At 36.6% G+C, this 72,089-nt stretch overlaps 1 long non-coding RNA gene across 1 annotated transcript; it reads right to left on the bottom strand.

Moving 5' to 3' along the window:
- Positions 1-28,816: 28,816 nt before the first annotated feature.
- LOC140512576 (uncharacterized) lies at positions 28,817-30,474 on the bottom strand. The gene is made up of 2 exons (XR_011969833.1): positions 30,223-30,474; positions 28,817-28,994 (listed from the first exon to the last, which is right to left on the bottom strand). It is a non-coding gene; the product is annotated as an uncharacterized lncRNA (long non-coding RNA).
- Between the last annotated feature and the right edge of the window lie 41,615 nt (positions 30,475-72,089).

The raw sequence follows: 72,089 nt of genomic DNA, 5'->3' as shown, positions 1-72,089 counted from the left end.
GTTATATGGCATCCAGGTGGCATAGACAATAAAGTACTGGACCTGGGGTCGTTGTGACCCTAGGCTAGAAACTTAACTCTGTCAGCCTTAATTTCTTCAACTGTAAAATGGGGATAATAATAGTGCTTACCTCCCAAGCTTATTGTGAGGATGAAATGAGGTTAATATGTGTAAAGCATTTTGCTAACCTTAAAGCACTATATTAATGCCAGCTATTATTATAATTTATTATTACTATTACCACAAGTAATGAATTACAATTATAAATGTTTTTGAAGAATTTGTGATTTGTGAAATTCTGTGTATAGTTTCTAATTTGAATCTCACAAAAAACTTTTAATATAAGTATTATAGGTATTAACTCCATTTTATAGATAAGGATACTGAGATTCAGAGAAATTAAAAGAAAATAATGAGAATTTTTTGTCTATATGACTACATAGAAAAGGACCAGATGAGCTTTCAAGGCCCTTAAAGTTGCAGAGTTGGAAAGGACCCTAAAAGTCAGCTGTTTCAGTGACTACTTGAAACAGCAAACTCTTTCACATCCACAGCAAGTACTCATTCAAATTGTACTTTAAGACTTCAAGTGTGTTTGTCCTTCATTGCCGAAGAAGACCATGCCATTGGAGAAATAATGACATGACTTGCACTTGACTTTGTTTTGAGAGACGGAGGGCTGTGCAGATCACTAGCCTCACTTCTCCTCCAGAGCCATCTGAATCCAGTGACCAGATATTCATCAGGATGACTGGAGATGACCCAGGATGAGGCAATTGGGGTTAAGTGACTTGCCCAAGGTCACACAGCTAGGGCTTGTCAAGTGTCTGAGGTGAGATTTGAACCCAGATCCTCCTGACTCCTGCATTGGTGCTCTATCCACTCACCACCTAGCTGCCCCAAGACATCAAATAGGGGAGAACTCAATGCCTTAAGGTCATTATATGGAGCTGACATTTGTCTCCTTGTTGTTACTCCCATTGGCCATATTTCTTTCACCTTGGGCTGAGTAGACTAACTTTAATTCCTTTTCCACCTAACATAATTTAAAATATTTGAAGGAGGCTAAAGGGCATGCCCCCAAAGGCTTTTTTTTTTCTCCTTATGTTCAGCATCTCCATTTCATTTGATAGATCTGGAGAGCCCTGGTTTCAAGGTCCCTCATGATAGTATTCTCCTAGTCTCATGTCCTAGTTCTTGTTTTTCCTAAAATGCAGGACCAAGAACTGGTTACCAAGTTCTAGATGTGTCCTTACAGTAGAATTTAATGAGAATACCCCTCTATAACATATCCAGCTCAGTCACAGACACTATAAATTTATTAAAATAGTTCAAATTGAAGGGTTAGCTGAATGTCACAGTGGATAGAGTGCCAGGCCTGGAGTCAGAAAGTTTTCACTCTTTGAGTTCAAATCTGACCTCAGACACTTAATAGCTATGTGACCCTGAGCAAAATCACTTAACCCTGTTTGCCTTAGTTTCCTCTTCTACAAAATGAGCTGGAGAAAGAAATGGGAAACCACTTCACTGTCTCTGGCAGAAAAATCCCCAAAGGGGTCATGAAGTCAGATACAACTGAAAAAATGCTTAAGCAGCAATAACAAAAAGCTCAAATTGAAATTAGCTTTATTTAGCTGCTCTTTCTGTAAGATCATCTTTCTATAAAATCATCATTTCTATAAAATTTTTTCCCTCACAGATATTAGAGTCTATTCATATCTTCAACAACTTTTGACAGTTTCTTTTTAACCCAAGTGCAGTGATCTACATCCATTCCTATTAATTATCTTCTTTATCAGAGGAAAATTAGCATAATGGAGAGAGCTGGTCTAAGAGTCACAAAGACTTGTGTTCCGTTATCATCTCTGACACTTAAGGTGAGCTTCCAATGCCCCCTCCCCCAAACTCTAAAATGTTCAGTTGTACAGCAATCTAATTTCCCTTGATAGAAGCAGTATCTAATATCAATTAAATCACAAGGCCACTCTCCTTAAACTCCCCAAAGCATCTTAATTTCTTTGTACCCTAATGTTACTTCTTTAATAATTTGAGGTTTCCTGGTCTACTGTCCTATATATTAGCTACCCTTTTTCTCCTTATATAGCCTCGTATGTGATAATCCTCTCTACTATTATTATTCAATTCATTGAAAGATAACATGATTGTAATGTGGTAAGCCTGGTTAATGGTATCTCACTTTTGGGAGCTGGTGCTTGGTAAGACTTTTTATTTTTCAGAACTTACCCATCATCTCCTATTCTCCCTACCCCATTATACATGAGTATTACTATTCCTACTTTACAAAGGGGGAAATTTAGACTTTGAGAGGTTAAATGACTTGTTGTTGATCAGTCATTTCCAACTCTTTATGCCCCCATTTGGTGTTTCCTTGGCAGAAATGCTGGAGTGGTTTGCCATTTCCTTCTCCAGCTCATTTTACAGAAGAAGAAACTGAGGCAAACATAGATAAGTGACTTGCCCAGGGTCACATAGCTAGTATGTGTTTGAGGCTAGATTTGGACTCAGAAAGATGAGTCTTCCCGACTCTAGAGCTGGCATGCCACTATACCACCTAACTGCCTTTTAAATTATTTACCCATAATCAAATGGCTAATAGTGTCTGAGGCAGATATCTAACCCATAACTCCAATAATCTCTGGTCCTTGAGGAGGTTCTGCCTGTACAGTAATTTTTGCACTAATCTTTCCCACCCTCTCCCTCATTTTATTGTATACCCCTTGAAAATCTTGAATAAAAATTATTTCTGTAACCCCCTGGTTATCAGTACTGTGTTCTGCATGCTGTGGGTACCAAATAAATTTTTAATGTGTTTTAAATCTAATGAATTTGTAAGGAAAAGTCATTGTGGAGAGAGGGTATGATTCATAACATCTTCCAGGATCTTGCCACAGATAAAACTTTTCCTTCCTTCCTTCCTTCCTTCCTTCCTTCCTTCCTTCCTTCCTTCCTTCCTTCCTTCCTTCCTTCCTTTCTTCTCTTTCCTTCTTTCCCTCTTTTTCTTCCTTCCTTCCTTTCTTCTCTTTCCTTCTTTCCCTCTTTTTCTTTCTTCCTTTTTTCTCTTTCTTCTCTTTCTTTCTTTCTTTCTTTCTTCCTTCCTTCCTTCCTTCCTTCCTTCCTTCCTTCCTTCCTTCCTTCCTTCCTTCCTTCCTTTCTTTCTTTCTTCCTTTCTTTCTTTCTTTCTTTCTTTCTTTCTTTCTTTCTTTCTTTCTTTCTTTCTTTCTTTCTTTCTTTCTTTCTTTCTTTCTTTCTTTCTTTCTTTCTTTTTCTTTTTAACTGAGTGGCACTTAAGGGTATGTAGTCAGAGGCTTGGATATTATTTCTTTTTTGTGGGTAGCTTCCAAATTTAATTAAAAAACACACAAATGTATGTAAAATTATTCTGGTAGCTAATTAAACCAATTAATTAAAACAAACTTTAAGGCAAACTTTAAGGTAACAGCAAGAAACTCGACACACACAGGAGGCGCTACTCTACAGGTTCTTAGATCTGCTTTTCTAAAAGGAAAGGCAACTTTTGAGGGGTCAACAATCTATTTAATTAAGCACAAATGTCATTCACTTAGTTTAGAGGGAAAAGTCAGCACCCTGAACTTTAGAAAAAATACAGAGAAATAAAAATCAACAGAGAGGGCTTCTAACTATCTCACCATAAGCAATACATACATCACAGATCAACAGACAGATCCAACTATCTGATCATTGCATACATACATAGTTACCAGAGAAAGAAGCACCAACTTCTAGGTTTTCAAAGCCAAGTTTCTCCTTAGCAGCTGCCTGGAGTCTTGTCTGGTCAAACAAAGATTTCCAACAAATAAGCCCCAAAGGAAAACCTCACTTCAGAGTATATAAACACTCTTAGAGCCAGAGGGCATCATAACCCTTGAGAACTAATGTTTCATTAGAAATTAAAAAACGGTATGGGCCTTCCAACAACAACAAGAAAAGTCTTCCCTAATCAAGCTTGCCTTAATGGGCAAGCCTATGAATGGGTGGTGAAGATCTTTAACTCTCATGAGCATTACAGCAACTTGTTCCCATGTCCCTTTTAGTTCTATTAAAAACATTTATCATGTACCTACTGTTTGCAAAACACTCTTCTAGTGTTAATAGAGAAGTAAAGTTTATATGACACCATTACTGTATTCCTGAAGTTGAGAATCTAGTGGGAGATGTGAATCTCAGAAACAAAATTAAATAACAATATTAAAAGATGCATTAAAGATGCACTGAAGTTCATCCTGTGATTCTTTGATAGGAAAAGGATTGAGTTATAATTTAAAAATGGAAGTTCAGAAGAAATCATTATCATTCTATATTGTGATTTTCTCTAAATTAGCAGGTTAGAATGGATAATCTATATGGTCTCTTCCATATCTGCCAGGCCTAGAGGCCTGTGGGCTACCCGAGTCTTCTTACCTCACCTCCCGAGGTCTTCGGTTGGCCAAACCGGATGCTCGTATGAGAGAAAGGACGTTCCAGAGTCGAACAAGGGTTGAGCTTTATTTCAGGGTCCAGTTACAAGTGCAGGGGAATTCTTCCTTAGGAGGGATAGAAGAATCTCCCAAGGAGGCAAAGATCTTACAATAAGAGATTGGAAGTAGAAGTACAAGCGGGGAGAGAGGGGGAGGGGAGAGAAGGAGAAGAGGAAAAGCGGGGCCTTGTGTCCTCTTTGGCTCCTCACGTGCTAAAAGAGCTTTCAGGCTTCCCTGATCCTACTTAACTCTCCAGTCGCATAGTTTGCATCTGAATACCATGCTGTTAGATAACAATAGTGTGCCCAGATCCGGGACAATCTCGAGGGTGGGGAGATCTCTCTCCCATCACGTTTCTCAAGGGAAGAGGCGGAAATACATGAGATAGTTCGGTTTACCTCGATTCCCAGCCGTTTCCTGGGGGGGTCTCGTGAGAGCTCTAAGATTTAGAAGTTCCCACCTTTACCCGCCCAAGACTATCCACACGGAATTGAGCTTCCAACCTTAGCACATATGTAAGTTTCAAGAAAGGTAATCAAGATTGAATTTTTCTGCCTGGTTTCCAAGGATATGACTCTACCTTTACCCATCCAGTCCTATGTCCTACTTGTCCCCAGTGTTTACTTTCCATGAAGGTTCAGGCATTGGGCTCATAATTCCCTAGAGATGCCAGGTATACACCTGGTTTTTCCAGGTGGGCAGTGTTGATAACTTATAGATATTCTAAGCAAGGCCTAAGATAAGCCAAGACACTGATGCAGGTTCAAGTGTTAAAATACAATAAAACACTGATGGAACTTAAAATTGAAGTTTAAAAGTTTTACTAATTAGGAATTAAAATAACACATTTCAAAGGATTGAAAATGAAGTCACCAAGTCAGGTAGTCCTCTAACCAACATGCAGACAATTGGAGCTCAGGAATATCCTTCATTTAACACCAAGCTAAGCCTCTTTAATTCAACAGGCTGCAAAAACTGCATTCAGTGGCCAGTCTACCTCAAAGGATGAGCAGAGCAAGACTGAATGGAAAAAGAAGGAAGTACTCTACCACATAGCCATGATTGCCTCATTTGGTGGGGTGTTCTTTAAAAAGGCCATCAGAGTTCCAGTCTTACTACAAAAGGAAACCTTTTGCTTAAGAGTGAGGATATCATCATAGAAGATTGATATGTGGGGTAAACAAAATGTTTAGCATTTAGAAGAACTGAAACTGAAAATTCTGTGAACTGGGGCAAAAATCTACCAAGTATGCCTGGGACTTGTAGTTTGGAAAGCATCACCATTTGAAGAAGACTGATAACACCTGGATAGGGAGGGAAAAAAACAAAAACAAAAACAACAGAAACAGTGGTATATAAAACCCTGCTCCAAAGTCCAAGGCTTGGGCAAAGAGAGCACCCTAGTGTGCCATTTTGAAGTTTCTCCTTTTAACTAATATTTTTTGCTAAGTAGGTGCTAAGCACTATAGTGGCTATGCTGCTAAAGTACTTCAAATGATGTCAGCACCCTCTAAATTCAATGATTTTAGAAACTGATTGAAAAGCACATTAGAGAAAATATGGTGTGTCATGAAAATCAATAATTCATCAGAAGAAATGGAATTATTCTTTAGGTACTATCTTGATAATCCAGTTAGGGAATATATGGGACAGTGAGGTCCAGGGTTACTCTGTTGTATGATGGAGTGATTAACAAATGGTGGGAACCAGTTAGGAAAAAGTCACAGATTCATAGAATTCCAGGATGGAAAGGGAACAGAGGAGACAACTCTGAACTCTGAACACAATGCTATATCTTAAATTTTAATCCAGACTTCATGAAGACCTCCCTCTAACAGGGAGAAACTACTTTTTTTACACAGCCACTTTCAGAGAGTCCTAATTATTAGCCTCTTTTTCTCCTTGACATCAAGCCCAAATTTGCCTCTATGGATCATATTCCCTTTGTAACTGGCTTTTCTCTTTTGGGTCAAACAGGACAAGTCTAATTCCTCTTTCCCATGACAACCATTCATGTACTTCAAGACAATTAACGTCTTCCTGCTCCTTTCTCCCCATCTTCTCTTTTCTAGGCTAAGCAAACCTGTTTCTTTCCATTGATACCCATATGTCAGGGACTCAAGGTAATGCATGATGCTTGTTGTCCTTCTCTAAATGTTCTCTCTTAAAAAAAAAATATGGATGTTTTGTGTTGTATATCACAAGAATCTCTTTTTACCCATCTACTTTCCAGAAACCATCACAGAGAACAGTTAATATTTTAAAGATTGAAGAGAAAATAGAGAGAATTCAACCCCAACAAACCAATAAATACATGGAAAAAGTCTGAAAATAAATTCAATATACCATACTCATAGAATCAAGGAAAAAAGTGGGGTTGGATGGTCTTCTCATATCTCTTCTTTGCAACTATTCATATTCTTTGTAGTTTTGTAATATTTATTTTTGATTGTTTTGTTTTCTTTCCATTTACATTTTTGTACTTATTGCATAGGTTGTTTTCTTCACTCTACTTACTTCACTCTGAAGTAGGTCATGTAAATCCTTCCCTGCTTCTCTATAGCCAAGATATTTGCCATTTCTTATGCTACAGTAATCAAAGCAGCTAGGTGGCTTAGTGGATACAGTTCTAGACCTGTAGTCAGAAAGACCTTAGTTCAAATGTAGCTTGAGATTACTTACTGACTGTGTGACCCTCAGCAAGTCACTTAGCTTCTGTTTGCCTTAATTTACTAGAAAAGGAAATGGCAAACCACTCTATTATCTTGGCAAAGAAAATTCCATGCACAGCATTGGCATGCTATGGTCCACAGAGTCACAAAGAGTTGGACAATGTTGAATATCAACATGATATAGTAATATCCCATTTTATTCATGTAACACTATATAACTATTCCCCAGCGGATTGGCCTCTATTTTCCCCAGTTATTTGATATTGCAAAAAAGTGTGACTAAAAATATTTTGGTATATGCTAGGATTTTCTTTTTATCAAAGACTTGCTCAGGGCTTAAACCTCATAGTGGAATAACTGATGGCAATGTTAACACTGTAATATTGTGTTCTATTGTTTCTGATTGTCTCCTTAGTATTTTATTCTATTGGTCTATTTTTTTAGTTCTAACAAATACTAAATGCCTTGATAACTGTCTTACTATACAATTGATCAATGTCTAAAAGTGTTTTCCCTCTTTCGTTTCCATTGATATCCTAGATTTTTTGTTTCTTCCGACTAATTGTGTTATTATCTATGAAGTTTTATAAAATATAACATTTTGGTAGTTTGGACTTTGATAATTTGTAAATTAACTTTCATAGTATTTTCATTTTTATAGTATTGGAATGACCCAGTCAGAACATTGAGTCATTACTTCTTTAAGGAACACTTGGTAATAAAGTATATACTAATATTTTTTGTGGTTTGATTGATTCATTTTCAAATATTTTATATATTTGGTATGAGATTTTCTTTTTATTATTTAAAAATACCATTAATTTTTGCAGATTTATTTTGTAGCTGGCACCTCAATGAGTTTAGTAACTATCTTGTTTAGTACTTTTGCCAGTTCTCTAGGATTTTCTAAGTAAATAATCCTGTCATCACCAATGGAAATATTATCATCTTCTCTTTATTTTTATGCTTTGATTCTTTTTTTTTTTTGTAGTAGCACTGCTACTGCTGGAATTTAGAGACTATAATTCTATACTATATACTACTAATTCTATACATCAACTTTAATGATAGTGGGGATGAACGGTGGACAGCTTTTCTTTAATCCTGTAGTTATTGGAAAAAAAAATCTAGTGTATTTCTGTTATATATTAGCCTTACTTTTGGTTTTAGATAATTTTTTTTAACAATATTCAAAAGTTATCTCCATGCCCATATTTTGTAAATATTTTCAACTATTCAAATAATCATGGGGTTTTAGATTTTTGTCTCAATATGATTATTTTCATTATTTCTCCAACATTAAATCATACTTGCATAGCTGGTTGTCATCCAACTTGATCAAAATCAATAATTTCTTAGAAGAATTAGGGTAGAATTGTGCCCTAATACATGACCAATATTCATAAAAGTTCTATATGCTGTTGAGCAATATTTATATTTCTTGATATTTATATTTTGTGTTATTCCCATTTGGAAAATGTCATGTCTTTTTAGCTATAATTTCTCCAGCTAATTCTTCAATTCTACATTTTCTCTATTATTTATCTATTGGATAGACTTATGCAAAACTGAGAGGGACATTGAAATCTCCTGCCACTATGTCTTCTTGTAGTACATGTAATTTTTCTAATTTGGATTTCATGTATAGTAAAGCAACTTTAATATTCATATTAGCTTGTTTACCATTGTTTTCAGCAGAATGTAGTTTCTTTTTTGTTTCATTTTACATGATTAAATTTTGCTTTTAATTTCCCTGACATGATTTTAGTTCCTGCTTTTTTTTGGATTTTCATGATGCATAGTCAATTATTTTCTAGTCCTTCATTTTTATTCTGCGTATTTATAAGTTTTTAAGTGTTTTTTTTTCTTGTAAGCAACAGATTGTGATGTTCTACTTTCATATCCAATCAGTTATTTTTATTTGATTTTTTTTAACCCATTTACATTGGAAATCATGAGAGTTAGGTTTATTATGTTCCTCATCTTGTCTCTAATACATTTTTCTTTGTTGGTGTGGTGGCTTTCTTTTTTTGAAACAAAATTTTGTTTTTATTTTCCTTTCCTGTAAAGAGAGTATTTTGTTTCTTAAGTTATTTTTAATAAAAGACTGGCAGTTATTCATGATCACTTCTTTTCCCAATATTCAATAATTATCAATTAATTTATCATTTAAAAAATTGAATACATTTTGAAAACTCAACGGTGAAAGGTGATGTGAATAGATTGTTCAAAATCAACCATTGGGGATATTCTCTTTAAAAAATTCAGTGAATTAAAAATAATTCTGTGTAGATAAGCACATGATCCTTTTCGAAGTAAAATGAAATCCAAATGCTAAATTCAAGAAATAGGGAACTACATGCCATTTTGTGATTTATAAAGTCTGGGGCTATGTTCAAACTAAAAACAAATACAGGTATAGATACTAAACTTAGTATTATGTGTACATGTGTTTCTCTGGCTAGGCAAAATATGATGCATATTGATTTCCCTTTTTTTTTCTTTGTCAACTAGTCACCAGTGTCTATTTAGTAATGGGATACAGAGAAAGTATCTTGGAACTATGGGTACCAATATGTTGGTTTTGTTACTTTAAATTCTCACTGACAAAATAGTATTGTGGAAAGCACACATTCAACAAGGATCATAAATATTTGGGTTTTAGTAAGAAGAGTGGTGTAATGGGAGGGAAGCTAGGTAGCACAATGGATAGGGTGTTAGCCTTACAGTCAGGCGCTCTTTTTTCTGAGTTCAATCTAGTCTCAGATAATTACTGTTTAGATGACCCTAGTCACTGGTTTGGCAGTAAGTTTATACTTTTGCTTCTTTTCTAGCTTTAAAAAAAAAAAAAAACAAACGGAATTACTATGTAACCTTGTGTTGTAGGTATAGGAAAAGAGAATTTGCCTTAGAATCAGGAAGGATTGGGTTATGAAACTACCTTCAATTGTTATCAGGTGTATTATCACAGACAAGTTACTTAATAACTCAGAGACTATTTTGTTATCCATAAAGTAGGAACAATAATGCATGTAGCACTTTCCTAGCAGGATATTTGTAAAAATCAAAGGAAATGATAAATGTAAAAGTGCTTTGTAAACCGTAAAGTGTTATGTAAATTCCATTTATTATTAATTCAATTGATAAATGAGAGTCAACATGATGTAGTGGATAGATAACAACCCTCTGAGTCCAGGAATATCTGGCTTCATAGGCTGCTTCTACAACCCGCTGTTTATTGAACCCCAGGCAAGTCACTGTAACTCTCAGGGGTTCTTAACAAGTATCTAAGACTAAAAATTCCTGAGTTGTTGCTGGTCTCCTTTGGAAGAGAGCATTTCCTCACCAGGGAGATACTTATACCAATCATTTGATAACTTCAGCCAAAAAAAAAAATCTAAGTTGATTTGAATCCATCAAACCTTCTACTCTCTGCTTTGTATGATGCACTATTCTGGATCCTGCAGCTACAAATACAAAAACACAGCAATTCTCTCTCTTAAAGAGTTTTCTTTTCATTGCCAATTAAGAAAAAGGCAGATGGTCTATATGTTATGAAAGGTCCCATCAAACTCTGGAATTCCACAATTCCATAATATTTGGAGGGATGTAGCTGACAGTTATTTACATAGCTATGTTCAGCCATCTGGTTTCTTTATATAAATGATGAGTATACTATTTTAATAAACTAACTCTAGTCACATACTGCAAATGAGACTTCAATTGGATATTTCTAAGTATCTAGACACTGTGTCATAAAATGATATGGAATATGTCCTATCTTTCTATTTTTACGCAAATTGAAACTTTCCAAAATCAAATAAGCTCATTTTAATGATAGACTTCAATCTGCCCACATGGAAGCTAATGCAGCAAAATAGAAAATGTTTAAATGAGTTTGGAGGGGATATTATTCTCTCCAAAAACTAAATGTACCCAAATTAGAAAAAAATCTATCACATTTATGTTACATAAAAAAGTATAAATGGATAAAGCTAGAAAAATTGGAATTAAGAGATATGTCTATAGAATATTTTTATATAGTTGAAAACATGAAGTAAAAAAGAAAAAAAAAGAAATGATTTCCTTTAATATTAAAATCTCAGAGTTGAAATAGAAACTAAAGGTAATTTAATCAAACTCATGTCTGAAATAAGAATCCTTTCTACCGTATTTTTTCTGAAACACGAATACTGTCTGTAATGAACACTTACCTGATCACCAAAAGTACTCAGTATCCCAGACATGGGGATCACCAGTAAGTAGACACAAGTTGGAAGATGGAATCTCATGTCTGAGGAAAACCCAGGAAGCTAATGTAGTTGGATTGGAGTGGAGTACAATGTAAGAGAACTGGGAAAAATAGGAAGATTCGATGTTGTGAAGGTCTTTAAAATCTAAGTATTGATCCTGGAGAATTACAGTTTATTGAATAAGGAGTGACATATTCAGGCCTGAATTTTAGAAAGATCACTCTGGTAGCTTAGTGAAGGATAGACAGGAATGGAGAGAAACTTCAGGTAGGGAGACCAATCACTGGGAAACTGAAATCCTCCAAACATGAGGTGATGACTTCCTATGTGCAAAGGTAATGACATTGTCAAAGGGGAAAAAGACATACTAGGGAGATGTTGTGAAAGTAGAACCAATCAAACTTTAACTGGATATGGGGGAAGAGAGTGAGGAGCTGAATTTACCCCCTAGGTTGTAAGCCTGATAACTTGTGGGATGGTAGTGTGATCAATGATAATAGGGAATTTAGAAGTGTATGTGGGTATGGCAGGGAAGGGGGAAGTGATAAGTTGATTTTTGGACATGCTATGTTTACCGTATTTAAGAAGCTTCCATTTTGGTATGTTTAATAGGCAGCTGGAGATGCAAGAGTAGAGGTCAGGAGAGAAGTTAGAGATGGATGACTATATCTGAGTATCATCATCATAGAGATAATAATTGCATCTATAGGAGATAATTGGATCAATAAATGTGATAATATAGAGGAAGAAGAGAGGAGCTCATGATAGAGCTAAATTATTCTTGAGAATTAAACTTATCTGTAGCTAGCCCTGTCCTTGAAACTTTTTTTTTTTGTCCTAGCTATGTATAACTGGTATAGTTTATGTTGCATTACTGTGAATTTTAAGAATCTGGTCATTTCTTTTTAACAGAAAGGGAGTCAAAAGAAGGGTTTGGGATATAAATGAAGTCATAAAAAAGCAAGACTTTCTCTCTGGTGCTATTCAATAAGTAGCCAATTCTGTAATTCCAATCAGGACTACATTTCCAGTGACTTTCCAGATCTGGTGTCAGAGCCTTTTGATTTCAAATACCTACCAAACATTTTGCCAGATGAGAAGGATTGTTCTTGTGGCTACAAGTCAGAAGAAAGAAGAAATGGATAGAGAGTCAAATGGGGTTGGAGAGGGGTGATAAGGGATTCAAAATCATAGAGCTGATCAAAGAGACCAATGAGGATTTGACTAGATCATCAAGCTATTGGCCAAGCCCACCAGAATGGTAGCAAGAGCTAGCCAGTCTTCAAGGTTAATTAAGTCTTACAGTAGTGTTCTGGGGCTTCACCTAAGTATCATGTTGATCTTCAAAAGAACTTGGCAGAAATGCTAAGAAAACACATAATTTACCCAGTTTGCAGATTGTAAATTTATTGAAAGAAATTTTCACTTCTTATTGTGATAGGGAAGAGGAAATGGTAGATATGCTCATTTGGAGAATGGTTGCTAAAGGTGCTTCTAATGCTTCTCTGCTTATTTTATTTATTCAAATTTAATGCTTTTGGTGATTCTGTGTTGTTGCTTGCTTAAATATCTGTGAGCATAGTGTTGTGTTCATCCTTCCTTGCCAAAGAAGCGTGCCATCAGATATATGATGACATGATTTGCATTTGACTTTGTTTTGAGTGAGGGAAGGCGTTGCAAGGTAACAAGCCTCACTTTCTCCTCATGAGCCATCTGGATCCAGTGAACAGGATATTCATCAGGGTGACTGGAGATGGCCCAGGATACAATGGGAGACCTGAGCCCCTTAGGCCAAGGCCTATTCAGGTATTCACTTAGGGTGAGGTAACATCCATTCATTGAATAGGTCTGTTTAAGAAGTAGTCAGGGGATGGTCCCTTTAATGAGTCAAAGAAAAAATAACTAAACCAAAGTGGGAGGAAAACAGGAACAGTTACTATTGATAATCACTCTTAAGCCAGGAGGGTCCAGAAAACAGCCCTTAAGCGGAACTTGGGCAGGAGCCCAGTGTTGTCCAATCTATGGGCTTCAGCATGCAAGGTTTTAGGTTTTGGGAAAGTAAAGGAGAGGAGAGGAGAAGAGAGGGGAGGAGAGGACAGTAATGCTGACTATCTAGACATTAATTGACTTTAGACATCTCTGACACTTCTATTATCAAACTGAAGAATGGGCTTAAGCCACATAAGACAAACACAGCAGAAAACAGCATACCACCACCCAACTCCCAATGATTCCAAGTTCATGAGAAGATGGTCAGGGCTGACCCATTAGAGTGTGTATATGTAAACATACACATAATATATATACACACTTATATACACGTATATAGTGTATAGCTGTACATGTGTATATGCAAATATACATATGCATACACGCATATATTTATGTCAACATATATGTGTGTATATATATATATATATATACATATATGTGTGTGTGTGAGGGGTGAGGTGGGTATATAATATTGTATAATGTATACTATTTGCTTTGTCTTAACCTTTAAAATTACCTATTCTCACTTCTTTATTAGATTTTGTGCTGTGCAGCATTTTTCTAACCATAGGGAAGTTTAAATAAATTTATTGCTCATAACTCATGATATCTGAAAACAGCAATTTATTTGGCAGCTATTCTATAAGAAATCTAAACAGATCAATCCTCCCTTAAGCAAAAGAAAAATAATCCTCTACACTTAATATACTGTTTTAATAATAAAACCACTCCATCTTTCATAATCATATATGGAACTTTGGTTTCATAGATACTTTGATTGCTAATGAATTTGTGAATTAACCATGGTAAGACCACTCAGTTCTACAAGCATTTAGTAGGCTTGATTAACTAGAGAACTTGGAAATGATTAGTTGACTTTGCCATAGATGCTTACAATTGCTGAGGTATAGATAGTAAATGTCCTTAAATACCTGAGGACTGAACTGATGGATTGAAGCAGAGTTTTTTGTTTTTTTTTTTAATTTCAGGAAACAATAATGTATTGTAACAGCAGCAAAATGGCACAACTTCTCTGTGTCTACTATCTATGGAACAAATGTTCTACTGTCAGAATTTGAAAGTTCTTAAATAGTACAAGAGAAATGAGGTCATAATAGCTAGAATTCTCATTCACTTTCAAGCTGACTTGATTTTCTGTCAGCCACAAGAGAGTAGGTAGAAGAAAAGCAGAACTGACTATTTAAGAGAAGACCCAGAAACACAGAGAAAATATCACTCTCGCTCCACTGAGGCCATTTGGTGACAGACGTGAAATGTGGTGATGAACTGTGACAATCTGTCTCTGTTATTGGCCTACCCTCCTGCTAATAAGCACCCTTTTCTGGAGTCATTAATGCCTAGAAATCCTCATGCCATAAACTTCTATTCTTCATCCTTCTAGGTCATGGTCAATCTTGGGCAACTCAGATGAACTGAGGTTTTTCTCCTCAATCTTGTCCATGACTATCCTGGTTCATTTTAGAACTTTTGGTTACTTGGGTTTCATAAAACAGCTACACTGGTCAATCATACTAAAGGCAAGAGGAATATTTGAGATGTTTGAGCTCACAGAGAGGAATTCTTAGGGCTTATGGAGGTGTGTGATGTTGAGACCTCCAGAGGGCAAAAGCAGGGAAGGATACAAAATGACCTAGACTTTTAGCATACTTATCTTTAGATTACAATGTAAGGAAGAAGGGAGTGAAATGATAATGCTACAGAGGTGACTCACTGGCCTTGACATACCTAGCTTCAATTTTCTTATTATTATGGCTAATAATAAATGTATTATTCTAATAAATCACTCAACTAAAATCAGTAATTTCAACTCCTCTGCCATTTTTGTGGCATGCTGAAGCACCCCTTTGGGGTTGGGAGATAATATAATTCTAAAGCTTCTCTATGGGACCTGTGAGATGTGACTACATGATGACGACCCACAGTGAAACCAGAAGTCAACACCTCCAAACTCCAGGGAAAGTTAGCCAACACTACACATTTACTGAGACATCCAAGACACTAAATCAACCTAGGATAGCCCACCTTTAGAGGCAGCTATTAAACAGCTGTGCACCACAGGTTTCATCAGGAAGGGCAAGCTCCCACTCAGTTCTGACTGATTTCCCATCTTTAATGTACTAGGCACAGTGATACCCAGGATTGACCATGGCCTAGAAGGATGAAGAGTAGAAGTTTTTTTGGCATGAGGATTTCTAGGCATTGATGACTCCAGAAAAGGGTGCTTATGGGCAAGAACGTAGACCAAAAACAGGGACAGATTGTCACATTTAAGCATTTTGAAACTCAAAAAGTTACAGGGAGGAGCCAGAAGTTTTTAAGACTACCGTAATATCACAATCCATTGTCCTGTTTAGATCCTGGAAGAAAGAATCTTTTCAAATGTCCAGAAAGAGGTAATTTAAAAAATGATTTGTGGGATTGGATTATTTTCACACTGAAAAGATTTTTATACATAGGGATAGAGAGTTTGTTCTTTAAAATCTTCCAAAGTGTCTCTCTGTCTCTTTCTTTCTCTCTTCCTCTCTCTCTCTTTCTCTCTCCATCTCTCTCCCCTCTGCCCCTCTTGCTTTCAGAATTAGAGAACACTAAGGTGCATTATTTGGCATTCCCAGAACCACAGATGTCATAGGCAGTGTTCCTATAATGTTACTCTCAGCTTTACTAATACTTTCACAACCATTACATTAATTATACCTTTAAGACTATTCTTCGTGGGGTTAAAAGGCTGAACCATGATTTATAGAGAAATTTGGGTGGATGCTGAATGGACTGGGTAATAAACACATCAGAGCTATCTGATGTAGAGTAAAACTATATATGCTCCTTTTTCTATACTTCTATATGGATAAGCTTTTTTTTTTTAGAACCAAGAACTTGTGGTTTTTAAATGAATTTCATTTAGTTTGTTATTTTTGGTTTGTTTTGATTTAAATGAGCTTTGAGGGGAGAGAGTAGCAAAACAATATATTTCCCAGGAGGAAAAAACTAGATGCTAATATCCATTGCTTTACTTGAAAAACAATATGGAACGTAGAAGTAACATCACAAGATTGGGTATGGAGAAGCATCATCTTGCTTTTAGCATGACATTAGATTGCTGTCAAAATTCAAGAACCAATTATTAAAGAACTGGGTTGCATGCATTTATAAAAGGAATTATTGATTGACCGTTAGTCAGCATGGGTTCATTAAGATTGTGTGTTCATCCTTTGTTGCCAAAGAAGACCATGCCATCAGAGAAATAATGACATGACTTGCACTTGACTTTGTTTTGAGTGAGGGAGGGCTGTGCAGGTCACCAACCTCACTTCTTCTCCAGAGCCATCTGAATTCAGTGGCCAGATATTCATAAGGATGACTGGAGATGACCCAGGATGAGGCAGTTGGGGTTAAGTGACTTGCCTAAGGTCACACAACTAGGGCTTGTCAAGTGTCTGAGGTGAGATTTGAACTCAGATCCTTCTGACTCCTGCATTGGTGTTCTATCCACTGCACCACCTAGCTGCCCTGGTTCATTAAGATAAAATCATTCTAAACAACCCTCTTTGTCCTTTTGGTAACACAATTACTAGATTTTAAGTCATAGAACTTCATAGCCAGAAATCTACAACCAGTGTGCCATGAAAGTCCTCAAACAGCTGAAAGGTGACTTCAGATACAAAAATGAATCCACAGATAATCAAACCTAACTCCTTTAACCTGACATAATATGTTTTAAAAATGTATGTACTACTACTTTTATATATGTATGTTATAATTATTAAAATACATATATTTAAAAGAATGATTGGATTCATAATAGGTATTGAGGGTATTTCTCACATCTCAATTTGTCTATTCAGAATATAAACAAAATCATATGGGTAGCAGTTATTTTTTTTATATTAAGAAGGAGGAATCCTCATACTCACAAAATTTAACAATACTGTTGTAGCCTTGCTGTTACCAGATTTTAGAGAGACATTTGAGAAAATCTTTCACAATATCCTTCTAGAGAAGATGATAGTATTTTTACTAAATGATACAACACACAGGTAGATTTTGAATTATTACAATGACCAGGCTCAATGACAGCTGAATAATGAACTATTGTCAACTTGGAAAGAATATTTTAATAGAATGACCAGGGCTCATTGAAGAATTAGATGAAGGCACAGATGATATGTGTGTGTGTGTTTATACATAACTTTGCAAAGAGCTTTGTGAATAAAGTCAATATATACAACAATTCTGTGAGGTAAAATACCCTGAATATTATTATCCATATTATTAAGATTAAGAATGCCAGGGATGGAGCAGAGATGATGGAGTAGAAGGATGGACCTGCTCTAGCTCTAACCACCTCAGTCCATAAAATGCATGTAAAAAATGACTCTAAACAAATTCTAGAGCAGCAAAAGCCACAAAATGACAGAGTGAAAAAGATTTCCAGCTCAACACAGCCTGGAAGGCTGAGAGGAAAGGGCTATCACACCTGGCTCAGAGCAGAGCACAGCCCAGTGTGGGCTGTAAGGCATAAAGAGGACTGAAGCAGGTTTCAGGTCATGGAATCATGGTTTGCAGATGCGGTTCCCAGAGTTCTCAACACACAAATGCCAAAGACAGCTTCAAAGGTCATTGACAAAACTCTTTCACCTGGGTGAGAGGGGAGTAGGGTCTAGGCCTAGCCCCAGTCCCAGGGCATTGGCAGCTACTATGGCAGCAGCATCCATTTTTGGAGCCCTCCCCCTAAAGACTCTTGGGGAATTGAGCTGCTGATTTGGGTCTGAGTCCTGAGTGGCAGTCCTGGGGTAAGGAGAAACACTGGCATGGTGGAGCTGGTGGAGGCTCTGGAGATGGAATCCTGCTCACAGATCCTGGGCAGAAAAGCTTGTGGTTGCTCCCAGACCAGAGCCTAGGCCAGGAGAGGAGTAAATTTCTCTCCCTTGAGTGTGCCACCTTGGAGGAATTAAGAACTTACAGTTCCCTAGAGTATACCCTCTGATTGACAAAGGACTCAAAAGTCAAGTAACTGGCTAGAAAAATGCCCATAAAATGGAGCAAAAATGACTATAGAAGATTACTTTCTTGGGGAACTGGTATTTTCTTCCATCCTTTCAGATGAGGAATAACAAAGCATACCATCAGAGGAAGACATGAAAGTCAAGGCTTCTACATCCAAAACCTCCAAGAAAAAAATACAATGATCTCAGGCCATGGAAGAGCTCAATAAGGATTTTGAAAATCAAGTAAGAAAGGTGGAGGAAAAATTGGGATGAGAAGTGAGAGTGATGCAAGAAAATCATGAAAAACAAGTCAACAGCTCGCTAAAGGAGACCCAAAAAATGCTGAAGAAAATAACACCTTTAAAATTAGACTAACCCAAATGGCAAAAGAAGTCCAAAAAGTTAATGAGGAGAAGAATGCTTCAAAAAGCAGAATGGACCAAATGATAAAGGGGGCCCAAAGCTCACTGAAGAAAATAGTTCTTTAAAAATTAGAATGGAGCAGATGGAAGCTAATGACTTTATGAGAAAGTAAGAAATTACAAAACAAAAGCAAATGAATGAAAAAAATAGAAGATAATGTGAAATACCTAATTGGGAAACCAACTGACGTGGAAAATAGATCCAGGAGAGACAATTTAAAAATTATGGGACTACTTGAAAGTCATGATCATAAAAAAGAGCCTCCATATCATCTTTCATGAAATTATCAAGGAAAACTGCCCTGATATTCTAGAACCAGAGGGTAAAATAAATATTAAAAGAATCCACTGATCACTTCCTGAAAAAAATACAAAAAGAAAAACTCCTAGGAATATTATAGCCAAATTCCAGAGTTCAAACATCAAGGGGAAAATATTGCAAGTAGCCAGAAAGAAACAATTCAAGTACTGCAGAAATATAATCAGGATAATGCAAGAACTAGCAACTTCTACATTAAAGGACTGAAGGGCTTAGAATACAATATTCCAGAAGTCAAAGGAACTAGGATTGAAACCAAGAATCACCTACCCAGCAAAGCTGACTATAATACTTGAAGATGAAAAAAATGTCATTCAGTGAAATAGAGGACTTTCAAGCATTCTTGATGAAAAGAGCAGAGCTGAATAGAAAATCTGACTTTCAAACACAAGAATCAAGAGAAGCATGGAAAGATAAGCAGGAAAGAGAAATCATAAGAAACTTACTAAAGTTGAACTGTTTACATTCCTACAAGGAAAGATAATATTGGTAACTCTTGAAATTTTCTCAGTATTTGAGTAGTGGGAGGTATTATATACACATAGACAGAGGGTACAGGGTGAGTCGAATAGGAAGGGATAAGGTCTAAAAAATGAAATTAAGTGGTGAGAGTGGAATATATTGGGAGGAGAAATGGAATGGGGCAAATTATCTCTCACATAGAAGAGGAGAGAAAAAGCTTTTTCAGCGGGGGAAAGGGGGAGAGATGAGAACGAAAAAGTGAAGCTTACTCTCATCACATTTGGTTGAAGGATGGAATAACATCCACACTCAATTTGGTATGAAAATTTATCTTACACTACAGGAAAGTAAGGGATGTGTGGGATGTGGGGAGGGATGATAGAAGGAAGGGCAAATGGGAGGAGGGAGTAGTTAGAAGTAAACACTTTGGGGAGGGACAAGATCAAAAGAGAGAATAAAATAAATGGGGACAGGATAGGATGGAGAGAAATATAGTTAGTCTGTCACAACATGACTATTAGGAAAGTATTTTCATACTTACACATGGATAACCTATATTGAAGTCCTTGCCTTCTCAGTGGGGATGGGTGGGGAGGGAGGAAGGGAGAGAAGTTGTAACTCAAAGTTTGAGTGATAAAGGTTGAAAATTGTTTTTGCATACAACTGGGAAATAAGAAATACAAGTAATAACATATAAAAAATCTATCTTGCCCTACAAGAAAATAGAGAAGAAGAGGATAAGGAAAAGGAAGGGTGTGATAGAAGGGAGGGCAGATTTGGGGAAGGCATAATCAGACTGCATGGTGTCTTTGGGTGGGGGCAGGAGAGAGATGGGAAGAAAACTTGGAATTCAAAATCTCATGGAGATGAATGCTGAAAACTAAAAATAAATTAATTAATTTAAATTAAAGAAAAACATTAAAAAAAAAAGATTAAGAATGCCAAACTCAAAAATGTCAGGTAACTTGAACATCATATAATTTACTAGTAAGTGACAGAGGCAGGATTCCCACCCCAGTTTCTCCTGACTTCTATCCAGTGCTATCTCCATTATCACAAATGCTATATCTACGAGGCTATCACATAGTGTAGTCAACAGATCAAAAGGCATTTATTAAGTTCCTACTAAGAATCAGACACTGCACTAGATGCCTGGGACAGAAAGAAAAGCAAGAAAGAAATTTCTGCTGTTCAGGTGCTTAAAGTCTCTGTACTGGTTAGAATGCTGGAAAATTGAGTCAAGAAGACCTGAGTTCAAATATTCCTTTAACTATTTATCTATCTGAGCAAGTCACTTAACCTTTCTCAGACTTATTGTCCACATCTATAAAATAGGGATAATAATAGTATCTATTTCACATGATTATGGTGTGGATCAAATGAAATTATGTATTCAAAGCACTTTGTGTACTTTAAAGAGCTAGACAAATGGCAACCATTATTATTATCGTTATTATAAGATATATTTTGCTTATTCAAGAACTATGCAGTTGATTTTTAAAAGTCAAATGCAAGATGTTACATTTGTCCTGATATTTCCTCATTAACTTTTGCCATCATCTCACAAGGTACAGGATAGAGAACACATGATGATTATTAAAATTATATGAAAAGTAATGGAATTTGGGAAAAATAAGCATAATATGATTCAAAGTTGCATATCTTCCCCTCCCCCCATTGTAATGTGATCTTACTATGGTTTGTATTATGTCTAAAACAAGAGTAGTTATACTCCTCTGGCAGATATCAAAGGAAGTGAGCTGCTTTTCTTACTTAAGGAATGGTTAGAAAAAGAAAGTCATTTTAACAATGTTAAAACATTTTTACGTTTAAATGTTGAAACATTTATCAATGTCAACACCTTCTCCTCAATTTTTTAGAGTCTTAGGGAGGGATCTAGGGAAGTAGAAGGTTTAATGTTTCCCGCTGAGTCATGCAACCTATGTGAGTCAAAGGCAGAAACTTTATTTTTCAAGAATCCAAAGACCACTCTTTATCCACTATACCAAGATTAACTTATGAAAACACATTCTAGGAAGACAGTAATAATAATTAAGATCATTTCAAGAAGTCTACCAAGGATGGTGAGGGGATGAAGTCATGCCATTGCAACTGAAAGAATCTGTGAAGTGACTGATATCTTAAGTATTAGAGCTCCTCTTTCCATAAAAGAGATAGACTTTATTTCTCTTAGAGGACAGTTACTATAAACATATAAAATTACAAAGAGACAAGTTATGGGATAAAGAATTTAGAAATTTCCATCTCTTATGAGATTTCAGCACAATATACAGAAAGAAGGCTTCCTAGCAATTGGAACTCTACCAAAATACCTCAGGAAGGCAGTCTGTTTTAAGTGACAGTAAACTGTCCATCTTTTGAGATCATCAAGGGAAGGCTGACTGTCCACATTTAAGAAATGTCACATCATGAATGTTTGCTCAGATGTATGTTGGGTTAATTGACTAGTGATGTTCTTATCAACCATGAGATTCCTGGTGCTTTCATTTATATCATAATACTGTCATGTTCATTATTTTATTGTTTACTCAAAACATCCACATAAGATTGGCTGATACCTCCTCCAAAAGTCACAGAATATTAAATTTGGAGAGGATATTAATTAGCATTTAATTCAGTTTCTTCATTTTACAGATGATGAAGAGAGGTAACCAAAACAGTGAGGTGCCTCTCCAAGAGCATATGTCATCCTAGCCAATTCCAGATGAGGCCCTAGAAACCAGCTTTGCTGGTTCCCCGCAGGTAGGATTTTTGCCACTCTATTTTTCCATTTCATTGTTATTTGTGAGCTTTCTTACATATCTCTAAGCCCAGAGTCTTGGCTGTATTTCTACTCATAGGCAAGGTGGAAGGCTCCTGTGTTCTGATAGTTCCATCATGAATATGGAAAGAATTTTGATGCAGCAAAGCTTGAGAAAAGAGTAAGCGAGAATACATCAGTTATAATTAAGCTCCAAACCTGCTCACACCAAATATTCACAAGACACATTCCATAGTATGCCACTATATTGAGGGGAAGTTAATAGATACAAATTCATATTTAATGTGAAGTGTCATAATTTATTTTATTTTGATGCTCAAATTATTTTTCCTGGCATGTGAGAAGGCAGTAAAACATAAAAAGCAAACACCATAGCTCCCTTGGAATTTCAATGGGCCTGAGCTGTACTTAGTAGCTGAGTTAATAATGCAATGAGAAAATCCAACGAGAGTACAGAACATTAATGAACACATTTTCAAGGCAGGGATGGAAGACAGGAAGTTTACTTTCAGTGAATTTCACATTCAGATGAACCTAGGTGGGATGACCTAGCCAAGTACTGTGTTGTAGGGGGAGGAACACGTATATTGTTTCTGCTTTATGATTTCAATGACATCAAGTTTCTGGGAACCTTTGGGTGCATAATGAGTCCCAAACTTGATTTGTTACCCCTATAATTGGTTAACTGGAAGTACAATTATGTTGGCTTATGGAATGAATATGTCACCATTGAACACATTTATTATTTTACCATGTGGCTCCCATGCTGGCACTGACTTTCTTATTATCTTAACAAGTGAAAATGTAGGTCACATTTTTTTCCCTTCTCCATTTCAAGTACAAGGACTCCTTTTCTAAAGACATGTCAGAATGAGCTACATTGAACTCTGGCAACAGCCCCATGGGATGATCTCGTGGTGACTTTTCTCACAGCAAAATTGGCAAGACCAGAATGAGTGGGAAAGTTTGGAACTATTCAGAACCGACAACCCCTAAGAGCCACTGTGGCGCCACTATCCTTTTTGGTGACAAAGATGGTTTTTTTGGTACCAATCCTCTTTCAGGACTTGTTCCCCACTCTTCTGATTATATAAAATAATGGAGCCCCCATCTTCCTACCTATTCCCAAACAGGATACATTCATAATTTTGTAAATTAAAAATATAAGAGATATGTCTTCTGGCTCTTTGTCCTCTGGATTTTTTGCCAAAAGACTCTGCTAAGTTATGGAAAGCAACATAATATAGTGGAAAAAGCATTGACCTTTGGAGTTAGGTGGTCCAGGATTCAAATGCTACCGTGAATGCTTAAAATTGGTGTGATTATTAATAAATCACATCAACTCTGAGTGTCAATGTCTTCATCTGTAAATAATTATGGCAGTTTCCTCATAGTATTGATGTGACAATTCAATGTGATTCAATGTATTTATAGAACTTTGCAAACCTAAAAGTCCTATATACGTTTCAACTGTTTATAGTTCAGCTAAGTGATATCTTTTAAGATGTTCTTTGCCTGAAAAATAAATCATCCAGCCTTTTATTCAATAACTGATAAACATTATGTCTCTCTCTTCTCTCTCTCTGCTTCTCACCCTGGCTGTCCCCAGGAATGCTCTCCCTTCTTACCATTTCTCTAAGAATCACTGGCTTCCTTCATGGCTCAGGTGAAATATCACCTTTTGCAGAAAATGAGTCCTACTGGCTAAAGGTGGTTTGTCTCTCAGGTTCCCTTCCATCTCCTCTGCATATATCTGTCATGTAAATTTTTATGTACATGATATCTCCCTCATTAGAATGTAAATTCCTAAAGATAGTTAATGGTTTTGCTTTTTCTTTGTTTCCCCTGTTCTTAACACAGTACCTGTCATAGAATAAATGCTTAAATAATGCTTGTTAATTAGTTAATTGTTTGAATACTATCCCTTCCCTGGGTAGCTGCGAGATCAGCATGATCTAATAGAAAAAATGCTGTTTTTACAGCAAAGGTTCTTACCCTGAATGCTGAGGTCCATACATCTGTTTTTATTTTAAATGTTATGATAACTGCATTTAATATAATTAGTTTCCTTTCTTATTTTTATATTTTTATTTTATGCATACATAATTAGAATGATGATGATATATTATCCATATAATAATATCAGTAATAACAAAATAGTAATAATGATATTAGTCTCCTAAAGGATCCCCAGCTTTCTCCAGATGAAACAATAGGTCCACAACACAAATAAACTTAAATATATCTAATTTAGAGTCAAAAGATCAGATTTGAAGCCATGACTCTGCCAGTAATTAGCTCTATGAATTTAGGAAATGCTTACTGAATTAGAAGACAGCTAGTGAGTTCAGTCCTGGTGCTTTTACCTATTTATTTTACCTAGTATGGGAATCTCTTGTGCCAGTAATGCAGAAAAGAAATCAGAGCCAGCATCACCAATCATGAGAAGGAAAATGCTCTTGAACAGGTTATTTTTTACAAATTGTCAAACAGAAACTTTTTTTAAAAACACGCACATAATGTAGTAGACAGGTAACAATTGAAAAAACGTTATTCTTGGGGCCAGCGTAGCATTTTTTACAGTCAAACACTTTTCCTTAATGGTACCACATAGACACTGAGCCACCATTCTCCCTACTTCCTACTATCATGCATACTCTACAAAACTTGAAAGAGCTTAGGTCTCTCAAATGGTTGTCAAGGAAAGAAAGGGAGCAAGGGTGGCACAAGTCTCTGATGTTCATTGGAAACATACTTTTAAAATAAATTCAACATCAGTTCAGTACGACAGCTCTGGATGCAATGTATTTACCTATAGAAATGCAGCATGCCTTAATGGCAATCTGGCTTCTCCTGGGTCTTGTTTGGAAGGATCTTGAGTTATTTTGCGTGTTGTGTCAACTCTACCTTGGGGGTTGGACTACTTAGTATGGAATTCCATGGTAGTTTCTTCATACTGCGTTGGAGGCAGAATGAATAATCTCTGTCCTAAAGGCATGGATAAAAGTAGCCTTGAAGCTTTAGAGTACAGTGGTAAGTGTTGACATCTTTAAGACTAACTTGGATTTACAATTTGCCTTTGGCACTTGATAACTATGTGACTTTAGCAGAATCACTTTAACTCCTTGATCCATGCTTTGTTACTTTATAAAAGGGAGATAATAACTGAAATGACTTCACTGGAGGGCCATGAAGCTCTAATGGCAGGTGAATAGAAAGTGCTTTGCAAGCTTTAAAGCATCGTAAATGTGTCAGCTGTCATCAACATCTTTATCAGTGTTCGGTGGTCACTTTCAACTTCAACATTTCTTAAAATAATAACTGTGCTCAAATCAATAGAAAACAACAACAGCAATGATGACATGATATGCTAAGCTGGGTGGGATGGACAAAATGGAATGGAATGACTAAATAATGCATGATTTTTACCCTTATTGAGCTTATGGTCTAGTAGAGGATAGTGACATATGAGTGGGAAAGACATATCTAGAAAGTGATGAGTAGTTCAGTGTTGATGGTAGTCTTGTGTAAAAGGAAGTAGGACATGCTAGGCTTAGACAGCAGAGAGAATCTGGCAGATGTCACATTATGCTGATGAAACACCAACTGAATAATGTCTACATCATTTTAGCTCTGCTAATTGATTTGCATAGTGAAGGCACTAGGTATGTCATCTTGTCTGCCCCTAGTGATGTTACAAAGCATTTCATTAGACTTCATGAGCAGTAGAGATGAAGGTTTCTAAGGTATGATATCTAGACATATGTCATGATTTTAAATGATGAATTTCTGGTTTTTTAAAAAAAGAATTTAGCTTTGCTATGAGAAGTAGCACTAATGAGACCACTCAGGGATTAACCCAGCCCTTCCCCCACCCCACCCCCACACAGAGGTACCCCTTCTGCACAAATCTTACTCTAACAAAGTTAACCAGGAGGGCAAAGCAGTAATTACATGTCTCAGCTTTTCCCCCCAAAAAGTTTGATATTTGAAATTATGCTTTAAACAGAGATGAATCACCTTCAAATCATAACAATTGGTACATATTGGGAGGTTCTTTATAACAAAAGGAAAAGGGTAGACTGAGGTCATCAGAAGGGAAATTAGGATAGAGGAGTGGACTGGTTTATCTTTTCCCCAACATTGGATGCAAATAATTGTGACACCTTATGTCACACAGTGAGTGTGAAAGTCACACCTCCCCACCCTTAGTTGATTCTTAGTCCTTGCAAAACTTAGATAGGAATGGTGATGCCTTGTAACATCTCCCTCACAGGCTTGCAGTGATGATTCAATAATGTATGTAAACTGACTGAAAATTTCTTCTTTTCCTTCTCCTCCTTCTCCTTCTCCCTCTCCTCCCCATTTCTCCCCTCCCCTCTCCTCTCTTCTCTCTTACTCCTTTTCATTCCCCTCCTCCTTTCTCCAACCCTGCCATCCTCCGCCTTCCTCTTTATTCACCCATCTTCTTCCTCTTTCTCACTTTCCCCTCTTTTTCCTCCTTGCTTTCCTCTCCCTCATTTCTCCCTCTTTTTTTCCTTCTCTTCCTCCTCCTCCTCTTCTTCCTCTCTCCCCTCTTACTTTTTTTTCTCTCTCTTCTACCTCACTTTTCCCTCTTGTCTCTTTTTCTATATACATATGGGAAAAGCTTCCTTTTTCATAGTACTTTGAGAAGCATTCCATTAAGGAAGTAGTGATTATATCATTTCTATTTTACAGATCAGATCCCCAGAAGAGATACATATTCTAAGGGAAACACTGAGGTACTTCATTCCTAATAATGTAGTTTATGAGCCCCCACTAGTGTGCTTCCCATTAACAATGAACCAGTAAGTTGTAGTTAAATTTTTCGAAGATGTTTATTAAGATGATATAATATAAACAGATGCTAGAAATTATTCTTCCATGAAGCCTGCAATATATACTCCCATACACAAACAGAGTTTCCAGGGAAGGGAGTAACTCAAGCTAGGAGTACAGTCAAAGTAAAGTACACATGTAGAAAATATGTGACAAATGTTAATTCATAATCCCTGGTATTACATGATGTAGAAGACCTTTTTCTCTTGTATAACTCCCTTTGATTGCAATATCTCTGTTAGGGGGAACACTCACCTATGCTTCCAGTGTGTTTTCTCCTTCTGTGACTCCCTATCTCATGGTTGTCTCTATTTCAAAGCAGTTCCTCTCCCTGAAGCTGTTTCCTCCATATTGTCACTATCTTTCTGTATCCATGTCTGTCCATAAGTTTGTCTAGGTTCTGAAATAGCTAACTTTTCTCCTGTAAGTACATTAGTTCTGATTAGATGGTCAACGGAGGGGTGGGGGAAGAGAAATATTACCCCATCCCAATATCAGTATGTCCCACAAAGTTCTGCTCAGTCTGGACTGTTCAATTGGAAAATTAATTGCTAAAAATGATCAATCTATTCAAAGCCTTTAGAGGCATAGCTAATTTATTTAATCAACCAATTGCACTATTTACTTCTTGATCCAATCAAAGAGGTTACCACTGGACAAAATCATTAGAGGGTAGATGCACCAATTTTACATGTTAAAAGTTTACTGTGTGTGTGACTATATCATGTTATTACAATATCTGAACTCAGAATAAGAGATCACATTCCGTATACCTAACATTTGAATTGCAAGCAATTCTTTCAATCATAACTTATTGATGTCATCAGATCTGCATTGCCAGGAATCTGATTGTTATCTAACATTTTCTGCCACTATAAGATGATTGATTAATGTAATTAATAGAAAATATACCTTGCCTAGAGAAATTCTGTCAGGCCATCATTTTTTCTTTAAGAAAGATAACATCCTGGCAATAGCAAAATGGAGGTCATGTTTGAAAGTAATAGAAAGGCCCTATACAAATGGTCTGAGAGTCTACCGATTTCAGTGGTAAAATCTGGAAGTGCTTCTACATGAATAATAATACATTTCAGGGATACTCCATAATCTATTAACATTTCCTCAGTAAATAGTTGCCAGTGATGGGCCTATTTGATGAGGCATGAAGGAACATGACTTGAAATGACAATCTATCTTGAGAAAACCTAAAGATCCAGCTTCCAAAGGACTTGGAAAAAAAATCCTCTTAACATGAAGTAAACTGGAAAGCTTTCAAGCCTAGCTTAGCTCCTCATCCATTTCATAGTTATATGCACATGATACATTCTTAATATCTTTGCTTCTTCTAATCTTTTATGAGGAACTGTGAAGTACCATTCCTCATGCATTGTACTAAGAAAGGCCCTTTATCAAAAGCCTGGAGACTAAAATGGGAGAAGCCATAGAGATGGATTATTTAAATAGCATTGTGGTAGCAAATAGGACATTTAAAACAAGAACCAAAAAGAAAATCATCCTCAGAAGAACTTGCACTTTCAATGTCCAACAGGGAGAAACAAAGATATGCTTTTATTTTATTGAAATTATGTCAGCATGAATGATGATATATAAAGAAATAGAGCTATTTTCAGTACCATGGACTTATTACTTGTTCTTCATTCTTAGGAAGCTGGAGGATGGAGCTGGCTCACAGAAGCTGTTACTGAAGTTGTTCTGGATAAGACTGGAATCTGGAAGAGAAGATCAAAGTAGAGCTGGAATTATTTGGCAGCATATGAGATTGAGTCTATTGATGGGTAGCTGCATTCCAACTCTTTTAAGGAAGACTTTAATTCTCCTTGTTCCTGCTATTCCTAGATTGCTGAGTTTTGCTAGAGTAAAGTTTTAGAACCTTGCTGAATTATTACTTACAAATTCATGCTGTTAAGTCACAATGGAACCTACAGGAACACTCAACAATTCTTTTATTTGTCCTAGTTCTCTATTACAAGTGATCCTAGCTTTCTCCTCTCTCATCAAGCTTCCAACTCCTCAGTCCCCACAGATGATCTGGCCTAGGTCACATTGATCTACAAGTGAAAAAGACACTCAAGAGTTGTGTCAACTTGCTCTTTTATTTTACAGGAAACTGATAAACAACAAGTTAAGTGACTTGTCCAAGGTCACCCAGATGGTAAATGGTTTGTGTCTGAGTCCTTTGAGACCCTCATCACTGTCTTTTCTCCTGTTCCACATTGCTTCCTCATCCTATGACTTCTAGAAAATGACCTCAGCTCAGTATACCACATCCCAGACATTTTTTTTCCCTCAGAAGCTATCCTCACCTGTCCTCCCACTTGTCTTAGTGGGACAAGCAACTCTCTTTCAGGGACAGTACTTTTATCTATCTTTCCCTGCTTCTTCTTGAGCCTCATTCTATTATTTTCTCAATTCCCATACAGCTGCCAAAACCTGTCTTCATTCCTTAAATCCCCAGCTGCTTTCCCACCCCACCAATTATAATAGCTGGGTTAGTCTCCTATTTTGGTAAAAAAAAAAAAAAAAATTGATACCATTTGTGATGTTTAAAAAGTTTGAGAGATATAATTTCTGGGTAACTTAATCATTTTATTAATAATGGCAGCATTTTTTAATAAAAGGGACAGTGGTTATCTCTTGAATGTGGAAGGCAATCATGCAGCTGGGGCGGGCACGCTCACTGGCTTATATGCCCTTTAGAAGAGGAATGTTCCCAAGGGTGGCAATCAACTGTGATTGGTTAACTATTAATGGGAGAGTTGTTACAATGAGGAGCTGAGAGTGACCTCAAGTCAAACAGGGACTCTCTCTATACCCAGACCACCCCAGCCTTGGGCAATCTATTCAAAGAATTTGTCCCCACCCAATTCTGAGAACTATGGCTTCCCCACCTGGGTAGGGTCTGAATAAGATTACTGAAAAAAGTTAATCTAATCTCACCAGTAATGTTCTTCAGAAGACTGAAATTTTGAAATCAGGACTTTAGAAAAAGAGAAGAACTCTGCATCTCTCCAAATCATTGGTTATTAATAATCATTTCACTCATCCTAGGGAGGAAATTCCTTGTTCCCTTCCTTAAAACTTCTCAAAAGTATCACTCTTCTTTTCTCCTCTTCCAAGCATCCTCATTGCCAAACCTAATCCATTTGTGTTCTTTGTTACCGCCCTCCTCCTGTTTTCTACTAGATGTGTGACTCTAAATATCATTGTCTCATTCTAAAGGATCTTTGATTTTCATTGGCTGCTTCATCTCTGCCTCTAGACATGATTAGAGCATCACAATCCTAGGAATGCCTTCCACCAACTATTCTACGGAGCTACTCCCTTGGTGAAAGCTCATCCTATTTCCACTAAATATCTCTAAGATGTTCCCAAATAGTCCCAATTTACCTTCTTCTTTATCACCCAGTGTCTTCTCTGCTTCTGACAATTTGATTTCCATTTCCACCAGTCTACTGAAAGTATCCTCTCTGAGTCATCAATGATATCTTCACTGTCAAATTCAGTAGCCTGTTCTCATTCCTCTCCCGTCTTCATCACTTTATAGCATTTGTTATATTTGATTAACCATCTCTTCCTTCTGGTCCAACAGCCACTACCTGCCAGGGGCTCTTAACCTCTAGCCAAGGTATCCCCAAGAAGATACAAAGGGAACGTTAATAACATTACAGCTATAACATAAAATCATCATTGCCCTGCTTTTAAGTTTATATTGTGCCTAGGACTAAAATCATTTTGAAGCAAAAAGGAGTACAGAAAAATTTCTCCTGGAGGTAGGGAGTGTCACCAAAAAGAGAGGAAGATTAACAGACAGGGAGAAATCACCCTGGTAACCATACTTCCTAGAACTCAATTACTCTGCCACAATGAAATCTATTCATCTCCCTGAGTAAAAAGCACAAATGGAAATTATCATAATGAGATGAGCCTGCGTAGCACCAGAATTCTGGTCCCTCTCTGGTTTTCTGCTATTTACAGGAAGCCCCCAAGTGGAAGAGTTTTGTGCCCTCTTCAGGGATAATGGCAATAGCTGCCAGAGATCAATTTAACTTCACAAATGTGCTATTGCTCATAGTATAGATTTTCTTCTCTCATGTTCAGATAAATTATTTTCTCCTGGTTCTACTTCAAAGACTGATAACCCTGATTTTCTCTCTCTCTACTGTGTTCTGTAGCACTCTCTCACTGTCTCTCTGACTCTCTCTTCTTCCTTCTCTCTCCCTCTATCATTCCCACATTCTCCCTTTACCTCTCTCCTTCCCACACTCAGTGTTATTCACTGTGTGACCTCCATTAGAATTTCTTTGGTGGTGACTCCCAAGTCTCTATATCCTGCCTGATATTTACCCAGGCTTCAGACATAATTTTCTAAACTTTCGAAGATCATTTTCAACATGCATGTTTCACCAATGCCACAGCTCAGTCTTTTTTCCCCATTAAACTTGTTTCTTCCTATAAGTTTCTTATTTCTGTCAGTAGTATTATCATTTATCCAGTTTCCCATATTCAAAACCTTCTGACTTCCCTCCTTCTGCATTCAGTTAGCTGTCAAATCTTATTTATATTACTCATAGAATTTCTCCAACACCTCTCCCTCTCTTATTGCTTCTAAAAGCATCTTAGCCAAGCCTGCTATTACCCATTAAACTGTTGTGGCATCCTATGCTGGTTCCTATCTATGATCCTAAAAATGGAATGGGGATGAGGTTGTAGTCAGTTGTAATGGGAGAAGGAAACTTTCAAGTCTCTACGTCTTTTATAGGTCAAACTCTGCCTTCGCAGAAACAAATCTCCCATTTTGAGTATTGTCAGTATGAACATGACTATTCCAAGTGTTAATATTTTACTTAAAATCATATTTAACATACCTCTTAATGACATTCTATAAAATACATATTATATGACTCTTACCAAAGTCATAACTAGCAATTGTGGTAGATCAGGATGAGATATACCCTCAAATGAACATTCTAATTCTAATTCATCCAAAAAGGAGAGGAGTAAGTTCCCAAGACACAAGAGCATAGGACACTTCCCAGGTGGGTAGTTGAGATCCTAGTCCTTTTTGCCAGAAACATGAGAACCGTACAAGGTCCCATTAGGAAACCTGGCATGGGATGGAGAGCAGCATGTTAGGACTATGCCAAGGGTTCATCTAAAAGACAGAAGATAGGCAGAGTAAGTATGGCTTCTGGTAGCTTCTTATGAGAAAAGTATTTTGCTATTTAGTTGTCAAGCTTGTTACTGCTGAGTGAATGCAATTGCTCTCATAGTCTTCTTTGTTCTGTAGCTCTGGAAAAAGTTCCAGTTACCCCCATCTTAGTTCTAGTTCTGCTGGTGTCTGTTGAATACCTGCTATGTATCCAAAGCCTCCAGGTAGAGCAGTGGATAGAGTGCTGTCAGGAAGAGTCATCTTCCAGAGTTTTAATTTGGCCTCAGACACTTACTTATTAGATGGATGACATTGGGCAAGTTGCTTAACCTCATATGCCTTAGTTTCCTCATTTCTAAAATGAACTGGAGAAGGAAATGGCAAACCACTTCAGGATCTTTGCTAAGAAAACCCCAAATGGAGTCACAGAGTTGGACATGACTGAAACAACTGAATAACAAACCCAACCCCTTGCTAGTTTTTTTAAGAGAGATAACAGAAGTATGTTACATCCTGTCTGCATCCAAGGAGGTGACATTATCAAAATCGTATCCTGGGACATCTCCAATCATCCTGAAGAATATCTGGTTACTGGATTCAGATGGCTCTGGAGGAGAAGTGAGGCTGGTGACCTTCACAGCCCTCCCTCACTCAAAACAAAGTCAAGTGCAAGTCATGTCATTATTTCTTTGATGGCACGGTCTTCTTTGGCAATGAAGGACAAACACAGTTATCAAATTACTACTGGTCTTCTATCTTTAAAGGATTATTAGTGAATTAGGGTCCCCCTTGTTTATATCACAGGTAAAATGGTGTGTATATTTCCCTAGCAGGTGGGGCAGAGAAGCAATTGTTGATCTCTTTCTGAAATATTCTTGTGAGAAGCAAAGTTTTTCCATATGTGTTTCAGAAGTTTCCTCAATCATTTAGCCCAGCAATGGAACTTTGCTCCCCGGAGCAGTGAGTGAAAATCTAATATGACATTTTCTTAAATGTGAGAATACATTGGTCAAAATTGCTTTCCACCTCCACAGGGAAAATCCCTCATTTATTTTTTTATTTATTCATTTTCCCCCAGAGGTGGCTTACCACGCCTTCTTGACCCTTGCATTTTTAAGAACAGTAATCCTGGAAATAATGGCACACCCACACAGGCATGCTCACTGCCTAAACGACCTTTCAGAATTGTAATTTCTAGAAAATACATTGAGTTGTAGCCCTTATCTAGGACAGATCCTTTCTAGGATTTTACTTTAGCATGTAGTAATGTTTGTTTTAATATCAACTACTGGGATGGAGAGTGTGGACGCATGCATATATACCTATACGTACATATGTGTACCTATGTGAGTATTTGCAATATACATATGTATAATACACAAGTATATATATATGCCCATATATTCACAGCTCATGCTATCATCTTGTATGTTACCTTGGATTGCTTTACATTACATTCTATTCTACTGTTATATTATGTTATATTATATTAACATGTATTTTGGAAGTTCGGTGAGACGACATATTCTGGTTGAAGGGGCATTTGTGTTGAACTGATTCACAATGACCAGGAAATCTTTCTACTCAAGGATTAACATAATAAAAATGGAAACAACAACCTCCTGAAATGAAATGCTGTGGAATTGCAATGGACAAACTGAGTCCAAAGAAGGGCATAGTCTCACATCTTTCCTTTTGATGTAAGGGACTTCAAATGCCGATCGCTACATATAATGTTGGACTTTATTGATATCTTTAGTTAGTTTTACTGTAGTCTTTTCTTGTTTGTTGTTTTTTTAGTGAGTCTTGATTTTAAGGAACTGCTCTGTAGAAAAGGAACGGGGCAGGATATGTTTGTAAGTATAAATGATGTAAAAACAAAGGATATTTAAGAAAAATGTGAGAAAGAAAAGAAATATCACTATATTGGGCATCAAGACATAATGGGTTCAAGTCCCTGTCTGCCTCAGATTTGAACTAGTTATATGACCCGATATAGCATCTTAACATCACATTCCATACTAGCAACATGGAGACGATAATTACATTTATCTCACAGATTTATTGTTCAACTCAAATGAAATAACGTAGGGAAGACATTTTTTAAATCTTAAAGTCCTAATGTGTCAGTTATAATTATAATTAGCTTAATATTCTCAAATGAAAATGAAGATAATTTTATAAACCATGAAAAATAGAGAATTTTTTCCCTCTGCCTTTAGTACAAATAGAACATCTAATTCAAAGATTCTTATCCTGGGGTCTGTGAACTTGGTTGTTAAATATTCTTATTACTATGTTCCAGCATAAATGTGTTACTTTTTAATTATTTAGGCATTTTAGAACATTAGTTTGCAAATAAATAGATAAATGAAAAACGGAGTCTCAAGTACCAGAAAGCACAGTGATAAAAAGTTTAAGAACTTATGATCTGTTTACAATGACTTCAAAGTCTAGGAATTCCCATATACACTGCCCTCCCCCACCCTTACCCCCACTGTCCTGAGAATTATTGAATCAGAGCCAGGATTTTTCTTCTTTTCTACTTTATGATCCAGAAATCAACCAGTGTGAGAAATCTGTCTTTAAGATTTAGCCAGTCAGGATAGCTGAGATCCAATCAAATACAGTCAGGTGATATGGAGATTGATAAGCGTCTTTGACCAAGATGTGAGTGATCGAAGTCACTTACCCTAAAACCCTAATATAACCCAGCCTCTCATTAAAATATTCATTTTCTCATTAATTATTAACCAATCAGTACTGATTACCATCCTCAGGAATACCTACTGTTCCAAGAATATTATAGCTGTGCTACAACCAACATGATGGGTCTTTGGTCTAAGACAAAAGGGCAAATAACTATCCATTTATTAATAAACATGCTAGCATTATTAACACAATGATTAAATTACCTGGAAATAATGTCTCTCAAGACTTTTAAATGCCATGGTCCCTTTCCCCTTCCTCTACTAGCAGAAAATGCTGATGAGAAATAATTGGCCCCAGAAGGGCACCTTCCCCCTTTCCCACTTCTCATTCTTTATTGTCTTATCCCATTAGGAAGTAAACTCCTGGAGGACCAGGGAGAGTTCTGTTTTATTTCATTTGTATCCCCAGTCATAAATGTAATGCTTGACACATAGTAAATGCTTTATCCCTCATTCATTAATTCTGCATTCAAAAATCTGAATAGAGACTTTCCATTGGGGACAAAAACCTAGAGTTTGGGTTATGCCGAGGATTGGAGAAGTGGGAAAAGGTTTCCTTAATATAATCCCTTAGTTACTTTGCCCCAATCCACAATGAAGTGAAAAGGAAAAGAAAACAATAAGAAAGGGGAAAAGAAAAGCCTTTAAAAGAGAGATGGGAAGATCCAAACACATTTATTCTATGAGATTTGGAGGTAGGGGGCACACACACACACACACACATGCACACACACATACACACACACACATATATATACACATATACATGCACATAAGCCTATATGTGTGTGTGTATAATATTTCTGTCAATGAAAAGTTGATTTCTGATCTTCCTCAGAGTAAAGTCTTTGTACTGGTCAAAAGAGATCTTAGGTTCATGTGGCACAGAAGAAACAGCACTGGCCTGGCAGTCAGGCATCTGTTCTGCCATTAAAACATTCTTTTGACCTCACAAATCACATCTCCTCCAGAGACATCATTTTCCATACTCCTATCTAGGAGAAGCTCGATTAAGAAGACAGCAGAAGTTGTTTCCAAGCTCAACATTTCTAAGAATATCTGGAATATAGCTTTGTACCCAGAGGACTGATAGCCAAATTCTGTCTCTCATTGTTCTAAGTATGATCTTTGGCCAGTCACTTAACCTCCTTGGGCCTCAGTTTTCTCATCTGTAAAATGGTGGGAAGGATTATAATCAACAATCTTCTTGGTCTTTTCCAGGCACAGAATTATGATTGTATATTGCTTATTATCTCTCTCAGCCTGTTTCTTTATACTGTTGGCTCCCACACCCCCACTTAGAATTCCCTTCTTCTCCACTAATCCAAAGCTGTCCAGGCTTCAATGCTCACTGTTTCTGACAAGCCTTTGCTTACTATCCCATCTAGTGTGATGTTTCCTTCCTTGGAGCTCCTGTCACACTTATTCATGTGATATATGAGTCACAACTCAGTGCATTATACATAAAATGTCTTTAATAATCATAGGCTGAATGTAATTTACCCAAACTCTGACTGTTATTGTTTTCCAGTTCCTTGATTTTTAAGTCTAGCTGTTCCTTGAGGACAGGGCTTCTGAGTCTTCTCCATATTCTAAATGCCACCAAGCATTAGCTTCAAAATAAAAGGCAGCGAGGTGGCACAAGAGATAGAGTGCCAGATCTGGAGTCAGGAGGAGTCATCTTTCAGACTTTAAATTTGATCTCAGATACTGATTAACTGTGTTACCCTGATCAAGTCACTTAACCCTCTTTGCCTCAGTTTCCTCATCTGTAAAATGAGCTAGAAAAGGAAATGGGAAACCATTCTTTGCTAAGAAAACCCCAAATGGGGTCATGAAGTGTAGTACATGCCTGAAAATGACTGAATAACAATATTACTCTTTAAACTGTAATTGTGATTATAACCTCTGAGTTCAGCATGAATTTGCAGACAAAAAGGTGACCAGTCAAACAAACCAAATGTTCAAGGTCTTGAGCAACTCTAATGTGCAGGTCTAAATGTTTGCCAGGTTCAAAGAAAATCACACGGCCTATTTCAAGGTCAAGACAGAGATGGATCTAGTCAAGGATCCTAATTTCAGATCTTGATTCAGCCACTTACTGTTTGTGATATTGTTAAGTCGTTAAATCTCTCTGGGCCTCAGTTTCTCCAACTATAAAATGAGGTATGTTGGACCAGAAGATTTTGAAGGTCCTTTCTAGATGGTTGTTAAGAAATTTGCATCATGTTGGAGGAAACGCCATAAACATAAGCACATTAAAAGGTATTTCACAATACTTTTTTATTGTACCTCTGATAGCTCTTTGTGAGCAGTTTCCTCTACAAATACCTATCAGTCCCCTCTGTGAGACTTGCTCCCTGCTAGACCATAAACGTCAGTGCCAAATAAGGAGTACAGACAAAAATTTTCAGCAGAGATAGGACAGAGGATAAATCATTCTGTCTAGAATCTGGGAAGACTTCAGTTAGGTAATATTTATGGTGGCTCCTGAAGAATACGCTTATTCTGGATGGGTAGAAGAAAGTATAGAAGTCGTTTTATAAATGGTGAATAATATGAACAATGAAAGTGGGCATAAGAAAGATGAGTTAAGGACATGTTACCCCAAATTTTGAAGCTGACTTCATTTTGGGGGACCTAGGAGGATAATGCTTAAAGGGATGATTAGATTAGATCCTGGGTTACTCTGAATGTCAGGCTTTAGAGACTGGATTTTATGCTATGACGTTGGGGTATGACATTTAGGATTTTTGAAACTACAAGTAAGGTCATTGTAGGATCATAGAATTAAAAAGGGTCATAAAGTTACTTTAATCAAACCATCTCTGCAACAAATGAATTCTCGCTCTAATATCTCCAACAAGATTTCATCTAGCTTTTACCTGAACCTGTCTTTTAGCAGAGAACTCAGCATAACATGAAGCAGTAAATTCCATTTAGGGACAGTTTGAATTGTTAATTAGTTCTTAAATGTATGATGAAAGAATTTCCTCATACCCCTCACCTACTATTGTATGATGGGGTCCTAGATGTAGTCCTAGAAGATTTGTCAGAGACCACCCAGTCCAACTGCCTTATCTTACGTATGTGAAAACAATTCCTGGGAGATTTACCCAAGGTCGCACAAGAAGAAAGCAAAAGAATAGACATTACAGCCCAGGTCTTCTGCCTACATTTCCAGTGGCTTTTTGAATGTGTTATTTCTTCCTCGGGAGTTGTATAGCTTGCATCTAATCCTGTCATACTTTGGCAACTCTCCAAAGATTTGATGATAATGATCATGATGCACCCAAGCCTTTGTTTCCATGTTCTGATGAATGTGGTGTTTTAAGATTATGAACCTGGGCCAAATCTAAACTGATAGGTAGAAGAGGGATGGCCCTAGAAATGAAAAGACCAATTAGGGGATAACAACTCTAATCCCAACACGAGATGTTAAGGGGCTAAACCAGGTTTCTGGGGGTAGTAATAAAAGGAGGGGAGAAGCCTTGCACAGAAGGAACTGGAAACTAATATCTAGTGGCTTATTATAATGCAGGAGTAAAACAAGCTGTCGTCTGGCTGTCAATTTTACGAACCTGTGATTTCAGGTTGTTTTAAGAGGAAAAACAGGGAAGATCAGAAGAAATGTGAATCTCTTTAATTCCAGTAATAAATGGACACTCATTGGACCTGATTTTAGATGTAACTAGGAAGCAAATTGCTCATCCTTCAGAGATACATTAAATCCCTAGGGTATCATTTAGACCCTGGAAGCAGTAATTTACAAACTGGGAGCCTTATTCTGGGAAAAAAAATAAAGTTCAAACATTTCCACAAGTTAATCAAGGGGAAAGTACAACTCAAAGACAAAACTGAAAAAAGATGTCTTAACCTAGCAGAAAAAATTTTCCCCAAAATAGAAAATAAATACCCTTCTCGACAGAGATTCCTTACCATACTATACTTAGAATGATGAAAAACATAAAATCTCAGTTTGAAGGAACCTCAAGGGTCATCTGTTCCAACTCCAACCTTAACAATTCCCCAGAATATTCCCCAAAATATATATTCCCCAAAATCTTTGTCTTTCCCAACCTTTTCTTGAAGCTCTCTTTTGGGAGGGAACCAGTTGCTGCCTGAGGTAGCTTGTTTCACTTCTGAATGGCTCCAGTCACTTAGAGAACATTTCCTTCTATCAAACTAAAATCTCTCCCCTCTGCAACTTTGATTCAATTATATTCAGTGGCCATTTAATAATCTCCTACTATACGCAATGAGATACAAAGACAAAAATATGAGCAAATGAGTGCATTTTGTTATAAAGGCAGCATAAAAGGAATAAAAAAGATTGACCAAGGAGCTAGTATGGTCAGATCTGTGTGTGTGTGTGTGTGTGTGTGTGTGTGTGTGTGTGTGTGTGTGTGTGTGTTTTTAGACTGTCCATGTCACAGCTGAGAATGGTAGACTGGAATGAGAAGAGATTGAAGGCAGTGAGTCCACGTAGGAGATTATTCAAAGTCTAGACAAGATATTAGTGAAAAGTCTATGTGAGAAGAGAGAAGAAGATAAGTGTGAGAGATGTGAAGAATGTACAGAATCTATACATTCTAGCAATTGCTTTGATATGTTAGTTGAAGGAGAAGAATGAATCAAGCAATAAACTGAAATTGTGGACTCATGGGTCCTCTTTTACTCTGTGGTTCCAAACAGAAAAAAGACTAATCTTGCTTTCATATGGCAGCTCTAAGCACTTGAAGACAGTTACTGTGTCACTGTTAAGTTTTCTTCTCAGGATTAATTAATTAATTAATCAGATAATAAACACTTATTAACCACCAACTACATGCCTGTCATTTTGCTAAATCTTGCCAATCGATAGGATGCAACCATCTAGTGTCTTTTGGTTTCTCTGGGTAGACAGAAAATTCAGGGGTCTTGCCCAGTGTCATATATTAATTCATCCATTCAGCAAATTTATGAAACTTCTTCTATGTAGGAGACGCGTGGGCAAGCCTTTTCTTTACCCAATTTGCACCACTTAGTATTCTGTTCACTTTTCCCAGATAGGATATTTACTTTAATCCTATGGTCCATTTGGTGAATTATATCCAAGAGAAATTTAGGATGTTTTTTCTTAAGGTCCAAAAATACTCTCGGAGGATCAGGGAAAATATCAGCTAACTCTTAGACCTCCTAGTCACATGAAAAAAAAAATGGCAAAATGCTTGCCTTGTATCACATATAATTAAGTTAAATTTAACAATCATTTATCAAGTGTCAACTGGATGCTAGGTAAGCATAATATATACATTATGTAAGAATAATTATATTTGTAAGCACATAATATATACAATTATGTAAGGACAAAGGTCAAAACAAAAGGGCCATTTCAGTTTTGAACAATAAGTGATGGGGAAGGGGAGGCATGATTGTGATTCTAAACTCTGAAGAACAAATACATTGATGTGACTGTATCCAAAGACTATGGGGGCAGATGAGGATAAAAATCCAAAAGATTCTGTTGACAGCTCGCATGTTATATAGTCTGCGGCCTAAAGCAACTTGTTTAAAATTGGGCAGAGCGTATATTGGACATGGTAGATGTTATAGATGCAAAGGGTACTGTATTATATTTTATATTTAGTGGACTTGAATACTAAGTATACTCTACAATAGTTTGGAGTTTTTTTCCAAAGCCCTAAAAGAATGTATTAACCAAAACTCAACACACATATGCACATGTAAGATACATTTATAAATACATATATGTATACATAGATATAGATGCATGTGCATACACACTAGTACACTAAGTATGGGAAGCTGGGTGGCACAGTGGATATAGTATCGGTCCTAGAGTCAGGAAAAGTCATCTTCCTGAGTTCAAATTTTTTCTAAACACTGGTTATAGGACCCTGGACAAGTCACTTAGCTCAGTTTGCCTCAGCTTCCTCATCTGTAAAATGAGCTGCTGAAGGAAAAGGCAAACTACTCCATTATCTCTCCCAAAAAAACACCCAAATGGGGTCACCAAGAGTCAGATGCAACTGAAAATAACTGAACAACAATATTAAGCATAGTAGTCTATAGTTAAGTGTACTAAGTATATGTAATTTTAATATATATTTTATGTTTAATTTACATAATTTTTATATGTATGTATATATGCACTTAGTGTATACCTGAATATACATATATATATGTATATATACAAATAGATACATTTACATATTGATAAATGTATCCATGGGTATATATCAGTTGGGATATGATTAATGTAGTGTTTTCTATCTTTGAAAAGACCTCTGCAGCACTGAAGTATCTAGTCTACCTTTTTGCTTTGCTTTTACACACAACTTAAATCAAAAGGTATCTTTTGTATGGACTCTTTTTTGAGGTGATGAGATGCGATGCAATGCGAAGCTATGCGTTGCGATGCATTGTGATGCAATGTCATGTGTGTGTTTGTGTGTGTGTTCCTGAAAGGGAGAAAGAAAACTGACAACCTAATCCCTGTGTCTGTTTTCAAATTGTTACACTGTGGTGTGATTTCTTTCCTGTTCCTCTGCTGAAAAATGAGGGGGCCCTCTTTCTTTGCTTTCTCCCGTAGCCTTCCCTGGGAGCAAACTGTCTCCAGGAACCTAGTTCTCTGAGATTCCAGATAAAAGGGAGCCTTAGTGAAACCTCTTCATTTGCATTGCTGACAGCTACCCTTGGATTCACAATTCGTTACTGCAGTGTCTTAGCACTGAACTGTCCAGGGCAGCCCAGTGCCATCCTAGGTAGCAGGAGACTGGGCTGCAAATGTCCTGGGAAGACTCTGGATGACGAATCTATGCTAACCTAGAGCCTCCCATCAAAAAAGTCAGGGATAACGGGGATGGAGAAAAAATACTGTATGAGCTCACTCTGTTACTTTGTGCCCTATATTAAAAGACAACACAAGCTTCCCTGAGTTTCCACAAAGGAGAAGAGTGAATAGCAAAAAGTTGAGAACACAGAAAGTATAGTTTCTAATCTATTTATCCAGTAGTTATGTGGGTAGCTCTTTAGTATATTACAGGTAAAGGTGATGTTTGTCTCCCGATCATAAGTTTTAGAGCTGGAAAGACCTTGGAAGCCATGCACCTTAACCCTCTCCTTTTATAGATGAGGAAACTGAGACTCAAAGAGGAAAATGACTTTCCTAGAGTGAAACTGCTGTTAAGTATCTGTGGCAGGATTTTTATCTAGGTCCTTTGGAATCCAGATTCAATGCCTCATCTCTCTACTGTGCAATCCAAACCCATCATTTTACAGATGAGCTGAAGGAAGACTGTTGACTTGTCCAAGATCACAAAGTAGTAAATATCAGAATCAGATTTCCAACCCAGGGCTTCCAGCTGCGGAGTCATTCACTTTTCCTAATACATCTCCTTGTTTCCCTAGACTATAAACTTTCTGAGAGAAGAAACTGTATCATACTTCCTTGTAACCACACAACACCTGGCACAGGGTTCTACTACATACTAAATACACAATAGAGCTATGTTGATCTATCTATTGATCTAAAACTAGTATCCTGTATTTATCCTTGTGTAATTACATATCCAGACAATTTGCAATATGATTTCAATATGGCTCATTTGTATATAATTTCAACCTTTAACGTAATAGACGTTTATCTTTTATCATTTTCTATAACACATACAAAATTCAGAGTTGGAAGAGGCTTTTGAGGCTATATGGAAAAATGTTTTCCTCATGGCCATCATCCCATTCATAACCATTTTCACTGAACAAATTGTAACCTTTAGTAAACATTCAGTGGGTTTCTACTGTATAAAACACACTATGTTAAATGCTGACTGACTTTTTAAAAAATGGGTGTGGTCCTGGGATTCCCTTCTCTCACAGAGCAAATAATCATTATGACAGATTAACTTGACAAGTTACGAATTGAAAGAACTGTCTGACCTTGGAGATGAAAGGAACTTTAAACATAACTTTGTCCATTTAACTGCGGAGAAAAGTAAAATTTAAAGTGACGACTTGCACCTGTTGTAACATAGCTAGTTGGCAACCGAGGAAGCCCTAGAACTCTAGTTTATAGATGTGTACAGTGACAATAAGGTTGTACCAGAGTATATCATTATCATTATCAACGCAATCGTCCTATCAGAGATTTTTCAGTATGCACAAAGCTTCTTGGGGAGAAGGTCATCACGACTGAGCACTTAGTACTTCTTTGGAAACTTCCATTTAAAGATTGTGAGAAGTCTGCAACACCGTGGATGAGGAGAAAAGAGCTCTCTTCCCAGTCTTTCTTCAGGGAAGCAGGTGTTTGCATTTCTATGGGGTACTTAAGAGCATCAGGAAATAGATGCATGTTGATTGCTGGTTTGGGAGACCACCTGGGAGTGCTGAGTGATGCAGCATGGCAAGAGAGTTAGCAGCTGTGCTGAGAATATGTTCCTGTGAGACTAGAGAGTGAGGGAACAAGAGAGGTGTGTGTGTGTGTGTGTGTGTGTGTGTGTGTGTGTGTGTGTGTGTGTGTGTGTGTGTGTGTGTGTGTGTGTGTGTGTGTGTGTGGCTTGGGAGCTGGGTCAGGAGATCTGGGACTGGGAACCAGTGCAAACCTTAGAATTACAATGAGTTTTCCTAGGATCCTGAACATCTGTGATGACTTTCAGGAGTCTCTGAGGGGATAATACCATAAGTGTTGAGGGAAATTCCTTGTGACCTGGTATCTCTTGTTCCCTCCCAAGAAACACGTCAGTATGGAATGAGCAGTGATGGATGGGAACAATTTCTGTCTAGTATGACATATTTAAATCACAAGCATCTGAACTATTCTGAATTTTGAGTTTGTAAGAAGGTTGTCTGAGTGTCATTGAGTGAAGTAACATGGATATATTTTCAGACACTAGAAATAACAAAATAACTCATCAAAATAACTACACAAGGAAACTGTCATTTTAGATGGAATTTGTTTTTACAACACACTTCCCATCTTTTGCTTTTAAAATTATTTTTGCTATTGTGTTTGTTGACCTTTTTCTTAATATTAAGCTGAGATATGATATGGTTACATGCATGATAATTCCTATGCAAAGCTATTTTTATTATTTATTCTTCATATTAATATATTTTAAGTTCCCTAAGGACAGAGGCTGTTTCATTGTTGTCTCTGAATCACAGGTGTGGAACAAGGCCTTGCACAATGAAGACCCAGGGAAAATGGTTGTTGGCTTGAATTTTCACCCCTTTTTGAAATGTTTTTGCATATTCTTCTATATTAATATTACTAAAACAAGCTAGTACACAGAGGGTTTAAGTGTTTTGTTTTCAATCACACAGCGAGGTGAGGGAAAAGGTCAAGATCAAAACTGGGTCTTATGATTTTCTGAATATGGAAGTTATTTTTTCTCCATATGATGAAATTAATATCAAATATTTGCTGCCAAAAGCCCAATATAATCCAAACCAATAAACATTAATTCAGTATTTACTATATATAGGGTATTGTGCTTGTTACATATGCATTTAAAGACAAAAAAAATCAAAACAAAATAGTCCCTGCCCTCAAAAAGCTACTGGGTAAGGGTATTGTCAAGATGGAAAGATAGTGAATTTAAAAAACCCATGAAATTATTATTTTTAGCTTATTAATTCTACAAAATATGTGATATTATAAGCCAGAATATTAATCACTTGAAGATATTTCTAATTTCTTATTTAATATCGCCCAAGGAGTATAAGACCTTTGAAAGTAGATTTCAATTGAGATGAAAAAAAATACTGGAGTAATTATTTTCTCAATTCCAACCATATATATGCAGAAGGAAATTAGTCTGGTAAGTGTAGGAACTATGGTTGGAGTGAAATGACATGATAGAAGGTTATAGGAAAAGTCCCAACAAGAGTTAAAGAGGGCCTGTACCTAGTGGGTGTTTTAACATCTGCACTGGAAAGGTAAAGTGAAGTAAAGCATTAGCAAATTAAAAGAGGAAGGGAGATCACATTAGCTCTGCATCAAGCCCTTACCTCAGAGTTACTGGGTCCAGGAGAGAGACTGCTCCAAAACTTACTATGTTCAACAGAGAAGATCGAGTTTAACTTTATAGAAACTCTACATCTTTCCCCAATTGTTCCAAGCTTTGCTGATGTTCTTTTTCTTTTTTTCCCCCTTTAATCTGCTCATCCTGCTAAGCAGCTGGTGAAAGCACACTTGATCAGAATTTTGCCTCAAGGTCCCACTCAGAACCTTCAAGTGTCAGGAAATGATAACTGGAGTCTTTTCTCATTGGGAAAAAGATTCCCATATAAATACAAGTGTATATATTCATGTGTATATACGATATCTTCTGTTTGTAACATTTGCTTAGTCTTATGCCTAAATCATCTCCTTTGAGGCTAGAAAGAACCTTAAACAAGAGGCGCTGCACACAGTGTTATCCTTATTTTATGGGAGGGGAAACTGAGGTTCTGAACATTTTAGTGGCTTGTATATAACAGTCTGATAAGGTTGAACTGAGGTCTTCTTGGGTTGAGTTCCTAGATTCTTTCCATTGTGTGATGAGGACTTCTAAAAACTATGGAGGATTAGAGTAGATGATCACTAAATGAAAATGTTGATGATGAAAGCATAGGAGAATTGGAAAGGATCTCAGAGCTCATTTTGTTCATATTATTTCATAGAAGATGTCTCGAGATCAAGATTCTGTCCAAAGTCATTCAGGTAGTAAGCGAAAGATATGTTAATCCAGATCTCCAGCTTTGAATCAAAGGTTCCGTATGCTTCTTGCCTTCTATGCACACTTTTTACAATCTGAAGAAATATTTAAAGTTTGTTGAGTTGAGTGCAGTCTCCAAATTGTGCCTAGAACGCTCATTTGCTTTAAGCAGAATCTTATTTATGTGTTTTATGTGGTATAGTTTGATGAATATCTGGTGCTTTATAAAGAACTCTATTGTTATTAAGGAGACAGTGATCATAATGGATGTCTAACAACTTTAGCGGGAAGTTTTATAGTACTTGGTGGGGGCTCAAAAACAAACCTCCACTACCACCTGGTGGCAGGAATATGTATTACAGTCAGGGGCTATTAGAGATAATTAGAAAGCATTCAAAGTCTAAGCCTTGCAGAGCCAGCCCAGTTGAGTGATGAGATGCATTGAATTATAGGAGATCATCTAGTCTAGCATTTTCACATTATCATTTCCATTCAAGGCTATTTAAGCCCTTTCTATCTCTAGAACTGAACTTCTGTTTCCCTCCCTGGAATCCTAGGCTCTTATTGGTGAGTTTTCCCTTTATCTAGGATGGACCCAGGCCCACCCCACCATTTCTAAGACATTACCATGTTGTCCCATTGTACATTTAAATTCTTTACTCCTAAGACATCACCATGTTATGCCATTATATTTATGTTTTATACTTCACCTTCTCTTGAACTCTAGCTATAAGAACAGTAATTAAATCAACTCTTTATTCCTAGAAAGAACATGATAGTCAACTACTCTGTGCCTCTAATCGTAATGCCATCTGACTTCTCTGCCCCAAAACAAACAAATGAATAAGTAAGCTAGCAAAAATTCGTAGATAAATGAAGGAATGAATGAATACCAGACTTGTTCTTGTAATTTGTTTCTTTCTTTTTTTTTTTTTTTGGTATGTTCCCTTTCTTTGAACTACTGTATTTGTATCCCCAGTGCATAACATGATGTCTGGAACATAGTAAGCACTTTGCTAAAGCATCCATTCATACATTTATTTATTTATTGGTGAACTAAAATTCATGGTCCCCAATATGTAGGAAATTATACCTCCAGGAAAAGAGATTCAAGAGAGTTTTGTTATAGTTTATTTTAGACCAATGCAGTTAGATCTCAAGTAATGTGTATAATAAATCCCACAAAGAGGACTCATATATTTGAATTTATAATATGTAAAATTTCTAATTATGTAAAATGTGGTAATTGGGTCTAGCACAATGGAAATATGCAGGGAAAATTTGAATAATGTGACCACTCTGGGAGTCATTATTTTCACTGTTTGGGGCCTGTATTGGAACCATACCAGTATTATAAACAAAAGATTAATCTTACATTCTATTCAGGGATAGCTTTATACAAAGGCAGAATTGTTTCCTGCAGGATGTGATTTGAGGAACCCTGGGAAGGCCATTTACCATATCTTGCCACATTTCCTAAAATTCCAGCCTTAGAAATTCATTTCTTTGGATGAGGCATTATCCTCACTGGAGACTTAGGAGTAGTATAAAGCTACTGCTGGCCCAAAATTCTAACAAACTAGTGGACATTAGCAAAAAAATGTAACCAACACAGAAAATAATTGCTTCAGTAACTTACAATGTTGCCTGAGGATCAGAGAGTTAAGTGCTTTGATTTTAATCACAGAGCTGGTGAATGTCAGTCCAGGTTTCATGAATTGCAGTCCAATACTCTGGTATTCTATGCTGATTCCTTTTTCACAGTAAATAGAATCATGATTTAATTCAAAATAATACTGGTAATCTGGAAAGCATCCAAATTAAGGCAGTCTAAATGGTGGAAGGCCTTGAGTCCATGTAATATGATTGTCAGAGGAATAGGAGATATTCATTCTAGACAAAGAAAGACGGAATCTGGAGGCTGACTCCAGAGAAGACTCTGGATTTTCATGTATTCCAAGAATTATAATGTGGATGAAGAATTAGCTTTGTTCCTTTTAGCTCCAGAGGGCGGAACCAGAAACAATGGATAGAAGTTAAAAAGAGATCAAGTAATGATTCATATTAGGAAATAACTCTAATAATTGTGGGTGTTCAAAATGAGAAGATTTGGAAGTTAGTGGGTTTCCTCTTAGTGGACCTCTGCTAACAATTGGTCATCCAGGCACTGTTTGAAATTTATAATATGGATTCCTATGTCAGATAATGATTTCTCATTTTAAAACTTTGTGATTTCGTTTCTGTGTCTAAGAGCCTGTTTGAAGTTGATTATGGTCCTAAGAACTCTATATTAGGAATGTTTTCTCTAAGACAAGCACTACACAATAAGCTAAGAGCTAGCATCATAGGTAGGGAATAGGAGAGAGTGGCAAGGAGATGAGCCAACTAGTGATAGCCATCTGATAACATCATTTTAAAAATCAGTTTTCTTTCTAACTGTACCAGCAAGGATCCTGACAAACACAGGATGACATACTTTACAGATTTTTAGAACTGCTTTTCTAAAAGGAAAATAACTTTTGAGGGGTCAGCAATAGGGGTCAACAATTACTCTAATCTAGCACAGATATCATTCACTTAGTTCATGGTAAAAACTCAGCATGCTAAACTTCAGAGGGATCAACAGACAGGAGTTCCAACTGTCCGACAGTAAGCAATATATACGTCACAAATCAACAGACAGATCCAATTGTCTGACCATACATACATAGTTCCCAGAGAGAGAAGCAGTAACGTCTGGGTTTTCAAAACTGGGGGGCTCCTTAATGGCTGCCCAGAGTCTCTTCTGGCCAAACACTTCCATTGAGTAAGTCCCAAAATGAAATCTTACTTCAGAGTATTTATACACTTTTCAGAGCCAGAGGGTATATTTTTTTTAAAGTTTGGCAGTAAACAGTTAATGAATGATGCTACTTTTGTTTAGAAATGTAAATTTTGTGCACAAAGCAATTAGGGAAAGGGTTGCCCTTTCATTAGTCACTTCGGAGATATTCATATTCGAGACTGTTTTTCAACCTGAATAGAGATCTAATAAGATAAATGAGCAAGTAGCAGCGAGAGGTGGAGTTCGGTGCTTGTGTTCAACTAATTACATGTCCTACATACAGCAGACTTGTCAACTTCTCTCTACACAAAAAGATCCTTGACATAAAGAAAATTTAACACACACACACACACACACACACACACACACACACACACACACACACACACACACACACACACACCCCGGCCTCTTGGATTCTTTTCAGCTATAACATTTCATGATGCAATGAGATAGAAATAGATGATGAATATGTTCCAAAGTCGATATTCTAATACTATTGATGCATCCACATTTAGAAAACAAAACTTTATTGAAGATAAAAAAGTATTCAAACCACTAACATATTAATATAAAGGAATTTTTCAAATTCTAATTAATGTAACAGAATCTTTGGCAGTATAATTGAACTAGACACTTTGGATATGGTTATGCGGCTATTTAAAAGAATGAAAAGGGAGTAAAAAAATGGATTGCACATTCAGAAGACAAATATTGCCTACTTCATCAGGTTTTCCTTAACTCCAATTTTTTCATTATCCCAAGCAAAGAAAGAAGTTATGTAATAGTGAAGAGACGGTGAACCTCAGTATCAAAAAGGCTCAGGTTCAAGCCTCTGATACTTATTACTTGTGTGATTCAATATGTCAGAACCAGTGTCTCCCTGACCAAATATGTCTAACTCCCTTCTAAGATGAATTGCAAAACAATTGCTGATGTGGTAGGGACAGTTTCCTGACTGTGTGCCCATGTGGTAAGATATTTTTTTTCAAAAGAAAATGATCTACTTCATTCTGCAATCGAATTCCACAGTTCTTTCTCTGCATGTAGAAGGCATTTTGCCTTAAGAGATCACTGAGAATTTTTTAAGTCCTTGCATTACAATGAAGTACTATGTCTACTAGAAAAATTCCTCACACACTGTGGTTGTTGCTGTGTACAAAGTTCTACTGGTTCTAGTGCTTTCATTCAGCGTCAGTTCATATAAGTCTTTCCAGACCTCTCTAAAGTCTTACTGTTCATCATTTCTTGGAGCACAATAGTATTTCATTACATTTATATACCACAGTTCATTCAGCCATTCTCCAATTAATGGACATCCCCTTGATTTCCAGTTTTTGGCTATCACAAAGAGAGTTGCTATAAATATTTTTGTACATGTGGGACCCTTTCCCCTTTCTATGATCTCTTGGGAATACAGTCCTAGAAACACTATTGCTGGGTCAAAGAGCATGCACATTTTTGTAGCCCTTTCGGCATAGTTCCAAATTACTCTCCAGAATGGTTGGATCAGCTCACAGCTCCATCACCAATGAATTAGTGTTCCAACTCTCCCATGTCTTCTCCAGCATTTATCATCTTCCTGTTTTATCATGTTAACCAATCTGCTATGTGTGATATGATATCTCAGAATTGTTTTGATTTGCATCTCTCTAGTCAACAGTGATTTAGAGCATTTTTTTTATATGACTATAGATAGCTTTAATTTCTTCCTCTGAAAACTGCCTATTCATATCCTTTGATCATTTATCATCAATTGGGGAAAGATTTGTATTCTTGTACATTTGACTCAGTTCTCTATATATTTTAGAATTGAGGCCTTTATCACCGACACTGATTGCAAAAATTCTGTTTTCTGCTTCCCTCCTAATCTTGGTTGCATTGGGTTTGGTTGTGCAAAAACTTTTCAATTTAATGTGATAAAATTATGCATTCTGCACTTCATAATGTTTTCTATCTCTTATTTAGTCAAAGATTCTTTCATTCTCCTAAATCTGATAAATAAACTATTCCTCACTCCACTAATTTGTTTATAATATCCATCTTTATACCTAGATCATGCATCCATTTGATCTTTATTCCTGTGTACAGTGTCAGGCATTGGTCTATGCCTAGTTTCTGCCACACTTTTATACAGTTTTCCCAGTAATTGTTGTCAGACAATGAATTCTTATCCCAGAAGCTGGGGTCTTTGGGTTTATCAAACAGTAAGTTGTTATATTTATTGACTACTATGTCTTGAGTACCTAACATATTCCACTGGTCTACCCTTCTGTTTCTTAGCCACTATCAAGGAATTTTGATAATTGCTGCTTTATAATAAAATTTGAGATCTGGTAGAGCTAGGCCACCTTCCCTAGCATTTCTTTTCATTAGTTCCCTTGATATTCTGGACTTTTTGTTCTTCCAGATGAATTTTGATATTATTTTTTCTAGCTCTACAACATAATTATCTGATAGTTTGATTGGTATAGCACTGAATAAGTAAATTAATTTAGGTAGAATTATCATATTTATTATTATGTTGGCTCGGCCCACCCATGAGCAACTGATGTTACTTTGATCTGATTTTATTCGTGTGAAAAGTGTTTTGTAATTGTGTTCATACAGTCCCTGAGTTTATTTTGGCAGGTAGACTCCCATGTATTTTATAGTGTCTACCATTATTCTAAATGGGATTTCTCTTTCTATTTCTTGCTGTTTGGCTTGGTTAGTAATATATAGAAATATATAGAAAGATTTGTATGGGTTTATTTTGTAACCTGCAGTTTTGCTAACATTATTCATTATTTCAGGTAGGTTTTTACTTGATTCTCTGGAATTCTATAAGGATATCATCATATCATCTGCAAATAGTGATAACTTAGTTTCTTCTTTGCCTATTCTAATTCCCTCAATTTCTTTTCTCTTATTGCTACAGTTAACATTTCAGGTACCATGTTGAATAATAGTGGTGATAATGGACATCCTTGTTTCACCCCTGATCTTATTCAAAATGCATCCACCTTATCCCCATTGCACATAATGTTTGCTGAAGGTTTTAGGTAGATACTGATTATTATTTTATGGAAAGTTACATTTATTCCTGTTTTTTCCAGTGCTTTCGATAGGAATGGGTGTTGTATTTTGTCAAAAGCTTTTTCTGCATCTGTTGAGATAATCATGTGGTTTCTGTTAGTTTTGTTGTTGATATGATCAATAATGCTAATAATTTTCCTAATATTGAACCAGCCCTGCATTCCTGGTATAAATCCTACCTGATCATAACATATTATTCTCATGATAAGTTACTGTATTCTTTTTGCAGAAATCTTATTTAAAATTTTTGCATCTATTTTTATTAGAGAAATTGGTCTATAATTTTCTTTCTCTGTTTGGTTCTTCCTGATTTAGGTATCAAAACTATATTTGTATCTTAAAAAGAATTTGGGAGGACTCTTTCTTCCTCAATTTTCCCAGATAGTCCATATAATAGTGGAATTAACTGTTGTTTAAATGTTTGATAGAACTCACTTGTAAATCTATCTAGCCCTGGAGATCTTTTTCTAGGGAGTTCATTGATGGCTTCTTCAATTTCTTCTTCAGTGATGGAGTTATTTAAGTATTCAACTTCCTCTTCTGTTAATCTGGGCAATTTATATTTTTTAAAATAGTCATCCATCTCATTTAGATTGTTGCATTTATGGGCATACAGTTGGACAAAGTAATTTGTAATTATTGCTTTAATTTCCTCATTGCAGGTGTAACTTTTCATTTTTGATATTGGTAATTTGGTTTTCTTCTTTCTTGTTTTTAGTCAAATTGACCAAAGGTTTATCAATTTAATTGACTTTTTCATAAAACCAGCTCTTAGTTTTATTTATTAGTTCAATGGTTTTCTTAATTTCAATTTTATTAATCTCTCCTTTGTTTTTCAGTATTCCTCATTTGGTATTTACTTGGGGATTTTTAATTTTTTTTCTAGCTTTTTCAGCTGCTTTCCTAATTCATTGATCTCTTCTTTCTCTATTTTATTCATGCAGGTATTCAAAGTTATAAAACTTCCCCTAAGAACTGCTTTTGTAGTATCCCATATGATTTGGTAGATTATCTCATTATTATCATTCTCTTTTAATTGTTGCTATGATTTATTGTTTAACCCACTCATTCTTTAGGATTAGATGATTTAGTTTCCTAATTTTTGGTTGATGTTTCCATGGCCTTTTATTACATATAATTTTTATTGCATTATGATCTAAGAAGGGTGCATTGACTATCTCTGCCTTTCTGCACTGAATTGTGAGGTTTTCATGCCCTAGTACATGGTCAATTTTTGTGTATGTGCCATGTACCACTGAGAAAAATGTAGATTCCTTTCTATCCCCATTCAGTTTTCTCCAAAAATCTATCATATATACCTTATCCAGAGTTTTATTCACCTCCTTAACTTCTTTCTTGTTTATTTTGAGGTTAGATTTAACACATTCAGAGAGGGAGAGAGTGAGGTCCCCCACTAGTACTTCTCCTCTAAGAATTTAGATGATATACCACTTAGAGAATATATGTCTAGTAATGATATTGCTTCATTGTCTATGGTACCCTTTAACAGGATATAGTTTCCTTCCTTATCTCTTTTGATTAGATCTATTTCTGCTTTTGCTTTGTCTGAGATTAGTACTGCTACCCCTGCTTTTTTACATCAGATGAAGTACTATATATTCTGCTCCAACCTTTTACCTTTACCCTGTGTATATCCTCCCATTTCAAATGTGTTTCTTGTAAACGACATATTATTGGATTATGGTTTTTAATCCATTCTTCTATACATCTCCATTTTATGAGAGAGTTCATCCCATTCACATTCATAGTTGTGATTACTGTCTGTGTCTTTTCCTCCATCCTCTTTCTCCTGCTTGTGCTTTCAGTTCTCCCTTCTCCCTTCCCCTCTACAATAGAGTTTTAATTTTTGACCATTACCTCCTGCAGTCTTCCCTTCCTTCTTTCAGTCCCCCTCCTTTTTACCCCCCATTTACCCTTAGTACTTCTTCCCTCCTTTTTATCCTTCCCTCCCTTTTCTTTCCCCCTTCCCCTCCTACTGCCTATAGAGCTAGTTAGAAGTGTATATCTAATTAAGTTTGTTGTTCCCTCCTTGAACCAAATCAGATGAGAGTAAATATCAAATAATGCTCATCTCCATCCCTGCTTTCCCTCTACTGTAATATAATTTTGTGCCTCTTCCTGTAATGTAATTTACCATTTTCTGCCTCCTCCTTTTCACATCTCCTGTTACAATCCCTTTACACTCTTAAATCTCATTTTTATCATCACATCATTTACTTTTACCTGCTCCATCTATCTGTATTTCATAATAAACATACAATTCTCAAGATTAACAAGTATCATCATCCCTTGTAAGGATGTAAACATTTTGCCCATATTGAATAATAAGTTTTTCTTTTTCCCTGTTTACCTTTTATGCCTCTCTTGAGACCTGCATTTGAATATCAAATTTTCTATTTAGTTCTGGCCTTTTTATCAGGAAGGTCCAGAAATCCCTTATTTCATTGAAAGTCCTTCTCTTTGCCTGAAATATTATGCTCAACTTTGCTGGGTGATTGATCCTTGATTGTAGGCCCAGCTCCTTTGCCTTATGTAATATCTTATGGAATATCATATTCCAATTTCTTTGATCTTTTAATGTAGAAGCAGCAAGATCCTCTGTGATCCTGACTGTAGTTTCTCAATATATAAATGGTTTCTTTCTGGCTGCCTGTAGTATTTTCTCCTTCACTTGACAGTTCTGGAATTTAGCAATGGTATTCCTTAGAGTTTTTACTTTGAGATCCCTTTCTGGAGGTGAACAGTGGATTCTTTCAATGACTATTTTGCCCTCTGGTTCTAGGACTTCTGGGCAGTTTTGGAAGATATTGTCCAGCCTCTTTTTTTCATCAAAGCTTTCTGGTAGGCCAATAATTCTTAGATTTTTCTCTCCTGGATCTATTTTCCAGGTCAGTTGTTTTTCCAATTAGATATTTTACATTTTCTTCTATGTTTTCATTCTTTAGATTTTGTTTGACTGATTCTTGGTGTCTCATGGAGTCCTTAGCTTCTACTTGCCCAATTCTAATTTTTGTCAAATTGTTTTCTTCAGTTAATTTTTTCCTCTCCTTTTCCATCTGTTCAATTATTCCTTTTAAGGAGTTATTTTCTCCCGTTAGTTTTTGTACTTTCTTTTCCATTTGTCCAATTTTCCTTTGTAAGAAGCTATTCTCTTCAGTGAATTCTTTTTTTCATATTTTTAAAATCATTGGCCAGGTCTTCTTCTTTTTCCCTAATTTACCTTTTAAAATCCTTCTTCATCTCTTCAAAGAATGCTCTTTGTGCTTGCAACCAGTTTATAGTCCCCTCTGAAGTTTCAGATGGGAGCACCGTCTCAATGCTGAACGTTTTAGTATTCATATTTTGGTCCTTTCCCAATAGAAAGATACTATGATCTTTTCTTTCCTGCTTTGCTTCTTATGATGATGATAATCATCCTTTTCCTGACTTCTAAAGTAGATCTCTGCTTCTAGGGAACAAGAGGCTCTGTCCCACAGTTCTTGTGCCTTGAACTTGAGATTTTGTGTGTTGTGGCCTCTGGTTCTTTCAGCTGGAAGCTAAAGTGCTACAGCTTACCTGGTGCTGAGCTGGCTGGTGTGAGAAAGCAGAGGCCAGGTGAAGTCTTTTTGTGTTTCCCCAGATTTATCCTGGAGGTAGCTTGTTAAGTGTGTGAGAGGACTGGTCTGGCCACAGGAGGTCTCCTCTGCTGAGCTAGAGCATAGGCAAGTTCAGGGGTTGGTGATCCTGGCTGCTCTAGTGTCTTCTCGATTCCCCTGGGGTGCTGAGGTACCCCTGGTGTCCTGGTGTTGGTGGTTGCAGGGATCCAACCCCCTCAGTCTCCAGATCTCCTCCTGGTTTGCTGAGGTGTGGCTGTCTGGGACAACTCCAGTCCTGCACTGATCCCCTTCAATCACAGTTCGAGAGATCCTTCTTAATGATTTTCCTAGTCTCACATGCTAAGAGACTGTTTGTACCTTCTGCTGAACCCACTGTTGCAGGATTTTTCTGGGGAAGTATTTTATGGTTCTTTCAAGGTCATCAAGGAGAGGGGGACAGAGCATTTAGTAATCACTCTGCCATTTTGGCTCCAGAAGTTCCAGTAGGTGATTTAAAGACATTTAATCTGAGGGCTGATAGTCTCAGGAGCAGCAGTGGCAGATACCTGGGGCTCTGTAGCTCTTACTTGCTCGGTTCTGCTGGACTCCAGTCCTAGGACTGATGTGCCCAACATTCCACAGTGTGGTCACTGCCTCAGACCACCTGGGGCTTCCTTCTCAGCCCAGCCATGGAGGGGACACGTGGATACAGCCTGTGTGCTGTGCACTGTGTGTTCCTCCAGTCTCGCAGAATTGATCCTTCCTGTTGACCTTCCAGTCTGTCCTGGGCTGTGAATCTGCCACAGTCTGTCTCCTCTTGGATTCTGCCCCCCTGCAAAATCTGGTCAGATTCTCTTTTTAGAGGTATCTGAAGGAGTTTGTCTGAGAGCTTAGGTGAGTAGTTGCTCTCACTCCTTCATCTTGGCTCCCATGGTAAGATTTTTTTTTCAAAGTTGTAATTTTTATGTAAAGTTGTATTTTAAAATGTAAAAAAAGATGTTATTAGCTCAAGTATAAAACCATCTGGGCTGGTTTTGGCCCATGGGTTCTACTTTGCTGATTTCTAAGCTAAATCAATGAAATAATAAATCTGAACACAAAATGGACAACCATATATGTTCAAGTAAATATATTAAGATAGTATTCATTAATTTCATATGTGACATCCCACTCCAATGGGGAGGTAGTATGAAGTATAGGAATTAGAACTTCCTTTGTACTTGACATTTAAAATTGAATACACCTCGGTCACTAAGGAAATGTGTGTCATTAGGTGAGTCACATCATTTCTATGGGCCTGTTTCCTCATATATAATATGGAATTTCAAGATATTATCACTAGAGTGAACATGTTTAAAATTCCTCCTACACTATTTATCCCCTGTACAAGATGCAAAACAGATGTACAAGATATAGCATTGGCACAAGTTTTGGCAATTGGCAAAATATGTCTTCCTCCCAAAAATACATATAAATACACAAAGAGTTATAAAAGAATACATAGCCAATGAGAACACTATTTTAGCTCTCTAACTCAAAGGATAGGTAATCAGTATTAAATAGAATCTTTTATTTGTAATGTGTTTATTTAACATTTCCTTTCCCTCAATTACATGTAAAAACACTTTTAAACATTTTTTTTCAAATTTTGAGTTCCAATATACCAAAAGGGGTCAAAATAAAAACAAAACCTGTGCATACCACTTGACACAGCAATACCACTTCTAGATCTGAACCTCAAAGAGATCTTAAAAATGGGAAAAGGACCCACATATGCAAAGACATTTTTAACAAATCTTTTTGTAGCGACAAAGAACAAGAAATTGAGGGGATGTACAACAATTGGGTTATAGCTGAACAACTTGTAGCATATGAATGTAATGGAATACTGTTGTGGCATAAGAAATGATGAGCAGAATGACTTTAGTAAAACCTGGACTTACATGAACTGATGCTGGGTGAAGTGAGAAGAACCAAGAGAACATTGTACACAATAACAGCAATGTTGTACGAAATTTTGATAGACTTAACTCTTCTTAGCAGAAGCATTCAAAATTTCTCCATTTGCTGTAACCAATGGTTCCATGTATGGATGGTGTATTGTTGGCTACTAGAGACCCTCTTTGTTGTTGTTGTTTGTTTGGGGGTTTTGTTTTGTTTTTGGTGTCATCAGGCCAAAATTAGCACAAAGAGTAGAGAATTAATCCATAATCTGTTGCATTTCAGTCTCAGAGGCTTCACTTCTTAGCAATATGATGTGCTAAGACAATTCCAAAAGACTCATGATGGAAAATGCTATCCAAATCCAAAAAGAGAATTGTGGACTCTAAATGCACAACAAAGCATACTGCTACTACTACTACTACTACTACTGCTACTACTACTACTACTACTCCTCTCTCTCTCTCTCTCTCTCTCTCTCTCTCTCTCTCTCTCTCTCTCTCTCTCTCTCTCTCTCTCTCTCTCTCTCCCTCTCTCTCTCTCTCTCCATCTCTCTCTCTGTCTTGTCTCTCTGCCCCCCCCATCACTCTGCCCCCTCCCCATCTCTCTCTCTTTTTTTCTCATTTTTTCTTTTCATCATTTTTCCTTTGGTCCTAGTTGTTCTTTGCTAAACTGACTAATGTGTAAATATATTTAACAAGCTTTTGCATTTATAGCCTATATCAGATTGCATGTCCTCTTGGGGGAGAGGAGTGTGGAGGGAGAGGGAAAAAATTTAAACTCAAAATCTTATAAAAGTGAATGTTGAAAATTAAAAATAACTAAATAAAATAAAATAAATAGTTGCTTTCAGCTAAAAAAATTGAAATAACACTAAAAAAATAGATATTGAGTTGCAAAAAATATCCTTCCCTTCTCCTGTCTCTTCACTGAGAAGGTAAGCAGTTTGATATAGATTATACATGTCCAGTCATGCAAAACATATGTCCATATTATTCATGCTGTAAAAGAATACACAAACCAAAAAAAAAAAGGCAACTAAAGAATAAATTATGTTTTATTCTGCATTCAGAATCCAATCAGTTCTTTCTCTGGAGATGACAACATCTTTCGTCATAAGTCCTTCAGAATTGTCTTGGATCATTGATTGCTGAGAATAACTAAGTCATTCATAGTTGATCATTGTACAATATTGCAGTTACTATGGACAGTGTTCTCCTGGTTCTGCTCATTTCATTTTTATCAGTTCATGCAAATCTTTCCAGGTTTTTCTGTGAGCATCCAGTCATTTCCCTATTGATGGGCATCCCTTCCATTTCCAATTCTTGGCCACCACTAGAAGAACTGGTATGAATAGTTTTGTGCATATAGGTATCATTTATCTCTTTTTAAATCTCTTTGTGATACAGACCTAGTAGTGAAACTGTCAAGTCAAAGGGTATATATGGGTTTACAGCCCTTGGGCATAGTTCCAAATTTTTAAGGAATTTTATTTTATTCATTAAGCTTTTGTACTTCTTTTTCCATTTGTTCTAATCCAGTAATAAAATAATAAAGAAGTTCTCTTCAGTGAATCACCGTACATCTTCTTTTCCCCAGTTTGGCCAATTCTGTTTTATAAGGAGTTTTTTTTTTTTCTTCAATGGATTTTCATGCCTTTTTTTACTATTTCATATATTCTGATTTTTAAAGTGTTATTTTCTTCAGTATATCTGGTGTCCTCTTTATTAAGATGTTAATTTTTTTCTTTCCTTTTTTATTTTAGATTCGAATACTAAAACTTAAATGTATAATAAGAAAAGAAAGAAACATTATAAACTTAAATATTAAAAAAATAAAATGAAAGAAAAATTAAAAAAGAAAACATATCATGTGCACAGTAGAATGTATGAGAGGATTCAAAATGTATGGCAATAAATTTCCATTTCAAGAAAGCCCATATATTAAATACTACATACTATATTGAAAGTTATATATCTTTACTTCTGTGTAGGTTTGCTTTTGTCTCTCCTGTATACTTTTTATTTTGTCCTTTTTTTTCTGCCTCTCTACCCCCACTACAATTAAATGTGAGTGTATTTATAAATTGATATATATTGATATCAATAACATATATTGCTATATATAGATGCATATACACATGCAAATATATACATACATGCACATATATGTACATACATATATAAACATATTCTTTCCCTAAGAGATTTTACTCCTAATCTTTGTTTTAGTGTTTGTGGGTATCTCTTATTTCCTATCCCTTTTGACTCTTCTACTTTATTTCTATTCTCTACCTTGCCCTCCTATTTCTTAATCTATCCTGCTCTGATGGTCCCTCCGTTATCCTCCCATTCCTAGAAATCTAAACACACTTTTATACACCACTTTGATGTATTCCCTCACTCTCCTTTGTCTTCTCCTCCCTTTCTATCACCTGAACATTTTATTTCTTTCTAAATTTAGAAGACCTTTATACTCTTCTAGAGGCATATGTATTATTCCCTTTTGAACCCATTCCTGATGGAAGTAGGTTTCCAGAATTCGCAACCCTCCTCTCCCATTTGATTCTTCTGTATCAGTTTCAAGAGAGTATCTTTGTTTCACTATTCTCCTCTGTAGATAAATCAATGTCTCTATTCCCATAGTACCTCTCTGTTGTTGGATTCTTTCTCCTTTGCCTATACTTTTTTTGGGGAAGGGGGTAATAGTTTACTTTTTTTGTAATCACCTATGTTTCTGGGAGATGGGGAATGGTGCCTCCAACCTCTGTTAAGTGCCCACAGCCAGCAGCATCCCAGCCTTACTGCTTCTGCACTCATTGAGCATGTGCTGGTTCCTTCTTGCCCCTAGAGATATGTTCACAGCACAACTATGTCTGGTGTTCTTTGTCTGTAGATGTTCCCTCAATCTTCCCAGGCTCAGTTGTCTAACTCCCCTCACTGTCCTGGGGACAAAAATTCCTGTGGCTGAGGCAGAAGCTGCCTCCCTACACAACTAACCCCAGGACTTAAAGCTTGTTGTTTAAGGGGTCCCCAACCTGGAGGTGTTTACTCTTCAGAGGGACCAAACCTCCTCCTCTCCTGGACTTATTTTTTTTTTTTCAGATCTTCTCTAATTGTACCAGGAAGAACTGTTCCACACCTTCTTTTATTTATTTTTACTGCTCTGTGTTTGCCCTGAGGCACTGTTTTATCTCTTTTGCAGAGGAAAATCTTGAGACATTGGAATTTTCTGACATACTCTACCATTTTCCCAGAATCCTCTCCAACTCTTATTTTCATAATTCATTTGCATTACACTCTTTTTCCCCCAATTTTTCTTTTACCTTTCTCTTTTCATTCTTAGCATCCTGTTTTTTAGTTCTTATAATTTTGGGGGGAGCCCTGAGACCAATTCACATCTTTTTTTGAGGCTTTGGATGTAACAGCTTTGACTTTTTTGTCTTCTTCTGGGTTTGTGCTTTTTCCCTGTCACCACTGAAATTTTCTTTGGTCAGATTCTTTTTGTTGTTGGTTGCTCATTTTCCAGTCTATTTCTTGACTTTTAACTCTATGTTAAAGTAGAGCTCTGCTCCCAAGAGGAAGAGGGCACTGTCCTAAGTTTCAGTCCTCTCTTGCTGCTGCTCTGAGAGAGTTTTGGGAGTATATAAGTTTTCAGGTCATCCAAGGTGGTGTGATCTAAGGAGAGGTGTGAACAATGTCCTCCTGGCTTGTGCTGTGGTCTGTGGGTGACCACAAGTATGCTTTTCCACCCTGTACCTGTGCCTTAGGCCCCACTTCCCCTGTGGCCACAAGCTCTGTTGTGCTAATGCTCCTTTTCACTCTGGAACTATATCCCAGGACTGTGACCCAGATCCACATATGGGCAAGGTAACAGAGTCTGTACCCAGTGCAAGCAGAAAGGACCCCTAATCTTCTTTTGACCAGTTTTCTCTCTCCCTTGTGATCTGTGGACTGAGAGCTCTGGAAGCCTTTGCTGCCAAAGCTGATTCAATTATTTCCAAGGTTTCTGCTGTCTTGCCAGGGCATTGCCTGAGCTGGACTTGTACTCCATTCTCACTCTAGTGTAACAAACATTTCTTTCCAACTTTCTAAGTTGTTGTGGGTTGGAAAATTGTTTAACCTTATCTTTTTGTGGGTCCTGCCACTCCAGAATTCATTTTGGGGCATTATTTAAAGATATTTGGAGGGGAATTTTGGAGACCTCAGGGAAGTCCTTGACTTTTCTGTGCCATCCTGGCTCCACCCCTTCTATATGCAATGTATGAAAAAATAATAAGCTACATGACTTGAAAAACTGGGATTTGCAAGAGATGAAAATTAATTTCATTGGTTTCAGAGGCAAGCAGTGGGAAAGGAACAGCAGTTAGAAGTTGCAAACAAGCAAATTGAAACTTATGAGGACAATGTGAGGAAATGATGTGAGGAAAAGCCTCATAATCATTTATTATCCAATAATAGGTGGAGCTGCCTCAGTATAATGGGTTCTACTATTATTGGAATTCCTTAAGCAAAGGCAAATGAACAGCCATTGGATGTATTCTAGCAGACATCCCTTTTCCAGTGTGGATTGGCTTAGATGGTGGCAGAATTACCTTCTAACTTTGAAGTTTTGTGATTCTCCCATCAATCCTCTATTGAGGTTCTGTCCAGTGTGCTGAAGATTTTCCTCTAAATCTTTTTAGACTTTGGCAACCCAATAAAACTGTAAAACACTATATAAATCTGACCTGTTCTTACTATTACTCTCTCCTGTCCCATGTGGGAAGAATATCTGCTGACTTTCATGCATTCAGAGAGTGACTTATCTTTCCCTAATGAATAAGTTCAAAAAAAAAAAAAATGGCAGGCAGTTCTGAGCATACTATATAGGACAGCTGCTATAGGAAGTAAAATAGTAATGTTAGAGAGGATCATAGGGATGTGTGTGTGTGTGTGTGTGTGTGTGTGTGTGTGTGTGTAAAGTTGATAGCCCTTACTCCTACCTTTTTTAGTAATCCTTTTGAATCCTTTTTTTCCTCACTCCCACCCCTTTAGAGGTACCTCAGAGAATGATAGTGACAGGAATCCTTCTACTGTTCTCATTGTTACAATCTGAGATCTGGTTCTGGATGTAATGCCCTACCCTATGTTCCTTAAAACCTTGTGGAATGAGAGGGCACCAGAACCAAAATCTTGTACCTGGCTGAGTAGCTATACAGTATTAAGATGACTAGTTCTGGAACTATTCCCTGTCTTTCTCCTAATCTCAAATTCCATGATTTTCTTCATCTCCAGGTACAAATCCCCTCATTTGGGCATCATAAACAATTTTCTTCCACAGCAGTCTCATATACACACACAATCACACACACTCACATACATTACTATCCTTTCTCACATATGCATACTTATTTACTACCTCCACCCCCTCCCCCACCCCAGCTTTCACATGGCCTCATCACAAACTGATTTGTTTTCCCCTCACTTCTGTTCCTCATTTTCTCCTCCTCACCCTTAAAGAATAAATTCCCTATTGCTGGAACCTCATCTTAGAATTCATTAATAATTCTGTTTGTATACAGGCATGTATATGTTTGTATGTTTGTATGTATGTATACATGCAAGTATCAGGGGTATGCTTTTGACAATTGCCCAGTTGTTAACACACACAACATTACAACTTGTAGATGCAGCTATCTTTTCTCTGGGAACCTCAGCATTAATGTATAGTGTGGAGTAAGAAAGCTAAGGTGATGCAAGGGACCTTGGAGATACTACTGTTCAATCCCCTAATTTTTCAATTTCCATAGAAGGAAACAGAGTCCCAAATTGGTTCAAAGTTCTTGCTATGACCTGGTTATATAAGGTCTTTCAGGCTGGTCAAAAAGAAAAACAAAACATTACCTATTTTTTGTTAACTTCACCTACTTTGAAATTGTACTCAGTTGTACCCCTGGGGGAAAATTGCCTCCTCCTCCTCTTTTCCCTGCAACCAGAGGCATAAAAGACATGTGATGAGAATCATAGCATAATTTTCTCCTAACTTATTATTCTCTCTTAAATATCAGAGAATTGAGCTAATTTGGTCTTATTACTTTTTTAGTTATTGGAAGAAATATTATATAAATAGGAATCTACTATGATCTTAATTTCTATTTTATATGATGCATCCTAATGTTAACATCATTTTAATATAACATTAACTGGTTTGACATAAATTACTCAAACTGTAAGGAAATGGAATATCAATTCACTATCACTTCTTTCTTTAGAAACTTATTTTTATCTGATGATGGGATAGAATAATATATTCTATGTAGATGAAGTACAAATAATTGAGAAAGCCTGAATTTTAGTTCTAGCTCCAGCATCTTCTTGGTATATGAAGAAGAACAAGTCGCCTAACATTGATATGTCTTATTTTCTTGGGACAATAACACACTATTTATGACAGCAGGCTACTGGGAGCTTTGAAAACTCTAAAACTTGAATCTTATGTGTAAGCTCTTGCTGAAACTCAAGACTCTTGGTATGGGATAGCCCCTCAAGAGTCATTTAATATGGCCATGCCAAATAAGCAATATCCTTTACAATATCCCTGATAAGAGGTGATTCCATTTTTTCTTGATGACTTCCCGTGATGGTGAAATACATTCTCAACTCTGATATCAATACTTTGATGTTCTTGAGTGTACTCAATGTGTAGCCACTGGTACTGTATTTTCCTAATCTATAAAAGGACATTGCTGGACAAGAGAGCATTGAAGGTCTTTTCTAGTACTTAATGAAAAATTCTATGGTCCAATTTCCTATTAAGGCAGGTCATTCTATTGTCATTATTGGAGGAATTTTCCCCATTCCTAGATTGAACAAAATCTTCTTCCCTTAAACTGTTACTCATTACTCAGGATGAAAGAAAAATACAGTCAATGCCTCATTCATATGACAGACCTTCAAAAGACTTGCACACTTTTTGGGTCCCATTAAGTTTTCTCTCCTTTATACTACACAATACCATTTCATCTAATGCATCCTCATAGCATGTTCACAGTATCTTCACCTTCTTGTTCACCCTCCTCTCGATATTCTCTTGGTTTACCAATACATTTCCAAAATGTAGTTCCCTAAACTAAACTTGTGGTCGATCAGGCATAGTATGACTCCAGCAGATGATATGGAGGAACTCTCACATTCTTCATTCTTGATGCTGTACTTCTTAAATGACTAACATATAACCCTACTTTTTCATATCAAGCTTGCAGACTACTAAACTCTTAAGTGTTTTTGATAACAATTGCTTCTTAGCCTTGGGTTCCTTATCCTGTGCTTTCACTCACCCCCCCACCCCTGCCGTGTGTGTGTGTGTGTGTGTGTGTGTGTGTGTATGTGTGTGTATGTGTGTCTGTTTCTGTCTCTGTCTTAGAGAGCTGTATATTTATTTTTATTTTAGGTTTTTTTCAATTGTTTCTACATTGGGAGATTTTTTGAGGGGTAGGAATCTTGACTTTATAAAACAAAATATCACTGATCACTGCAATGATGATTATTTTTGTTTCCGAAATTGTACTGATTACATATTATGATCTCCTTTGCAAATACGGACTTATCTTTCCTTAGTGATGAAACTCTCATATGCTTTCACAGACCTCTACCATACTCCAATGATAACACCCTTCAGGAATGGTAGTAAAGATATAGAGAAATGGCTTTTGACTATGCAACAAGGGATTGGGAATTGTTCCAGCACTCTCATCTTTTACATAGCTAGCTACAAGAAGTCTCCATGTGTTCATTTTCCCCTGCAGAATAACTTTGTGAGGATGCATTTTGCTCATTTGGCATTCTTATTCAAGAACCTCAGAGGACATTACAAACATTATCTCATTAACTGTCCCATCCTCTCTTTATCACACAATCTGTCTCTTAAGTAGGTGCAAATAATTGAGGCTGGAATGTGTTAAGCAACTTACCCAAGGTCATAATTCCAACTATTTACTTCCAGTCCCTTGTTAAAACAAATATGTATTTAGGGAGGATTTTTGTTGTGTAGGGAGACAATGTAATAAATGGAATGATCCTTGGACTTTGAATCGCAAGCCCTGATTTCACTCCTAGCCTTACCATGCATTAGGAGTGCGACCTTGGACAAGATACTTGGTATCTGAGTCTTAGATTCCAAATGAGTTAATAATACATATATCTCCCCACCGCAAGATTGTTTACATGACAAGGTGAGATGTTGGATATGAAGTAATGTAACCACAGAGTACTTTATCCACATGAGCTATTATTGTTGCTGTTATTTTTGTGATTATTGTCTTTTGGTGAAAACCAGGTAAGAACCTTTAAACTTGTGACTTACCATCATGAGTTAGCCTCTCTTTTTATGTAAAATAGTCCCAGACTTCTATATCTGCCCATGAAAGACCAAGAGGAATTCCTTAAATGAAACAAAACCAAACAATATGCGTTGTCCTGAGTTACCATGATGAACCAATTCTCCAAGATGTCTGAATCTGGCAAGTAGCCTCTGGCACCCAAGCAAGGCTTCATCAAGGGGATAAAAGGCTTTGAGGCAGCTTTCTCCCTTCCCTGGAGCATAGTATTCAAAGACTCTATGGATGCCTTGGCAGAAACTTTGGACTGGATTCCCTTGGCTCTCACTTGCCTCTCTGAATCCAAAGCTCCATTGTCCCATTGAGAGATGAGATCCCGGTAGCATAAACAGAGATGCTCAAAAATGATTACAAAGAAGAATGTAGGCATTTCTTAAATAAGAATGGATGGAATACTAAATTTATAACTTTAACTGGGACATCATGAAAATGATGAATTTTTCCATAGATTTTCAAATTGCACTTTTCCTTATACATCTGCATGAGTATGTATGAATCTGTGTACATAAATACTGCTAAATGAAATATATTACCAAAAATTGATGGTGAAGCAGAAAGCTGGACCTAGAATTAAAAACTTGATTCCAGCATCAGTTTCACCATTTTTAATTGTGTAGAGATTTAGTGTCCTGACCTATATGGAAATATATGAAGCATTTGCCATTTCCCCTGCTAAGAGTTCCCTACGAAAGGGAGAGATCAAAACCCAAACATGATTTGGTATAAAATAATAGAATTTTTTGAAACACATAGATTTTAAGTGTTCTGCCAACTGTAAAAGGGCTAATAGTTAGCAGAAACAGAAATTCAACCCAAGTTTTCCTAACTCAAATCTCAACACTCAATCATCTATACTGTGATGTTTCTTTTCACACAACACACACATACATATCCCAAATAACCAAACAAAATCGTGGGATATTAATATTTTCACTTCCTGCTTCAGAGCAAATTTTGGGTTCAAATCCTGCTTTTGTCACTTACTACCTATGTGATTTAGGGCAAGACAACCACCTCTCTGGGTCTCATTTTCTTCATTGGTAAAATAAAAGGGCTGGATTAGATGATCTTATAATATAAATGGAAATGCTTTGTAATTTAAAAATATCTGTGGGAGATTATTAAGAGAGATATTTCCCATCTGTTTCCTTGTAATGCAAGCGTTAATAACACAATGGAACTCAAGATAGCTGGGGATTTAAAGGTAATGGGGAAGGTCATGCCTCTGACTGTGAATATCTCTATAATAGAGGACACACCACCACATCTGGATGAGGAAGATTGCTGGCCTACAAATTAGACAATTCCAAAGAAGAAATATCCTACCACAGAAACAGAATAAGTAAGACATACAAGACATAAATGCTAAGAGCAGAAGCCAGATGGAGGATAGTGAAAATATGACAGAAAATGGAGAAAGGAAAATTATCTGGGATTATACAAACAAAAAATCACTGAGCTTTGCACATTCTTTGCACCAGTTATAATAATCATATTTCCCAAGGAAATCAAAGACAATGTGGAAAGTCCCATAGATATGAACATGGCTATGGCACCACAATTTAGGTAGGAAAAAAATAGATGGAAAGTGGGTGCTTAAATATTGAGGATCATAAGACTATAGATCTAATCGAACTAATTCATTTTGAACTAGAAGCAAATGAAGCCCAAAAAGCTGTGATATACTTAAGTTCACAAAGACACTGCCCATCTGATGTTGGCTTTAAACCCAGATCTGTTGACTACCACACAATACATTTCCACTGGATTCAGTTGGGGGAAAAGTGTGCTACGTGGATGAAAAGAAATATATTTATTCTATAGGAAGTTACAAATATTTTAAAAATTCAGAAAGGAAATACTTGCTAAGACATAATCTAACAATATAGAATGTAGTTAGCAGAACAAGGAAAATGATTTAAACAATGATCACAAAAATATAGTTGATGCAGATCAGTTTGGTAACTGATTATGACTTCAGACAACTTGTGGCAAAGCTGACCTCCCAACATTCAGAATTAACATCAATGACTAGAGGTATATATTTTCAGTCATGATTAATACATTGATTTACTTCACTTGACTATGCTTGGTCATTTATAAGGAGGAGGATGGAAATCAGTGGGAAGTTCTCTTTAAAAATTTCAAATTAAGTTCTTTTTAAATGGATGAAGAGAGCCTGGGAACCAAAACCAGTAAAAAAAAAGAAATATATGAAAGAAGAATATATTAAAAAATGAAAAATGAGTACCAATCACATAATTGTGACTCCTGTTTTGAAAAAGAAAAGTGTGTCCAAAATACATGACCCCATAGAGATCCTGGTAGGGAGGTAAATAGCTTTGCATTCCTAATTTTTTATAATTATGTGAGCTCTCTATTTCCTATCCAGTGTGACCTTGGAAAAGTCATTTTACTTCCTTATAGTTCATTTCTCTATCTATTAAACAGCACATGCTTTTATTTCCAGCATCCTTTGAGGGCTTCTGAGTGTTGTAAAGACCAAGTTTTATTATCCAATTACATTTTTATGCAATTGTAACCAAAACTTGTGCAATAGTTCCCTTTCATAGAGGTACATTCCCTATTTGAATCTGATTGATTTTGCAGTGAATGGCTTTCCATCTCTGCATAAATCCAGGCAGGAGCTTAGTGGGCCGCAAGCCTAGCCTTCATTTCCATAGTCCTGCTTTGGAATTCACTTAGTTCATTTCAAGTAAAGATAGATCATCAAATAAAAAAGAGGCTCAAACCAGATACAGACTTAAATGTTTCTTGAATTTTATAGTCACTTTCTCAGTGAGGAGTTGGAGTGCTATAATGCAATAAAGGGTAATGTTTTTGTGATATTTCCAATGAGCCAAGACATATAAAGGGTAGAAATCTCAATTCTTTCAGGACTAAATTGAAGGGGGAAAAAAAGCTAAGTTACAGAGAAACATTCAGATGAGTTTTTTCAGTTTTTGGAGTCATTCAAAATGAGTAGAAATAAGGATATATAATCCTGGTAAGTAGACACCAGGGAAGGACAATCCTCAGCTCTCACCCTCCTCCCCCCAAATGCACCTAAAGGACTGTTCAGGATAATGGAGATAAGGCTATTCCTTCCTAAATCTCTCTTTTTCTAAGACATAGAATTTTCATTAAGCATTCCTTAACTCCAGAATATTTTCTTCATTGGCATAAGAGCACAAATACTCATAAAATGAGAGTATTAGAGTAGAAAGTAAAGCCCAAAGTAAAAACCCTCATTACACAGATGAGGCCCAAATTTGTAAATGGATTTGACCAAAGGAACACAGTTAAGTTTAAAGACAGGTACTCTAATAACTTGGATCTCCTGACTTCTCTTCAGGGTTTATTATTAACATCAGTGTAACTGAGTAGCTATGGTATCATTTGATTAACATTTCTGCATCATATCTATAGAGAGGGAGGTCTCTGCTCTCAAGCTTGGTACTACTTAATTTTTTCTCTTTGAAAGAAGAGTGAAGCTAATATAAATCCAGGTCCTATCCATTCAAATCAAATTTACTTGTGAAAGATTTTAGACTTTGAAAAATGTATGTTTATTATATATAAAAAGGTCGATGTCCTTTGAGCAAGGGATCTAATTCATAGGCTTGTACCTCAAGCAGATTGAGGACAGAAAGATCTCTTTCACTGCAAACTATTTGTAAACAGAGATGCCTATTCACTTAAAAATAGAAAAAAATATATAAATCGTGGTACTTGGATGCATTGATGTGGACTGTTGATGTAACATAAGAAATAATGAATATGACGAATTCAGAAAAAAACATGCAAAGATGTAAGTGAATTGATGCAAAGTGACATAAGTGGAAGCAATCAAATGATGCACACAATGAATATTCACATAGAAATGCACAGAACAACATAATTGAAATTGAATATTGTGAGACTAATGACGTGGCCCCTGAGAAAGGTATAATAAGCAGGTATCCTGCCACCAACTTCTTTTCAAGGTGGGGGACTTTAGATGTGGCACACTGAGTAAAATATCTTACTGATTAGTTTTGCTGGTTTATTTCTCTTCCTTTTTAAAAAATTCTTCATTATAAGTGAGTACTTCCTGGGAGGGGATCAAAATGTATACATTGGAAAATATAGGTGGTGTAAAAATAGGAGCCATAAATATATCTGTCTGTAAAGTATATTATCATTATTCTAAAGTAAATGAAAAACATTCCTCCGTACTCTTTGACCTAGATAGCCCACTGCTAATCACATCCTGAAAGAAATCAAAGACAAAAAAGAAATGTCCTATATACATTGAAATATCCAGAGCAATACTAGGGGTTAGAACAATGAACTGGAATATAGGGAAATGCTCCTCATGGTGCATGAATATAGTGAAATACTGCTAAGTTCTGAGGGACATAGGAAGTTATTTGATCTAACTGATACAAAGTAAAGTAATTAGAACGAGGAACAAATACACAATGACTGTCGTTGTTCACTTCGTTTTTATTCCTTACTTTTTATGACCCTATTTGGGATTTTCTTGGCAAAGATACTGGAGCGGGTTGCCATTTCTTTCTCTAGATCATTTTATAGGTGAGGAAACTAAGACAAACAGGGTTAAGTGACTTGCCCAGGGTCATACAACTAGTAAGATGTGAACTTCAAGAAGATGATGATTCCTTACTCCAGACCTGGTACTCTATCCACTGTGCTGCCTAGATGTCCACCCTTTCCTTTTATAACAAAAATGAAGGTCAGAGATAGAAGTGGTCGTCGTTGTCATTGTTGTCATCATTGTAGTAGTAGCAGTTATAGTAGTAGTTTTTGCTGTGGTGGTAGTGGTGGTGGTGGTTGCAGTAGTAGTAGTGGTAGCAATAGGAGTGGCAGCAATAGTAATGATGAAGGATAGATTGTCTGGATGTGTGATTTTATTAGTATAAAGAACTCTCTGTGTGAAAATATCACCTACCGCCACACATTGTTACCTCCCCTCCAAATAATTCATTATTTTTAGAGAATTTCCTAGAGTATTGAGAGGTTAAGTGACTTGCCCAGGATCAATACAGCTAGTAAAGGTCTGAGATGAGATGAGATCCTAGGTTTTACTGACTACAAGTTCAAGTTCTATCTAATGTAAAAAGCTATCGGGGTAATTTACTCAAGGTCATACAGCTGGTTAAAAACATTGTTTTAAAAAGATTAGAAAAACATCTACTGACTCCTAAACCTATGTTCTTTTTACTATGTCCCATGCTGTTTCTACATAAGTTCTTTGTTCCTCTACATCCATGCCTTTGTAGTAACACATTTTGGTTATCTGGAATTTCCTCCCTTTCTCACCTTGTTTTCACTCATCTAAATTATCATATTATCCACAGCCCAGTTCAGATCCCACTTTCTCTATGAGAACTTTCCTGACCATTCCTGACCATCATAGCTGATCTTCATCACTTATTGTCTATCCCATTCCAATTGTACCTCTAGTTTTTATTCCTCCATTCCTCTGTCTCAGTCTCTCTCTCTCTCTCTCTATATATATATATATAGTGTGTGTGTATATATATATACATACATATATATAATCTGTGTGTGTGTATATATATATACATACATATATATATATATATCTGTGTGTGTGAGAGTGTGTGTGTGTGTGTGTGTATCTCTATGTACTGTAAGATTCTTGAAGGCTATGATCATCCTCTACGAATTTTTCTTAAGACCTAATTTAGGAACATGCATATATTAGAGGTGCTAATTACTGATTTATAATCATATGCAATATCAATTTCATCCTTGATGCCACTCAATGAGGCAAGCAAGGGAGGGACTATTATTCTCATTTTACAGTTGAGGCACCTGATGCAAGAACATTGGAGTCATTTGTTCAAAATCACTCAATGTGTGTTAGTTCATGGTCTTGCAAAGAGAATTTAGTTTTCTAATTCCTGATCTGATGCTCACATGCCTGGGATGAAGGCAGAGGAAGCACGCTCAGCATTCCCTTTTCTTCCACCATCACTCAAGTGATGTCTTTAACTTAGGAAAAGGTGCCCCAGGAATTCAGAAATGACAAATATTGTATTCCAAGGATGGCAGTCCCATGATGTTGAATGGATATTCTAGAGGCCGTAACTCTTGTAATTTTAACCTGAAGGGAAGAGGTAACCCCATGGTGAGCAAACAATCAGGGCAGTAAATGGAGATTATTACTTCATTCTCTACTCAATCTATTTTGCAGGAGAGAATAAAAAGAAAAAATATATATATTATCTCACTGCAGAACAAACAACTAGGTAGTTTAAGGATGTGAAGATTATTTTATTTTGCTTTTTGGAGGGGAAAACATGTTAGTGGACCCATGTCAGGGACTCAAATTATTGTTTGAAGTTTTAGTTACCATGTTCATATTCACTGCTGAAAGAATCTTAGAAAGAAGAGGC

Source organism: Notamacropus eugenii, chromosome 6, assembly GCF_028372415.1.
Source record: "Notamacropus eugenii isolate mMacEug1 chromosome 6, mMacEug1.pri_v2, whole genome shotgun sequence".
NCBI classification, from domain to species: domain Eukaryota; kingdom Metazoa; phylum Chordata; class Mammalia; order Diprotodontia; family Macropodidae; genus Notamacropus; species Notamacropus eugenii.
Note: the sequence above shows the minus strand (reverse complement) of the source record. Positions and strands in the feature narration are given on the sequence as shown.